Genomic DNA, 53,049 nt, shown 5'->3' with positions numbered 1-53,049 from the left:
TTGAAAAGAAGCTGTTTTATACTTGACTGTCTATGTCAAAATACTCTGAATAGCTCTAGATCATCAGCAAACTTTCCTCCCCCCTTCTCCTCTTCCAGGTCATGTGTATTAAATAGCCTAGGTCTCAGCACAGATTCCTGGGGGACTTTTCTTGGGATACCTCTACACACACACGTACTCCTGCCCTCTATCAACTATCAGACACTTTTGTTTCTTGCCCTTGCCAACCAGTTGCCTTGGCACGGACACTTAGAAAAGGGAAGTGGCTATCTTTGGGTCTTCTCTTGTCTCCTGCTGTGTGTCCTCTGGGCACCTGATGGTATCAACTTGAGCGTAAGTGAAATGATCTTAGGCAATGTTGGTCAACCACCTGAAAAGTGAAGGAACAGCTTGTTCTCAGGGAAAGAGGAAAAAGTAGTTTTCATTACAACTGAGTACAACAGACTCCTGTGTATTGCTTTTGTTTTCTTCCACCTTCTGTATTTGCTTGGGTGTATATGAACTCACCTTATGACTGACCTTCTTTTTACAGGTATAGGCAAAGCTGGCCTCAGGGATAAAGCCACCAAGAGCTTGCTGACAGATGATGGTTGGTCAGTATTGCAGTCCCAGGGCCATCTGGAAAGCCAGTCTCACCATAACTCTCCCTGAGTCCCATCTTTGCAGCAAGAGAGGGAACATCATCTGCAAAGATGGGATCCCATAGCTGGGAAGACACAGGAGCCAAGAAGGCATCTTTAAAACTAGTGATTCTTGTTTTAACTCATTTCCAGTGACTGTGTCCCCTCTTCTCCTGCAGCAGCAGGCTCATCAGCTTTGCTGGGGATGCCTTGTGTAACAGGGAGGCACAGAAACCCCAAGTGCAACCAAATCCTGCTGGTGCAGTGCTAAAAGGCAGAGAAGGAGACCCAACAACTGACCCTAGAAGACTGCTATTCACACAGCTAAGGAGGATGAAAGGGGAGTAAAACAACTTGGGAATGAGAAGAGGAAGGGAAGATAAGTGTGAGGGGAAGGAGTAAGATTGTCTCTCTGACAAAAAACGTCAGGGAGCACCATGGGAACAGTGCTTGCAACTACTAGTGATCTTCTCTGCAAGCTCTCAAACAAAGAGTCAGACACATGGGGAGATACCACATAGGAGTAAGGAGATGTGGGGATGAATGAGGAGCTCCAGTACTGCAGAGCCTGGCTGTGTGAGGGCAGAAGGCATCCTGGGGACTGAGTAGGGCAGGCCACAGGGTTTGAGGAAGGGGCAATGTCTGTGTGGAAAATGGAGCCACAATATGAGTGCTGGAAGGGGGCACCACATTTCCTCTTCCCATAGAAATAGGTTTAATTTTCCATCTCTCTCAGCCACTTCCAGGAAATTTCTTGTCACCTTCTTGGCCAGGACATGTATCCAAAAGAGATTTACAGGAGCCCATCCCTGCAGCACAGACAAGTAAGCCCAGGGGGAAAAAAATTCTCTGATTTGTTGTGGCAAATGATGGAGATACAAGCAGGCTGACTAGTGTGGATAGGATGTTCACACAAATATGCATGGCAGCCTGAACTGCCAAGAAGGTTTGCTCCAGCAAGCTGGGAGCATGGGAAACAACAATTTAGAGCCTATCTGCAACTGTCTGGATTTCTACCCCCAAAGCTCCTGTTGTTTCTCTTTAACCATGTTACCAGCTTACCATTCTATGATTGCCCTGTTGTTATCCTCAGTATCCCATGGGAGCTTTCTCAATGCTTGCTGAGCTCAGAAGCTTCCCGAGCTGGGACTGAGCTAAAAGCTCTGGGTCTGCCTCCCCTTCTTTTATTTTGTTCCTCATATGACAATTCCCAAGCCTAGCACTGAGATCAGCATGGTCATGAGCCTGAAGTGGTGCTAGACCTCCGTGATCTTTTGCTCCAAAGACATGGGCCTCAGTGAGCTGAGCTGGAGAGGATGAGTCTGATCTTGAGTGACTGGGAAGCTTCTGGTGGTCTTGGGCGAGGCATTTGTATCTGAGCTTGTCTCCTGTGTCCCACATGGTGGCAGTGGCAGCCTGAGGTTCCCACTGTGGCACTCCCTTTCTCACCCTTCTGCATGCACTGCAATGTATTCTTAGCTGTTTGTGGGGCTGTGCTGTGAACTTAATCCAGGTTTGCAACAAAACCAACAAAATCTTGAAAAAAATGGCATTTGGGCAGAGAAGGGGTGATTATGACTGAAAATGAAAACCATATCAACAAAAGAGCATGACAAACTCGTTCAGTCTGTAAAACCTGGCAATACTTCTTTTTCACTTTGGATCTTTTTTCACTGAAATCTCCATTAGTATCTCTTTTCTTGTGGAAAAATCCATTAAATAAAAAAAACCCCAAACCCTGTTTTATTTAAAGAAAAAAATCTCTGCTTCTTGAACTAGCTGTAATTTTAAATACTGAGAAACAGTATGTTTCTCAACATCAACAACAAGAGTAAGACACTTTAAAAGTGACTTCTGATATGTTTTAAAATAGTGACAGTTCTGGTTTTGAATCATTCAGCACAGGGCAAAGGACTTGGAAATGGAAAATGACTTTGGAGCTGGGGCTCATAACACTGCAGGGTACTCGGGGAGACCTATTCTTGTTGAAGATGCCCCACTCATTTGGCCACTGCTGGACTTCTGTCTCTGTGAAAATATGGCCTCTCCACACCCTTCTGTAGCAGAGAAAAATGATGGATCAACATGGGTTGCATGTGTTATATTGCACATGGAGGATGTGAACTCAGTACCAGGTGACTCGAGGGCTGGGCTGCTGCCTCTGCTTTAGCAAACCAAACTTTGCTGGTGAATGGCAGGCATGGTGACTGCTGATGAGATCCTTCTCTGGGATACCTCCAACTAGCCAGAAATCAGCTGAGGAAGGTCCTCTATGCTGCCCTATGCATTGCATGAATTTTCCCAGGCAAGGGAATAAATAGTACTTCCTATGATCATAGAATCATAGAATTGCTAAGGTTGGAAGCGACCTCTGGAGATCATCTAGTCCAACCTCCCTGCTCAGCAGGGTCACCCAGAGCATGTTAGCCAGGGTTGCATCCAGGCGGGCCTTGCCCATGGCATCCATTCTGCACCCAAGTGACACACGCCTTGTTGGCAGGGGCCTGCTCTTTGGTGTCAGTAATACCATTTTCTTATCCCTGCTCTCTTTGACATCAGGACATGCCCAGACCTGAGGACACCACCACCAGACTGGTGAGCTCTTTGTCCTGACTGCCCTGGTCTTAAGGTGAATGCATACTATAGAGCCAGTGAAAGAGATGATTTTGACCTCCCCTGGCCTAATTCCTCCAGCCACTTTCCTTGCACTGGCACAAGCAATTGTGTGGAGAACCATGTCAGCTCTCAACCCAAGGTGACAACTAAATCTGGGAGAAGGTAAGAGCTACTTTTGGATCAGATGATCCAATTGAAGCACAACTGCATTTCAGAGAGGCTTTAGCTATTGTGGGGGTATGGGCAGGACTGCTCCTCTCAGCAACAATTTGCAGTTTGATCTTTTTAAGGTAATTGTGAGATTGTGCCTTCTGCTTCAACTGCCAGAGACTATAGTGCATAATAATGAAACAAAGAAGGGCTCCATCCTGCTAGAAACTTGTTACAATAGATCCAGGATATCCAGGGCCCACAGAGAACTACATTGTGGATTTTTTTTTTGGTGACTTTCATGGCATAATGTTCAGGGAATCGGGCTTTGTCCCAAGCCTTGCAAAGAAATCACATTCTCCTCACAAGCTGAGTGCCATGCTGTAATATAAGCCCCCCCAACACATAGCTCCTCTTGCTTTAGTCATCTCTCCTGCATCATGGAAAGAAGATGGACACTGTTCCTCTTCAGTGACATCAGTGAGTCTCACACTGGGATTTATAGTTACGATAACTTCAGCTCAGAGCAATGCATTACCTGTTGGAAATTTTCTCGTGGACAAAGTAGGTAGTGGTGGTGGTAAATTCTGAAGTTTGGTTTGTGGTTGTTTTGGTGTGTTCTTTGCCCTTCTCTAAAGTTCAAGATTGTTCTGGAGCAGGATGTTAGACTTGAAAGCTTTATAGTTTGATGTGTTACAAAAAATCCTATGTTCTGTAATCTTTTGCTCACGTTCTGCGGTTAAACTGATTGCCATGTTCAAGCCTGCGATGGCTTGTGCCACAGGCCAGATTGGCAGAGATCCTGCTGCTCTGTTACCTCAGTGGATGATGCAGGGCACATCTTTTGGGCTCACATGGCCAATTTCACCTTCATGCCATATACCATGATAAACACAGTGGCTTGTTGACTGTTACCAAGCTTCTAGTTCCAAGTTTGACTTGGCGAACAACCTTGACAGCATTCCAATCATTTTATACTAAGAGTCATCTTTAGATTTCAAAACTCTATGCTGAGAATGATTCTATGCATTTTCTTCCCGGATGTGACCTCCCATGTTCCGTAACACACCACCCTGGACTACATACTGTTTAGACTTGGATCAAGACTAAAAAGAGCACTTTTATAGCTCTTCATTTGAGAAAAAACAAAACAAAACAAAACCAAAAAAACACAACAGAGAGATGGAGAGAATGATAGAAGAACAATGCTATAGGTGAGTTACAGATTGCCCTTGTATCTGAATACACCCAAGCCTAGGATTCACAGCAAGAGAGGGAAGAAAGTATGTCTTTTATGTGGCAGGAGCCTCCATGTGGCATATATACCAATACTAGTTCAATCCAGAAGTTTCTTTAGAAATGCTTTGAGCTGAAGGCTATTCTCTGAAAGCAACTGCAGAAGCAGAAGGATTCCCTCTGAGGTTGAAAGATTGCTAGCCTGGCAAATTCCCAGGATCAGAGGATCAAGCCACTACACTGAAATTGCCATGGTTCATGTTTCTGCGGATATTGTACCAACTAGACTGGACCTCAGCTCGCTGTCCCATGACTAAGTGACCCTGCAGGATGTGAACTAGAGGGAAGAACAGTCTCTGAAATTGTATATTTGCATGGTATTGCTAGGCAGAGCACCTTTTGGACAGGAGTAGCTGTGCTTATAGCTGAAAACAGTCCTCACTAAAAGAGCTCTTCTGGTCAGCCAAATCAGCAAATAGGATATCAGATGCTCCTGGAGGAAATGAAGAGGAGGAGAGGGGAAAAAATGGCCTCTGTGCCTGATTTTCAAAAATACAAATCTGTTAGCAGCTACAAAGTCAAGTAACTCTCCTCAGTTTCTGGCTATAGAAAGAAATACAGGTCCTTTGCTGTTTGCCCCCAAGACTCAGACATAGAGCTTTCTTTTCCCCAACGCTCAGCTCTACTTTCTCCACTGCTTCAGGTCCAGTGTTCTGGGAGTTTTATTGGACAATTGTCCTCCAGTGCGGGCAGAACATTGGTAAAGTGTGAGATTTTTCCTTTTCTAATTGCATCTCATTTCCTTTAGAGTAACCTTTTTCACCTTCTAACCATCATCCCACTAGTTATTAAAGCCTAGAAAAAATGGATTTGGTTGTCTAGGCTGGAAAGTTCATTCATTTTTAAAGTTTTATGCCTTTGCCTAACAGTGTCAAGTTTTTCCCTAAATACAGCACTACAGTTTGACCCTGTTGAGCAGAGCTGATCAGAGAAAGGTGCTGAAGGAAAGATATATGGAGGCAGGAATCATCTGTGGATAAGGCAGGGCCCAGCTTATTTCTCTTGTGATGCTGTGCTGTTTTGCACCAGCTCCCAGCCCATCCTGCACAGGATGATGTTGGCAGGAGAGACAGGAGATTGCACAGTGTTCTTCCTGGAACAGAAGCTAAGAGCACTGTGGTGCACCTGACGTGAAGGACCACAGTATTCCACAGTGTCCTGAGTCCTGAGCAGGACCAGCTCCATTGCCATCTATGCCCCACTCCATGGGAGAAAGAAGGCAGAAAGCTACAGGCAGAATATATTTGGAAATGTAGTGGAGGGAGGCTATGCAAGAGGCAAGCAGCAAAATATGCAGGGAAACAGTGCCTGGCTAACAAGTAATGCTTCATCTGCAGTCAGGGCTGCTTTGAATGGAGAATATCACAGATTTTTCAGAGCAGATGAAGACTAAATCTTATTCTCTGCTCCTGATGAGAACAGGAGCAGAACATGACGTGATGTAGGATACAGTAAGTGTGGGGAGCATGCCAGTCCCACTATCTTTATGTTTGGAGTGGGGTGGGAAGAGACTGAGACTAGCAGGAGGACTCCTGTGAGTGTTACAGCCAAGGCAGAGGAGAAGCAGGGGAGAAAGGCAGCAGGCAGAGAGAAAGGCAACAAAAGAAGGTTACAGACAGGGAAGGGAAGGGAAGGGAAGGGAAGGGAAGGGAAGGGAAGGGAAGGGAAGGGAAGGGAAGGGAAGGGGAAGGGGAAGGGGTAATCTGAACAATAAACCTTAGTAAAGAAAGAGAAAATAAAGAGAATGCAAAGCAAACAAAAACTGTAGAACAAAAGGGGTAAAAAAAAGAGGAGAAACCCTGGCCTGAGTATGGCCAGGGATTTCTAGTTCTGAGCCCTGTGATCTTAGGTTAATGCTTTTTGTGCCTGGTATTTCTTGATTCGCATGGCATTCTTAAAACATCTTCTAGTTCTAGTGGAAGTGTTTAAACTATTGACCAATCAGACAAAGATCTAACTGTGAATCAGGGAGAAATTACCATTCTGGCTGCCACATGTTCCCGTCTCCAATTCTCTACAGACTTTAAGGAGTTAAAATCTATCTTTTTAAAGCTACAGGCCAAATCTCTGAAGCTGCAGGTGAGAATTAAGGCCTTTCAGCAAATCTAAGGGAACTGACCTTATGAATAACGACAATAAGAATGAATTTTTAATTTATTATTTTTTTTTCTCTTAGAGGAGTTCACATCTGTCTAGTAAGAAAGAGTAAATCAAAGTCATCTCTGGTACTAGACTCACAACATAACTATTTTACAGTCTTTTTACACTTTCAAATTTGTTGATTCTCTGGATTAAGCTTTACAATGCTTTACTACTCAGAGAAGACTTTTCACAGCTTGACAAGGAAAAAATAGCAATCGAGACTGTTACTGCTGTTATTATGAGCCAAAAATAGATTTCCAATTTGGGCAGAAATTCCAATACTTTTTATTAGCATACTGGAGAAAACAAATGACAATCTTAGCTGGTGCATAGACCTCTGAAAGTTGCAGGTGCAGCTCTTAGAGGATGTGACTTAAACAATATTTTGAAAATTGCCCCAGAGACATTAGAGGGATGCTTCAGAAGATGCCTGAGGATAAGGAGACCGTTATTTCTCTCATCACTCACTAGTAGGACTTCAGTTTAGGATATTTAACATTGAGCTAAACTCCTAAATGCATTTGAGTGGGGCAACAGTCAGGTGCTGTTTTCAACATAAGTGGAGATTTTGACTGCTGCTGCCTTGAGCCTGGAACATATCTTTACTCAGCTACAGTGACAGAGCTAATGCTGACCTGGAAGCCAGGTGACTACAGTGATGGTGGATATGATGGTGGATATCTCTGTGCTAGTAGTTCTAGGCTGAATCATGGAGATTGTCACCTGTACCTAAAGGTGCACATTGCTCTTGGGTAAAGCACATGGGTTGTATTTATGCTACAAAGTGGTGTGCAAAGCAGGGTCCTCTGAACTGTTTCTCAAAGCAAGCAACACTGATGTTTGCCCTACCAAGGGATAACACAGGAAATTCTGCCTGAATATAAGGAAAAAACTTCTTTACTGTGAGTAACAGAGCCCTGGAACAGGTTTCCCAGAGAGGCTGTGGAGTCTGCTTCTCTGGAGATATTCAAAACCTGTCTGGAGGTGATCCTGTCTAACATGCTCTAGGTGACCCTGCTTGAGCAGGGGGGTTGGACTAGATGATCTCCAGAGGTCCCTTCCAACCTCAACCATTCTGATTCTGTGAACCTGTGAACTGGGCAAGTTAGAGCAGGGCAAAACTATTGTTGTGACAACTGTACTGCTCTCAGGGCCTAAGGAACACCTCCGAGTAAAGAGGAATTTGCAATGCCATTTCTAGTAACCAGAATAAAATTGCTTGATTGTGATCTGATTATTGTAATGTTGGCTGGGTGGCAAGAGGAAGGCAGAATGCTTTGGAAAAAGAACAGCTTCGCCATGGATCCAGGACGGGGATAGCCTTAAGGTGAAGGACTTCTTGGGGTTAGTATCTGAACATTTCCAGCTCCTGAACACCTCCTCCTTATGCAGGTAGACTGGCATGGTGAGGCAGGAGAGCAGGCTCTCTTGCCACAGAGTGGAGCCTCAAGCTCATGCTGGGGGTGACAGTGATGAGTTGGGAAGAATTGCTGTCTGCTTTTCTGAATGAATGAATGAATGGTGTCTGGTGGGTGAACGAACAGGTATCTGGCAACCTAAGGGGAGCAAAAGGCTACAGAAAAGAGGGAGAAGATCAAGAAACTGAAAAGTGAATCAAAGTTCTGAGAAGACCCAGAAAACCCAGAAAAAAACATTTCTATGAGTGAAATATTTTCTCTGTCATGTCAGAGGATTTTATGAGATGGCAAAGGAAGGGAAGAAAAGCAGAACATGATTTCTATGGAGAGAAACCTAATGTGGAAGAGGAAAGAGAAAATCATTTGAAACACATTATATCCCAAATACACTAAAAGAGAAATCTTAGATTGTTGGAGAAAGGCTGGCAGCAAAGTCAGCAAAACAGACAACAACTATCCCTGAGAGGCAGCAGCTCCCAGGCTCTCCAACAGCACTCCGCAAGTGGTGCAAGCACTATCGGAGATCCTCATCTCCACTCTGAACATGGCGAGCAGCAGCTATGCTGGGAGGAGAAAGCAGCAGGTGCTCTGGGAGGAGCTGGCAGGATTTTATCTTTGCTAGCTCTACATCAGATTTAGTGTGGGGTTTCCAAACCTTCACAGTTCAAAAGCAGCAGGCAAATTAATGCTATTGGTAACTCTGCTGGCTACAGGGACTGGTCTGCAAAGTGCTTTTTAACAAAGGCATAGTGTCTGACCTCAGTGGAAGTTTTAGAGCTGCGTCGGAAGCACAGATCTGCTTCTTGCAGCTTGAAATCGAGTATTTTGCTTCTCTTTAATGTCTGCCATTTAAGCCTTCCATCCCTCTCTGCCAAGAAATGCCTAGGTGTGAGAATGACAAGAAGAATGGTGAAAAACACAGCTCTACCACAGCACCAGAAAGTGAAGAGAGGAAGACAGGTAGTAACACAAAATCTTAGTACAATCCACTAGAAATGTCCATTGCATAAGACATAAACCTATAGGAAACCAAGCTTTGCTATGAGTGCCTATAAAGGAGCAAAAACTCTTGCCTTCTTGAAAGTCTTAGAAGTTCCAATAGCAATTAAAAATTCTCTTGGCATTTTCTTTGCTAGAAATTCAGGATCAGAGCTGCTAGCTTGGAAGTATGCAGACAGCACAAGGTACCAGCCACTCCAAATCTAACATGGAGGGGCGACTGCCCTGTCCCTCTTCTTAACTGAAAGATGGCAATGGGAAGAGAAGTAGGGTCAATGGAAAACAGTTCAGTTAGAGTCTGAAAGAGTGTAAGATGTCTCAGGGCTCACAGCTTGTAAGGGCACTGCTTTGGTTATAGGTGTGTTTGTGTGATGACTATTGTTAAGCTGAACTGTATTACAGCAGTGACTTGTTCAAATTTTAAAACAAAATCGACTATAAGCTGTGTCCTGTTCCCAGGCCGGTTCACTTCGTTTCTGATTATTCAAACCTAAAGAGAAGTTGCCCTTTCCTTTTGGAGCTTGCTGTTTATGGTTATTATCCATTCATGCTTTGATTGTGTACCTACACAAACAGGAAGTGGTTGCATGGCGCCAAGGTCTGCTGAAGCGTCACAGAACCTGTTCACAGCTACTGACTGGGAGCAGTCAGCAGTATTATTTGATGACTTTTTGATAAAAGCCACATGAACACAAGTGGGTGCTCACCCATCTGAAAAGGAATGTATTTTTGCCTTTATTGGTGTTCTCCACAGAGAAACTAACATCTGTATAGAAATGATTTTCTTCCTCCTCCTCTGGAAGTGGGACTTTACAGGCAAGGTCATTGCTCGAGTATTCCTCTCCCTACATAGTCCTGTTGGCCTGCTGAGCACTTTGGTGTCTTTTAAGTACCGCACTTGCCGGTACTTCGCGAGTCCTTCACACAGCGGCACGATCTCAGAATGCTTGGTAAGCCTGATGCTTGACGTACTCTCTTGCTACTATAAATAAAGCATGTCTGACTGTTCAGGCTTTTATTTTGCAGAGACATACTGCGATCTAAAGCGTGCTCCTCCCCACCCTGAGAAGAAATAACTGCGCATCAGCCCCACGATGCTAAACACGGTAAAGAGCTGCTTGATGTGACAGCCTAGTGCTACTGCAGCGGGCACCAGGCAAGGCCAGCGCTGCTTCTCGCGCCGTGCGAGGCGGTCCTGGGGGACTCGTGCTGCGGGGCCGCTGCGGGGCCGCAGCCAGCTGGCGTCCCGGGCCCGCTCCCAGCCCTCAGGACAGGGACGCAGCGGCGGCTCGCCGTGAGCGGGCGGGCGGCCGGAGCGCGGCGCTCCACCCGCCGCCGCCGCCGCCACCCCGGGCTGCGGCCCGGCCCGCCGCCTCACGGCCAAGGCCGCTCCACCGCGGCGGCGCGGCCGGAACTTCTTCCTCTCCTGCCTTCTCGCGAGAAGCCGCCGTCACGCACGCCACCAGCCAACCCCCCTCCGCGCGGCCGTCCCGCGCCCTCCCGTATCCTTCCGCTCTCCCCCTCCCCCTTCTGGAGAGTTCTGTACGCGCGGCGCAGGGCAAATAGTCCCCGCCGCCTCCTCCCCTTCCCTCGCCCTTCCCCCGCGCCGCGCTGCGCCCGGGCCCGGCCCCGCCACCGCGGCCCCCCGCACGGCCCCAGCTTCGCGGCAGCCGGCAGCGACGGGGAGCGGAGGGGGCAGGGAGGCCGCGGCGGAGTGATACGCGGCGGCGGCGGGGGGGGGGGGGAGAGGCCGGCTCGGAGGCGGCAGCGCATAAAGGGCCCGCGGAGGGATGCGGTAGGAGCTGCGGCAGTGAGCGAGAGTCCAGCGGCCGCCGCCGGGGGAGCAGCGCGCGAGGCCCGCCCGCCCGGAGGCCCCCCCACCCCCCGTCACCTCTGCCGCCGCCTTCTGGCTCCCCCTTCCCCTCCCTCCCCCCCTTTCTCTTCTCCTTCCCCTCCCCCTCCCCTTCCGCGCTGTCGCCACCTCCGCACTCCTCCTCCTCCCCTCCCCCTCGGAAAATAGTCCCCGCGGGCTGCCCCCTCCCCGCCCGTGCGCCCCTCCTCGCCGCCTCGCGCACACAATGGCGCTGAAGAGAATCCACAAGGTAAGGGCAGGGCCGCGCGCCGCCCCGGCCCCCGCCCGCCCGCCCCCCGCGCCGCGCTCCGCGCCTGCCGCCGCCGCGCTCCGAGCGGCCGCCGGCCCGGCCGAGCGCTCGCCTTACATAACCCAGCGGGCCCGGCCCCCCTCCCGCCGCCCCGCGCCGTGGGCCCGGCCCGGCCGCTGCCCCTGGGCGGCAGGATGGGCCCGCTCGGGCCGGCCCGGCCCCTCCGCCCGGCCGCGGCGAGGCGGGGAGCTCCCCGGGGACGCAGCCTGCAGCCCCGGGCCCTGCCGCGGCCCGGCACCGTCCCGCAGGCACCGCGGGAGAGCTGGGCCCTGCCCGGGCAGGGCAGCGTCTGCGCGGCGTCACTTGCTGCTTGGAGTTCTTGAAGGGTGTTTTAACCTTTTTTTAACCTCTTCTCTTTCTTTTTTTTAACGCTGAAGTAAACATCCCTTTTCTGGGGGGGAGAGGGCCTTGCACGCTGGTTTTCTTTGGCACTAGCATGATCGTTGCTCGACTAAAGACTGAGGGATGGGAACGCTACGGCTTCTCAGAAACGCCGAAAGCTGGTGGAGCAGCGGAGACTAAAGAGGTGAAAGCGGGGAAACTTGGTGGCGAGTCTGAAGCAGACCAGGTTCCTTGGTGCTCCGCTGACTCGGATCTCCGCACTGTTAGCAGGCCCGATTGTGTTGGCGCTGCTGTGGCTGCCAAAGGTGCAGAATGCTCTTGGAGCCTAGAATAAAGTGGCACTTTTTTTTCCCTCTTTCTTCAGAGTAGAAAGTCTCTTAAATTCTTACCATTATCCCAAGAGTTGTCGCTCGCTTCAGACATGCACTTTGAAGGAGTCAGTTCTTGACGCTTGGGGCTAATCTTTATTTTTTTTTCCTAGGAGTTGATGTCTTCGGGAAGAAAACTGTAGGTGCGGATTTGGTTTTGTTTTAGTAACTTAATGAGGATGGTGGACTTCTCTTTCTGGGTCTCCCCCCCTTCCCCCACGCACCCCCTTGTTCCTCAGAAGCGCCGTGGCACGGGCGGCTGGCGGAGCCGAGCCGCTGTGAGCTGCGTCGCCGCCAGGGGGCCCGGCTGCGCGCCGGGGGCCCCCTGCCCGCTCGGCTGCCGCAGCTGTGGAGGGGAGTTGGGGAGGGGAGCTTGTGTCCCGGGAGATGGCATCCTGCAGCTTCAGTCTTGCAACTGCTGCAGCTAATGAAACGTTGCTTAGCACACATGCATTCTCAGATTACCCCCCTCTCCGAAACTATGTTTAGTACTTGGTAATGTCAAGATAGTGTGTCCTGAGGTGTTTTGTTAAGTGGCATTTGCCTTTTTTTAAGAGCAGATATGTGGAGTAGTGCAGCACTACTTTCACCCAGAAAGTTCTGATGTAGCTCCCTTCTATGCTTCATGTTGAAGTTCTTCATCACTCACTTGAAGAAAGAGGAGCTCTTGGGGACTAGATAGTAAAATGTGAAGTGTAGTGAGTTTGTCACATTTAGCTAATGACAAATACTGTGATATTGTAGAATAGCATTGACTCAGATTAATAGTTTGATGAAGCCATCTACTATCCTTGTAGGGAAATGTGTGTGAGACATGCTTTCCTCTGAAGAAGATGGTGTGTTGTGTTCCATGTGCCAGCTTTTAAGAAAAACATTGCTTCTGAATCTCTACTCTGATCTTGGAACTATAGCTTACTTGATCGTTATAGTATATTTTAAATACCAAAGAAAAAGATGTTCCTCCCAGAGAGGACTACTCAAGCACACTTTTATTGCCTTGGTGAATCAGGCAGGGAATTGGTGTTCTTCCCCTGGAAGGTGTAGCTGTTGACTTGGAATGTGCCTACAAGGTTTGGAGCTAGAAGCCAATCCTCCCATAGGATTTCTGGTTTAAATTATCTATGTGGGTCTTACATTTGTTGAGAAATAAATGTGAACCTGATGCCAAATAATCAAAATCTCCTGATAATTTTTGGATTTTTTTTTCTGTGCATAATATAAGATTTGGACAATATATTAATGACCTCCCTATGGTAGTAGGATTATCTTTTAAGTTTTTGTGGAAGTTAATGTATGGTATTGATCAAATTAAAGCTAAAGCCAAAGAGCAAATTGAAGAGAGCTTGAAGGCTTACCTGTGCTCATGGAACAGGTAGCGCATAGAAGGGAGGGATTTAGAGTATAATTGTTAGTGTATTTAAATTTCCTGATAAGTGTACAGTAATGAGTTTTCCAGTTTTTACTTAATTGGCTATGAAAAAATACAGATAAGGGAGAAATGGATGAATCCATAGATTTGACAGAAAATTTACACAAATTTTTAGCTATTGAGTTAAACTTGCTTTTAAGCAAGTTACATTCTAGTTTAGTATCAGTTCAGTCTGCAGTACTGTCACTTGCTTTAGTGACACTTTCTGCAATGTGAAGACTGTTCTAAATTATTGCAGCAATACGTTTGTGGACTTGAAGGTATTTTGAAAGATCTTTGCCTCTATGGGAGTGGGTCCTGTACCTGCCATTAGAATATACCTGGGGCAATACAGTGAATAGTAGAACAGAATAAATGTGACTGCTGGGAAGGGGTGGGGGGAAGATGAGAAAAGTCATGCAGGGGTTTTGTTGGGAGGGTATAACTTTTGTCCAGTACCTTAGGAAGGCAAAGCTAAATGCAGCTCCTTTGGAGTTTAGCGTTCATTTAGGTTCAGGATTAAACATTCTCACAGAGCACTTACGTTTCAAGTGTGCATTTTTTCAAGGGAAGAGAAACAGAATGTATCTAGTCTTTGTTAACACTGGTTAATCATGGATTAATTGTTCATGCTCCTCAAAGCGAAAGAATCTTGAAGAATAATGGGGACTGTTAGGTAACATGAGTCTCTAAAGACTTGAAAAGTAGCATGATACTGAGCATCACTAAAGCAATAGTGTATATTGAGCCCTACAAAGTAGGCAATGTTTTAGTAGACTGCATGGTTGTTGAGGGGAGAAGTGGTGATAAAATCTCCAACAGGAATCAAGTATGTGAAGGGAAATAGAACCACTTGGTTTATCACTACTTGTGAAGTTATCTGTGAGTCAAGCTACAGATGGAAAAGGAGAACTCTAACTTGAGTTAATGTGGTTGTATTTCTCTCCTACTTGGGTGATCACTGGTCATGTATGCTCCAGCTATTCTAAATGCTGTGGAAAGTGTTCTCTGTGTGTGTGTATGTATATAAATAAAACTTCTTAGGGGGTCATTAGGGAAAGCAGCAGTAGTATTTAATGTGTACTGACCGTCCTTGTTGCAGCAGAATGGCAATTTTCCCACCTTTGCTCTTGCACCTTGTCGCTAGAACAGAAGCCTGCAGAATGTGGATTAAGTGGAAATAATCCCAACAGAGTTGAGTACAAGAAAGGCAATGGAAACAAAAGCTGCTGCTTAGGCATTTTTAGAGGGTATTATCAGTCTCAGTATATTCAGTATTCAGTTCTCAGTTTTGCCACAGGCTTTGTAAATACTTGGCAGTTTGAGTTTTGTCCTCTACCAAAGACTGTGAGGTTTTCTCTAGAGCTCTTGTATGCTTTGATAGTATAGTGTGAGAACTTAAGACATAAATAAAGGAGAAAATTTGAAGAGTAATAAACCTTTGATGCAGTGCAAATGATTTTTATATAAAATGGCCTCTTGCATGTTGAACCCCACTGAGTGGCGAGAGGGGCAGAACAGAATAAAGTTGTTTGCTGTTGGGCAAGTGGTATTGCTACTGGCATGTGAGCTAGTACAAGAACCTCTGTGGTCACGCCTGATCCTGGGCATGTCTCTGGAGGTGCAGTTGTCTCTGGAGTTCTCCAGAGACCCAAGCTGATGTAACGTGTCTGCACTAAGAAGCAGCAGCTGTTCTTTAAACACATGCTCCTAAAGATCTTAAACACTAAGACTTGCTGTTGGACTGTGGCTTGTATTATTCACTGTATGGGCTTTTGGGCAGTAGTTTTCTTAATTTTTACCTAGGTGCTTATTAGCTCACTGGTCTGAGGAAATCGGAGGCTCTTGCTCTTGTCCAAGGCTAAATGCTTCTGGCAAATGGGGTTGCATGTAATAACCAATTGCAGAATAGCCATGAAATACAGGGATAATTAATGTTACTATTATCTTCATGTTTTATTTTAAATATATCTAGAGAAGGGATAAGATTTATAAGATTTATATAAGATGGAGGGCTGTAATTAATGGTTTCTATTTAAGATTAAAGCCAGAACACTTCGGATTCAGCTACATCCCTGTCTGCATTGCTTATTTTTAGGAAATACATTAGCTGTAACTGATTAAGTAGGACACCATTTGGAATTGCTTTGAATGAGAGCAAATAAAAGGTAAATTCACTCTCTTTATGGATTACTCAATATGAACTGGTTAAGATCCCTACAATATGGGGGAATGGCAAAGCAGAAGCTGTGCTTGAGCCTTGCTGAGCTAAAGTATTTTTGTAACACAGAGGAATGGTGGTATGTTACCTGCTTTTGGACCTCTGCAAATAAGCAATACTACTCTACAGAACGAAAGTACAGTCTGTAGCGATGCCTGGGCTCAACAAGGCTCACTTGTAGTCCAGAGTGCTTGACCATATAAAATTCTTAAGTGTCACTTCTGTCAAAATGAAGACGACTAGCAGATGGCTTACATCAGGATCATTATCAGTTATTATTCAAATGATACTGAATTATAAACTGTATGGTACGCATGCTGCCTGTGTTTAGCAGACTCTTACTTGTGAACTATTGGCTCTGCTCTCAAGCAGTTAGTAGGAACAACCTAGTCCTTCCATTGTCGCTTTTTACTGCATTCATGGAACTGCTAGGGCAGCCCACCTGAGCTAATACCTTGTTTGTGGCCGGTACACTGTATACTGGTGAAGCTTCTGTTATCTAGACTTTGCTGATACTTGTATTCCCCACCAGGAAGAAGTTACATGTTGTGGGTATTCTTGTCTCTCAGAGATGAAAGGTGACCAGTATATCAGAACTTGTTCATAACATGTACCTTGCTTATTCTGCTGTATTTGATGCAGCTTGACTTTCTAAGTTACTCAGTTAACTGATTGCCTTCTAGCAGTTCTGCTGAGACTTGTGAGAAGTCAAGGAAGTCAGTGGAACTGAGCCATTTCAAGTATTGAAAAAGCAGATTCAGTCCAAAAGGATTAAAATCCTTCTGAAGATTAAAATGCTTCTGTTAATAGGGGGAAGTAGCCTTAGAACGGCAGTATTCTGGAATCACGCAAGCCTCGTAGACCAGAAGAGCGCTTCTGAATGCTGTCTGGAATCAGTCATCTGACCTTGGTGTACACATGAGAGCACTGCTTTGCAGAAAGGTACTGCTTGATAAGCAGTTAGTACATTTATAAAAAGTGATGTAAAATGCATTGTAATAATAGGCTATTGTACCTTATCCTACTTAGTGTCTTCTGTAAACAGATAAATGTAGAACCCACTGACCTAAAAAATGTTCAGCAGACTTTTATGATGTTTAACTTATGTGTTGGACCCACTCAGATGACTGGCAGCTTCTCATCTGAGCTGTGATCTTGCTGCTCATGTTGAGGTAAGGAAGAGTTACTCTTGGTTTGGCTTTCACCCTGATTCTGTGTTGCTCAGAGTTGCTCTGACGGCTGCTGCCAAGTAGTGGTTAAGTGGCTTGAAGTTCTATTTTAGTTAGATAAATTACAATTTTACAACACAGTCTTAGATTGCTTGTCAAGGAAGGCTTCAGGAACTTCAGGCAAAGGAACTTGCTAAAGTCAGATTAAAAGCTTGCTTTGCTGTCAGGTTGCTATTGCAAGTGAAAATTATTATCAGCCTAATCTTGAGTCTCTGAGTAATTTTCAGTATACGAAAGCTAATTTCCTGAAACTGGAGTAAGAAAAGACAGGATACCATAGAGTCTTTATTAAAACAAACAAACCACAAAAAAAAACCAGAAAAAGCACACTTCCAAGTGGCTAAGAGTATGTGAAGGATATCTAAATGTGTTTAGGGAATTTTACTGAAGTTTGTTTAAAACTACTGGAACTGACTGGCACAGGACAGTGATGTTAACTACCAACATCATGAAGCCAACCTAGTGAGTAGTAATCTTCCATGTTAGTTATTCTTGCTGAAGGCTGTATCAGCATTAACTTAAAATCCTTAAAGCTAGTCTGATCTCCCAGTCAGAACAACTTTTTCAAGAATGGATTTCATAGGCTGGCTTGTTCCCTAGAGGAGTAACTTTGAACTTTAAAATAAAACTTAAAACACGTACGTTTGACAATGCTTTAAACTTCTTGTGCAGTTTGAACTCCTTGATCAAGATACAGCAGTTTTAATTAGTGTACTAACTAGCAGGAAATGGAGTAATGGGAGAAAGGGAGCAATTGACCTTGATCTGAATGAGATTTGTGGCACTGGCTTTTCAGTTTACCCTGAATCCTGACTGGCAGCTGATGATATTCATGATTCTTACAGCACAGCAAGTGAGCCTGTGGCTTAACTGTATTCTCTCTTCTTTAAAATGCTTTCTTGGAACTTCTGAGTAGGTGTATACTTTTTTGGGGGGGGGAGGGGGGACTTGGAAACACAGATCTGCTTTTTGGAGCTTGAACATCAATTTCTTGTGGGAGTTCTGTGGCTTTAAATTAGGATAACTAGTTTATGGACGTAGTGATAGTGCTTGATCTTTGGGCAAGATTTCTTGAACACTGCTGTGCTTTGCAACATGCTCCAACCTACTCATTTTTGCTGGGAACCAATTAATGCCTTCAGCTTCTAAAGATGGGTCAAGTTAATACCCTCAACACTGGGCTCACCTCCAAGGCTATGGTGCTGCAGAAGAGAAGGCAGGAACTTGAAGTTAGGTAATTCAGTTTTGCTACTGAAGAGAACTCATTCTGAGGTAACCTTCTAGGAGCTGAAAAATGAAAACTGAAATTTAATCTAAAGGCTGCCTACTTTTTCACTCGTAAGTTCTTAAAGTAAAACCTCCATATGCTGAAGGATCAGAAATGGCTTTGAATGGTAACCAACTACAGCTTTCTTCAAATATTAGTTTAAAATCAGCATTGTCAAGATTAGAGTTTTTCACTGACCAAGTGTCATCTGTGACTGCTTGGAGATACTAGCAGGCCTTGCAGCTTAAGATCTGATGTATGTGGTAATGCTTGGCTTATAGATGATACCAAAATGTAATTGAATCCTGCATGTATTATGAATTCAAGTTTTAACTCTTGAGTCAAAGCTGCTTTTCAGTCTACCTCAGTAACATCTGGAAACAAATACCTTACTAGACCTGCTGCTAGGAGTACTTTAGAAACTGCACCAAAGTTTTCAAAAGGCAAGATAACATCTTAGGTGGATGCAAAAACTTGACATGCTGTCCCGTAGCAGTGTACACTTCTGCATTTGTACTGGATGAATGTGGCTGTATATAATTATCATTCTTCTTTTAAACTCTGCAAGTCTGAGAAGTGACCAGTGGAAGTCTTGCTAGCATGTAGGCAGCTTAGAGAATGGCATGTTAAAAACTTGTCTGTGCCTTGCCAGCAAATCATGTAATATGTTAGTGTCTGGTGTTCAGGGGCAACTAGATGTCTACTGTGGATAATGACCATACTCCAAAGAAGGTGTATTGTGGAAGTTAAACTTTCTCATTGTCACCTGAACTGTTCCACAAAACTTTGCAAGATCAGAGGCTTGGATTGAGACTTGTTGCTAAGCTTTTCCAGATACAAGGAGCTTATGCATCAGTCTCACAGGGACCTTTTAATTTGTGACACTTAAATTTGTGAACTTCTAGAGCAGAACCTGAAATACAGCCTTATATGAGAGCTGCATCATTAAGTGGCATGAGTATTCATTATGAGGCATCTCTTTCCAGTGAGATGCTATACAAAGCTTCAAAAAACTGCAGGTATTTCTTCTAACTGGAACTGCGGATTGAAGGGAACTAATATTTTGAGAAGCAGAGTGACTCTGCCTTGTCATGAGACTCTTTTTTTTTTTTTTTTTTTTTTTTTTTTTTCCCAATGATGCCATTTGAAATATACTATTTCACCCATACATGGGAGCTGTGCTACAGTGCTGCTTTTGAGCTGCAGGATGTAGGGTAAACATAAGAGTACGTCTGGAGTTCTGAATTCCATTAGATGATAAAACATGTTCAAGCTGTAGGCAGAGTATGTAATTTAATTTTCCTTATATAGAAGAGATGATGAATGGTAGATTGTTGTCTTGCATGAAAAATACAACTTCTTATAGTTGTATTCCCCCTAATAAAGCTTAATATTTTTGCGTCTTGTGTATATATAAAACTGAAGTAAAGAGTTGCAAGTGACAAGGAGAGGCTTAGGGTTTTTATGTAGATGCGTCTGACCAGAGTTGAGTACTGTAGCATAAATGTCTTCTTCAGAAGACAGGACTCCAGCAGCATTTGAAAATGAACGTTGTGCAGTTACTGAGGGTTGTTAGGGAAAAACTAGAATAGTCCATATTTGTAAACTTTCATGACTGTTCTTCTCAATTTGTGCATGTGGAGAGTTGCCTCATTCTTTCTAGCCATAATTTGACTGGCCACGAAGAATGTATGTGGCCTTCAGGTGACCATGAAGGTGTCAGTGAATTTGCATGCAACTGACCGCATACTCCTTTGCTGCCTTGATGGCAAGGAGTATCTCCTGGTTTATTGATGTTGAAACGGAGCGCAGTGCAGTTTGCTGCTCTGAGGGGCACTGTCTTTTTGCAGACTATTACCATCTGAATTTGTTAGGTGTATTTGGGATGTTGGTACTTCTCTGTTATTCTTAATGATGTTCACCATACTTACTTGGACTTAGAATTTAGAGAAACGTACAGTGACTGGGGTAAAGTATGCTGATGGGGAATGAGAGCACTGTTGCTGACTTTCATGGTAGCCGAATTTTATAATCGGGAGGGGAATCCTTGCGAGTGGAACTGGCTGCTCTGAATTGACTTATGACTAACACCCTTGAAGGGTTTATCTTCCCGTATTTTCTACAGACGTGCTTGGAGATGCTCTCTACCCTCAGGTGTAGAGGTAGCTGTTCAGCAGATGCTGTATTCTCAATATCTACCCCAGTCAACATATATGTTGAACCATAAGATGGATAAGCAGGGCTTCGTTGCATCAGCTTTGTGAGAGGTTCAGTGGGAACACCAGAAAGCCTTCAGCTGTCCATGGTGTCAAGTAAGGAGGTTTTGAACTGGACCCATTAAAAGTTGGGAGCCTCATTGAGGAGAATACTAAACTTACATGCTATACAGGAGTCTGAAGTTCTACACTTCCACTGTAAGATTCTTGGGGAACTGCATATGGGGGGGAGAAATTTTGAAATTTTGTCTGGTGTAAGGCAGCATCAGATGGTAAATCTGAAGTGGGGTTTCACTGCTTGTGGTATCTGGTAGCTTGTACTTAGGTAGAGGTTTGGTCAGCAGTGGCCTCCCTATTCAGCTGGAATTTCTTGAGGTCATCTAATCAAGAACTTAAATACTGCCTATAAATAACGAGAGGCAGTTAAGCTGCAAGCTTTTTCACTTCCTACAGTTGCTTTGTCTTGATCGCTGTCCTTCAGTGTTTTGTCTTTCACAAGCTTCAGATAAACCTTCTTTCTTGGACTCTGCTGTGGATAAGTGAAGCGAAGCAGCAGCTTTTTGCAGTAACCCTTGTAGGCTGTAATGTGTTGAGCACACAAGAGGCCAGAGGACAGCATGGGAATGTTTCCTGGATGCTAGATTTAGTTCTCCTCATAATAGTTGTCTGGTGTTTATATTTAGCTTCCTAGACTGAGCCAGCATGAGCAAAAGCTAACCTGTTTGGGGGCCCAACATTTTTACCTCTTTAAAAGTCACGCAAAGCAGGTCAATGTCTGAGCCAGAATTAGAGCAGATAAGCTTGATTTCAGAGCTTTACTTCTATTTCCGCTTCCCGTTAAATCTTTACTTCCTGAGCAAGAGTAGCAAGAATGCCAGCTCAAACCTGGTGGTATATTTAAGAGGAGTAATTTGCTAATATGAATTACCAGTGGCAGTGTCAGCTTTTATGCATAAAATGACTCCTGATGCTTTTTTTCTTCAGACTTGGATGAAAATCTACTTTAAACTGAAATATGGTATAACTCAGAAGCATTCTGAATTACTCAATGTGTTCAGCTAGAGAAATTTTGAGATTTTTAGTGGAGTTCCTTCAGAATAAGACTTGACTGACATAGATATGTTAAAAAATGAAATTTAATGTAAACTGAGAATTTCCATTCATGGACTAGCAGTTCTGTAGCTGCATAAGACCTTGCATTCTGTTCAGCTCACCACCTTGAGCACTGGTGCATGGATTTGGTGATTAAAGGCACCTAGGCTATTGAAGTTTTGTGTACTACAAAAAGACAACTGCATCCTTGAAATAGACTGGTTCACTATAGCAGGCACAGTGTGAGAGCTGTTGTAATACAAGGGTTGAAAAGAACTCTTATACAGAGTGTGTATGGATTGAAGCCATCTTATCTCTATGGTCTACAGATAATGGAGTGTATAATACCTTGATAATGCTTGGATTTCTTAAAATGCTGTTGTTCCAATGAAGACAAAGCTAAGATGATTGTCTCTGACAATGAACACTTCTTTAGGCTTCCAAACTGTTAAGTCACACCAGGTAATGGAAATATGTGCCAAATACTTTAAGGTACAGCTCTGCTTTCTGGGGTACTGGCATTAGTTTTGTGGGGTTAATTTCCTTGCAGTGTCAGAAAAATTATATTGATACAGGCATAGTAGCCTAAGTACTACTAGCAGTGTTTTTAGAGTTAATACATGATTGAGTTTGAAATGAAATTAAAAAAAAAAAAAACACTGTTCCTATTTTTTTTAGGAGTTGAATGATCTGGCACGTGATCCTCCAGCACAGTGTTCAGCAGGGCCTGTTGGTGATGACAGTAAGTATGATAGTATCTGAATATTAACCCAACAAACACTTGAGTCTAGCTTTCCTGTCTGTTTCCTCAGCTAGGAGGGCCCTTACAATGTTTTGGTTAAAAGTGTGCTAGACATTATTCTACATATAGGCCTTAAACTTCTTGCCCTACTGTATCCCTTAATGCTCGTCTCTGAGTCACTGAAGATCCCTCAGTCGTTTCAGTTTGGGCAGCTGTAGGTGCTAAACACATCTTAAGCTGCTTGCTTTTTTTTTTTTTTTATATCTTTTAGTGTTTTTACACTACATGCACTCTTCAGAAGCTCATAAACTTCAGTAGCTCTCTGGCCAAAGCAGCAAGCTAACTTCTGCAGCTTTCTGAACTTGTTTAGTGTCTAAGTTACGTGTAGTATATATAATCAGAGGGTCCTGTAAAATAAGAGACCAATCTGGTCCTCATGTTACTACAGTGAGGTCAGAGTTAACAGTATTTAACAGGAATGGAAGCTGCCACTGCCTTTTGTGAAAGGGTTACATGTAATCCTTGGGGATAACAGGGTAAAATGTGAATGGAAGGGAAACTAATTAGTGAATTAAAGCTTGAATCATGCAGTAATGTTAGGGTATGTTTTTTTAATTACCACAGTCAATGAGTTATAGGAACACTGGAAACATGGCTTGTTCTTTAATCTGTTTTGTGTTATTGTATTATAGGAAACATCAGAGTATAAGAACTGAAAAACAGGCTTGGCTGTTCTCCAGTTTTAAGCAGGAATTCACTCAGTCTGGCTTACTACTTCTGGATTGCTTGCTAAGCAAAATTAGAATGTTTAAATCCTGCTGTAAACAACTAACTTATCACTTGATTTGGACATAGCCTCAAATGAGATAAGGAAGTACAGGTAGTGCATCTGTAAATCAGATGGTACTGCTATATTAAAAATGATATTCAAATTAGTTGGCACTGTCTGATTCCATATGCCTAGGAATATCTTTTTGGCATGTACATCAGCTGGTGGTCTTTCCTGTTTAATTCTTATGGAAAGCTGTTCTCCTGGTGTGTGTTCTTTGAACTTACTGCTTTTGGTTTTTAAAGGTTTGAAAAAAAAAGTGTTGAAGCAGAGGAAAAATCAATTATTGCTTTAAAAAACCCTACTCCACATTTTTCTTTTCAAATACACTGCTTTGTAGTAGGAAGAAAACCTACTGCTATCTTGGCGTATCTTGGGCTGGGGAGGGCAAGATATTGTCATTAATTAAATGGTCTTTATGTAGATGCTTCTTTAAATGAGTTCTAGGTGATGTTTCCTGTCTACTTGATTAGTTACTCTTTCATAGTAACTCTTCAACTCTTATTCATAGCTTAACAAACTGGCAAGCGGAACACTTTATAATGACTTACACCTGTAACTTCAGTCTTTGTTTCGGTTTTACCAAGGGCATGGGACAAATTTGGGTAGCTGCACTGTGAATGTCTTTGCATATAGGAAGTGCATAAGAAATAGAAATCACTTCATATTTTTCTTGTAGTAGCTCTGTCATACTGGAAAGACTAAATAATGAACGCTTCAGCCACTTTAGCTCTAACTGGCATACTGTAAAAAGCGTGGATTTGTAACTCGCTGTGCAGCATCTCTGATAAATGTGCTGTTCAGCATAACATCTAATTTGGAGTAGGAAATAATAAACTCAGGTTTGCTAGTTCAAGCTCTAGCTGTTCTCGCATAAACTTTAAGTTCTTAATGTATCATTTCCAAAAGGAAAAACTGCTGAAATCTTCAAGTCCCTTCTGAACTACTCAAGTGCTACAGTATATAGAAACTCACACCTATAAAAATCTAGGACTAGATCAAAGACAGACTCAAGAATGAAAATACCTAAAAGTGTAGCTTTTTTTAGCAATGCTTTCAGACAAGTCAAAGTTGCCTTTATTTTTGAGGTTTCTTACAGTTGTATCGAGCTTGTTTTGTTACTCCATAGTTTATTTCTGTAATCAAAACGTGTTTCAAAGTATGCAGTTGTGAATCTGCATAGAAGGGAAATTACTAAGATACAGGGCCAATTTGAGGCTACTTGTCCCATAAATTTGCACGTGTGATTTGTGCCATGATACGTTCTTTGGAAACTCTTTATCAAAGTGAAACAGTTAAGCTGTTTCATAACTGGTCATGTCAAAGGTGCTTGAGATGATCTGACAGAGAAGGTGGGAAGATGAGTTGATAAATGTAATGGAAAGTTGCTTTAAAGCTTTCAGTATTCAGCAATAATATTAAATACGTAAATCTTCATGCCACCTTTTCTGGAAGATCTAACGTAAGGCTTTCACTGTTGAGAGCTGGCATTTTGGAGGTGTGAGTAACTGAATAGAAATGGAAAGGTGACTTCTTCCATACTGAGCCCAGTGTTCATTCTGACAAGGTGGCCTAGTGAGAACTGGAAGTTTCTTAAAGTTTAGAACATGCTATGTTTGCAAAGTGGTACTTCCTCTAGTCTGATTAATCTATTCCTTGTTATAAGCTTTTCATCCCTGAATTTGATAAATTTTGTAAGAAGGCACAAGCAGCTTTTCTCCTTTTAGCTTACAGGAAAGATTTTCTTTCAGTAATGTTGTTTTAATTCCTCCCCACACGCATGTGCATACTTCGGTTTTAGAAAGATGCTTGTGATGGAGTTGCACTGCCAAAGATACTTCTCAATTGCTACACAGTAGTTTAGTTGCAGGTACCTCTGTTCAGCTATTGAATGTCAGAGATGTCTTTTTTAAAAAAAAAAAAAAAAAAAAAACTCCTGAATGACTGATTTCAAAGTAAATAATTGACTGAAACAAGTTTTGCATGAAAGATATATCTTTCAATTCATCAAACTTATCCTGGATACTGTGAGAATCTAAAGCTAAAATTAAACCAGGAATTTTCCCTACTCTGGCATAGGAATCAGAAGGAAACCCATCTAATCTGGAAAATGTTAAGGCTCACTGGTAAAGCTTTCTTAATTCTTTATGGCTTCTTTGGGGTTTAGGATAATGGCTAGTTAACTTAGCTTGTTTAAGTGTGCAAATGTATGCAGGTTAACATCCAGTGTTACCTGTATTTTCCAGTACAATCCTGGTGGATCTTATCAGCATCTATTTATGCCTGTGAAATTCTTAGTTCTTGTTTCACACTTGGCAGCACTCCTCACTATGTTTTTTTTTGTTGTTGTTGTTCCCCCCCCCCCCCCAATACTTTGGCCACTCCTCTGTCCTCTTCCTCCTGAGTTGTTCTCTGTCCTTCAACAGGTAGTATGAAGTCACTCTGAAGCTACCTGGAGTATTTTAAGATAACTGAACACTACATTTGATTGAGAACATAAGCCATTGTCTTGATTTCCTGAGTCTATATCAGATGTAATTTTTCTCTGCTAGCTGGTGTTGTTTAAAATACATTCTGTTACGGACCTTCTGTTACAAACCTGTTAATCCTAACCCTTCTCCCTTAGCCTTGGCAGGGCTATTTCTGCTGCACTTTTTCCCCCCACCTTGTATGGTATCTTGCAATTGTAGTGCCTGTACTGTGTGTGATTAAAGGCTGCTCATGCCAGAGTAGAACAAGTGGGCCAAGATTACTTTGACACAGCAGCCTTGAAAGCTGTAGACATCAGTTGCAGGTTATGTACATAACCTGCAGATGGCTTCAACCTCTATGCTATAAGAAAGCATTAAGAAAGAACTGTATTGCAACAACTGAACTGTCCTCTGTACGCCTCCCGTATTCTGAAGGTAATACTCATGTGTAACTGATCTCTGTGCGGAGGGAGATTTCTTGCAATACTGTTTGGCAACTGTTAAACTGGTACACCTTGAAGACTAGCACTATAATCTTCAGAGAAAAAAGCAGAGTAAACAAGGGCAACATTAATCTGTATAAGAAATTCCTTTATTTCCTTTCTAACAGCATTGATTTGGTTGTTTCCTACAGCATAAAGGCATTCTCAATGATTCTATATTATCAGGTGTAGATATTCTCTTGAACACCTGCATATGAATGAGACAATTTTATTGATCTTGCCTGCAGCATAGGCTAGCATATCCTGGTCTCAAGTACTGACTTTCCTGTATTCCTCTGCCATTCTTGCTTCTCTCTCTCTTTCTTTTTCTTTTTTTTTTTTTTTATTTTGGTTTTTGCTCCTCTGAAATTTTGAGGCTGTGTAGAGACTAAGCTAAAACAGATGGGATGCTGCTGATTTTAGGTTATCTCTTTACACATGACAAATGCAAGGCTTAGGCTTACTCTCAGGCAGTCCATTCCACTAAGAATCTATATGGGAGAGAGACTATGTAGTAAAGGATGTGCTTATGCTACAGCTCTGCTTTGCTGTAGCTCACTCTGAAAGGGTGCTGCAATCTCTGGAAACTACGCATTACTTTAGTTTAACTTTTTTTGGTTAAAAGTTCAGGCCTGTCTAGAAAGTCAAGGAGAACTACAAAACAATACAGAAATTTGTACTAGGTCTAAAAGGTTGACTCTATCTGGATTTTTGTTGTGAGGGGATCTTTTGGGGGGGGGTATGATGGGTGTATGCCACTGCAACAGTCTCTAAAAGTGTAAATCAAGTGATTGTGAAGCATTGGGTACTTCATCCTGTCTCTGTTTAGTTTTCTGGCTTGCTTCCCTGCAGCCTTTCAGAGGGTTTTGTTTTACAAATAGACTCCTGCTTTGTAGTGCTTTGTGTGGATGTAAGTAGCTCATTACTTGAGCTTTTCCAAACAAACTGTAGTAAATCACTTTTTCTCTTTCAGTGTTCCACTGGCAAGCTACAATAATGGGACCAGTAAGTATGAAAGAATTGTTCATGGATTTTCTTTTTTTTTATTTTATTTGTAAGACAAATTCTCTTGTAAATAACATCTCTAAATGAATAATGATTCTTCATTTACAGAATGACAGTCCCTATCAGGGTGGCGTATTTTTCTTGACAATTCACTTCCCAACAGATTATCCCTTCAAACCACCTAAGGTGAGTGGCTTGTACTGTAAATCCATTTAGGACCATGTGTTGTAATGCACACTTGTGAGCCTACACTGAATTTTCCCTTCTTCTGCAGGTTGCATTTACAACAAGAATCTATCATCCAAATATAAACAGTAATGGCAGCATTTGTCTTGATATTCTACGGTCACAGTGGTCTCCAGCACTAACTATTTCAAAAGGTACCTCCCATGCTCATTTAATTTTACTCTGCTGAAATGAATTATTGATTTGAATTTAGAATGTGAAAACTGCTGCATTCTTACTATTAACTGTTCTTTTGGTCACAGCTTGAGTCATGTGGCCCCACTTCTACCTCATACCCAATTCATCTCTACATCTGATCTCCCTTTCTCCATAAGGAGACTGATTACCTTTGCCAGTGGATCAGATAACTCCTACCAGTAGTCCTGCACTAATAAGCACAGTCTTGGCACCTGTCTTCAGACTGTACTTCAGTCCCAGTGATCAAACTTAAATAATTTTAGCCTAGTGCATGAGAAAGCAAGACTTCCTCAGTATCTAAAAAGCTGTGCCAGGTAAAATGGGAAAACAGATGTGTTCAAAAAGGTAGTTTTTTCAGTAAGCCTTTACAGTCATCTAATATTTCCCCCCCCCCCCCCCCCCCAGAGGACATCAGAAATTAGTGTTGGTTACTGGAAGTTTTGTTTTAATGTTCCATGTTGCTTATTTAAACATGTTTCAAAACTGGTTGGCTTGCAATATCTTAATTGCTGCTTTTAGCCAAAGAAAATTTGAGGTTCTTATGGAAGATCTCTTGCTTATTAAAGTAGTATTCATATTTAATGAAGATCAGAGTTGTTTGAATATATGGTCATCTTTCAAACTGTTTAAATCTTTTTGATCTTCTATCTATCAGTTTGCAGACCTAGTCATGGCAATTGAAAAGAAAGCAAACAAGATTTTGGCTCTCTTCTGTACATGGATCATATCTTGATCATTCATTCCATTCTGTAGCTTTGTGCTAGCTCTGTAATCAGCTGCTGCCAAGTATCACAACTTTCTGGATATGCATTTAAGTATCTGACACCTGTAATTACAGTATCCTTCACATCCTTTCCTGTCTTTAGCAGGTCTTCCAGGTACCTGTAATTCTTCTCTCTAACTACATGTGTTGATATTCCCAGACACTTTGGTTCAGACAGATGCCTCCTGTTACCCTTCTGTTGCTTACAGCTGTCCCCCTTTTACTGAACCGGTGAAAGTTCCTACCTTCTCTGTCCAGCTAAAGGCTTATGTATTTGTAGAAGCAGATAGAAAGGCAAAAACAATTTTCTCACTTCTTCCTTGCCAGAAGTGAATCTGCTAGTGCATGAAGCTGTCTTCACTGTGGGTTGAAAGAACTGAATAAATGACCTTAACAAGGGGCAAACAATAGTTAGGTTGACACCACTTCCCTTATGAATGTTTCAGTCAAGTACTAGCTTCTCCTGGAGGTAGAAAGATGCATCTATGTTTGATTAAATCGCTGTCTGCTTGTAATTCTATAATTGGAAAATGCACGATAATGTGGCGTAGTACCTTATTCATTCTGGGGATTCTGAAGTGGTCTTATGCAATGGGGTCTCAGATAGCATGTTTGAAAGTATTGGAATATAGACTGTCAACAGGATGGTTAAAAGCAAAAAGATGGTGCAAGAACTTAAGTGCTAGTTAAGAACACGAATGCACTTTTAGTCATGGCTGTTGTAGTATATTTGGAGTCATAAAACTTCCTGTCTTACACTGTTAATGCTAACTATATTTGTGTTGCAGCATGCCTTGGACACCTCTAGCTCCTCCCTTTCTGTGCCTTGAGTCCTTTCTCCCCCTTTCACCTTTCTGGCCTGCTTGAAATTGCATCCTCCTGGCTCAGCTCAAATAAGCTGTAGGATTGATGTAACCATTTTGTAGTACTTAGCCTCTTCTGTCACACTCCCTCCCATTCCTCTTAAAGCATAATTTCTGAGAATAGATGTATTTGTATTACTGTTCATCTTTCACTCATATGATCCCATAAACTCTTCTTTGTATGGCACAAAGTGTATACAGCCCTAGATGGTGAGAAAACAGTCTTTTCTGAGTTTCTGTTGGCCTTTGTTTCATGGAGGAATTAAAGGCAGCAGGAGGAGTTCTTAAGGATAGCTCTCTAGAAATTCAGTATTTCCCTCAAAAATAACAGGGATGTTTGCCAGAAAGCAGACACAGCTTATTACAGAGGAAGAGATTCTAAGCATCAGTCCTTTCTTGTTCAAGTGTAAGTATCTTCTGCAAAAGCAACTTGAATCTTTTAGTGTGGACATGTTTTCCATCAGGTTAAACTACTTACGATGCCTGCTCAAAGAGTTAGCAAAGAACAAGTGTACTGCTGTTGGCCAAGCTGTAGGATTAGGTAATTTAAGTGAATAAGATTCAAAGCATTGGTTAAGCTTGAAACTTGGGTTCTTTCAAAAGCAGCAACTTAATATTTATAATATCAATTTCTTAAAGTACTTCCTGAACTGTGGCACCTTTAAAAGGGGATACCAGTGGGAGCAAGCTGTTTAAAATCTTCAACTAGAGCACAGCTCAGAATATACAGGGAGGGCTAGAAACAGTTCTAGGAAGGTTTATCACAAGCTACTTTCTTCTGAGGTGTGGTAGAGATCAGTCAGCTGCTCATATGACTATATGTTCTATTGCAGTTACTATGTAGTAGCTCAAACTTCTTCAACATAGTCTTTTCTCCCTATCTTGATAGGGGACAGGTAAAGTGGTATGCTGTGACTTGATTTAAACCTGTAGCTTTACTTTTTGGTGGAAAAAGTGAGAAAGATTGTGTCAGTGCTACTTAACCATCCAACAGAAGTTGTGTTTAGGGATCTTGGTTCCTCACGCTCTAAAGGAAGGTAGGCTACTCCAAAGGGGATTCAGAGCATGTAGTTTGGGAGCCTGCCTCTTGTTGTCTTTGCTGGGTTAGATAGCTAATGTCTGAGTCTAGGAGCTATTGTTACAATTTCATTTCAGACTATTAAATAGGAAAATTTCTACCCCTCTATAGATAATTAAAGTATAATACTAGAGGTGACTTACCATCTTGGAATTTGCTTTCCATTTGCTAGCGTTTGCACCTCCTAAGCTTGTTAAAATGGGTTATGAAGAATTGGGAGAACACGAAGCATCTCAGGAAACAGTAAAATAGTGAAGGTGCTGATGTTAGTAATGATGAAATGGTCATTAGAGTATTCATTGTAGAATAAATGATCTTAAAATGATATTAAAATACTGTCTTAAGCATGTACCTTGATAGTTGACTAAATGCGAAAGCTTAAGCTGAAGGTATAGCCTTAAAGTAAAAATACTCTCAGCATATTCATACATGAGAATTACTGTCTGAAGATCAGGGGTAAACAGTGTCTTAAACTGATTGTAGCTGTTCTTAACCGTTTTTGAGAAACACCTCACTTTCTCGAATCTGTCAAATGGTATGCTAGAGTTAAATATTAACCAAAGTACTCCTTTAGAAAAGGTTAGGATAACTTGCTTTGTCCACCTCTCCTTCTCCCCAGTGTGTGTCTTGACAGTGATTTTTAGATAATGAACTATGGAGCTTATTCAATGCATTGGAAGATTGTACATTGAATGGCAGTGAGTACCTTAGTGTCACTTCATGAATTCAACTTTGCACTGAGCATATGAGAACAAACAGTACAATCTGAATTTTCTGTGGTGCTGCTCTTACAGGTGCAAGTATTCAACACTCACTGTTTTAAAGACTTCTGGGAGTTCCCAGAGTAGACCTTAAATGAACTTCATAGTGCTTCCCTCTTCAGTTGCATGGGTGAAGATTCAGCACTTCTGTAGCTCAAATCACTAGAAGTCTCAAGTCCTAGCCTCAGAAAATGAGGAACTTGGTTACTGATCATTCTCTTGGCTTTTGATTTCTGTTGTAATGCTTACCCAAGTGTGGGGGGAGGGAAGGAGGCACTGTGGGTTTGCCACAAAATGATTTCTGTACGTATATGCTGAGATAGGGTTTTATGGGCAATTAATTCTAGAGCTTCCAACTCTTTTGTGAACTTTTATATAACTACTTGTATAGCTTGTGTTGCACTGGGCAAAACTTAATCTCTCTTCTCTCATCATCCAGAAATTGTTGAACTGGCTTAGCAGGAATTTAAGTTACTTTGAAGCAAGAAGCTTAAACTACTCAGATTTAAAGCTACACTTCCTGTAAGACTAGGTAAGATTGCTGAAAGAATCTGAAATGGAACTGTAGTGAAGTAAGATCTACCTCGAGCAGAGTCCAAAGTTACTTTTCAGTGTTTACCCAGATGCATCTTGTCCATTCACAGTCACAAGTGAGTCACTCAGAAGCTAACATGATAGTTGAGTCTCTTCAGGTGTATTCTTTTGCTACACATCTCTAATTTTTTGTCAGTGCTTGTTAGCTGTATCAGTGGTCTTCAATAACTTTATGCCCCAAGCTTGAAAGCCTGGGGTCTGAAACCCAAATGTGGTGCATGTATAGGTGGTCGTTCCAGGAGCTGGCTGTCTGATCTTTTTGGAGGAATTCTGAAGAATATGGGCTAAAACTATCTTGACTTCTTCCTTATGAGAAAAAGTTGGCAAATTTTTTATTATTCTTATTTCTTTGTTTTCTATATATGAGGAAAAATGGCTCAGCATTGCTTCTTTTGATCAAGTTTCAAGGTATCTCAGCGCTAATATGAGATCAAAATAGCAAATGAAAAATTAAAATAGGAACATAAAGCCAAATTCCTTAATCTGCTTGGTATCATATTAGGCAGCTGATCACTCATGTGACACCCTTGCTTCCAGGGAAATAGTTTCATCTGAGTCGAACCCTTTCCGCTTGCATGTTTCTCAAAATATGCTGCCTTTCTGAGCTTTTCTTGCATGTTAATCCTCATTGTGGCTACACCTGAGGTAGATACAAGCACTGTCATTCGGCTTCTGCCTTGTGGTACTCCCAGGAGCCCTGACAAGCTCAGCCCCTCATCTGAAGAGAATACAGCCATGAAAATGATAGGTTTTTTTTCCTGTTCCACTTAGTACTTTCCAGCTATTTGAGAACTTGCTTGCATTTCTGCCAGTTCTTTGACCATCGTGCACTTGCTCTGTGCTTGTCCCAGAAAGAAAGCCCGTAAGTGTTCAATGTAGTAGTCCCCTCAGATGTGCACCGTAACAACAGCACAAGGCTGCCAGCAGGCCTAAGAAGTAGTAGACCTAGATGAGAGGGTTTTTAGTTGTCAGGCTGATGATTAGGAAAAGAGGTGCTTTAGCTGGTTGAGAAGTGTGGCAGCTGAATAAATCCTCTGAAATGGAATTAATTCCCGAGCAGCGATATGTGTCCACAAGTGTTATTTATGCTAGCAGAGGTGTTTAGTAATCCCCAGAGTAACTAGTTGAATTAAGCTTTAGCTGACAAACTTCATTATTGTCCTGTCCAGAAACTGGCTTTTGTATTCATTGGCAGATCAGGAAGCATAACACCATACGGAAAAGCCTTTGGCCTGTTCTCCAGGACGATGGCAACTTTCTCTTACAGAAGGAACTTGTGACAAATGTAATACCAGTATCTGGAACAGAGCAGGCAAGGATAGGCTTTTTTTTTTTTTTTTTTTTTTTTTCATTCCTGAACTCATGCTACGGACATGATGTGTAAGAGTTGATACTCCCCTCTTTATCCAACTGCTCTGTGTCAGTGCACAAAGCTTTTTGATTATATGGTCAGCTTTGAGATTGCTGTGTGACTTGAGCCAGGACAAATAGCTGGGTAGATTATGCCCTGCTGTTCTTGACAATCTGGTGTAGAAGCAGCTGTCTCTCTTATCACCTCAATTCTGTAACAAACTGTCTTGGTTGCAGCCTTTAAGGAAGCTTAAAGGCAGACCTTCCTTTCGTGAGAGAAGGCTGACTTGGGGTCTGCTGAGGTCTTTTGCCCCATGCAGGATTTGATTCAACAGGAATAACTTCTTTTGAAGATACAATTGGTCTGTTGTTCTTAATGTACGCGTTTAAAGTTCTGTGCTCTTTGCCTTCAACAGCAAAGGTAGGATAGGAGTCTTCAAGGAGAGACATGGATTTCACTGATATTCCCTAGTTCTGACGCAGGGTGCTTGGTGCCTCTAATCTGATCTATAATCATTTTACTCCTAGGTGAATTTCAGATAGAGCAATTTTTTTTTGTAACTATTTAGTTACAGCTGCTGGGATGTTCCTTTCTGGTAGCTCATCACTGTGGAGGAATTGAAGCTTGGTATATCTCCCTGCTGTGATTCACCTGGACGTTCAGTTGCTTCTCAGTTGCTTCTCCGTCGCTTCTCCTCATTACCCTTAAAGAGTGCTTTACTGGAGCAAGCTTTGTTGCTCACAGTTCTAGAATTATAGCAGTGTATGTGTATATAGTGGTTAGTACTCTGTGTTAAAGGGACAGTTGGAACTGGTGGATGTTAAACGCTCTTTTGGCTTTGCAGGCAATGTTTGAATGCTTTGTTTTGAATTTTGAAGGTTGTTTCTACTGTGAGGATGTGGAGATAAACACCAGCTTCTTTGGCGGTCTTGTGGAATCAGTGCCCTGCAGGTCATCTCAGGCTTGTTTCAGAAGCACATGTATTTCTATATCAATTAAAATACTGTCTCCCTATAGGGTGATAGGGCAGAACAAACACTAACACTAACACTTTCTAGTGCTAGTAGCTAAAGAATCCAGAAGATGCAGCATTTGAGTCTTCTATCTGGAAGAGAGTCATACTCTAACCAGATACAAATAGAAGTTTGCAGTCGCGTCTGGACTTGCCAGTCAAGTTTTGTAGGAATAGGCATAGTCTGATTGCTTCTAACATGCAGAAGTTCTATCTGCTGGGGCGTATGGCCTCTTCTGAGGCCTAAAGAAGGCCTTCAGCCACAACTGCTTATCTTGGATATGCAAAGCTGTCTCATAGTAGCATGATGTTTACCTAGAGAGTCATTTGATTACAAAATCTGTACCATCAGCAGAAGTTAATTGCCATGTGTAAATAATTAGGCACCTTTACTTCCTGCTGCTATTGAGATGCTAGGAAAGATGTCTTCTGGTTGTAGAGCTCACTCCTTCTAACTGGAGCTTGGGGCTTGTGCTTTATAAAGCAGTCTTTTTGCCTCTGAGTTCCAGGAGCTTTTCACATGTCTTGGCTTTTTATGTGCCAAAAGCATGTTCTGGCAGACAGATGGTGGTGTTAATTATGTTCCATATTGCTTGTTGGGCTGGTGCTAGGAGGCAGTAAGTCTACAGAGAGCTTATTCTATGAATTCTGTCCTGGCTGGTGGCTGAGCCAGCTCAGGTTCCAGTGTTGTGGCTGAAGAGACCCAGCTGTGGAGTTCACACATTTGAAACTGCAGGTAGGTGTAAATTCAACTAGAGGTTTGGAAGAACCAGAAAGATGAAATAGCTTATTACTAGAAATGGTAGACTATTACTGATTCAAGAGCATTGCGCTGAAGCCTTTGGAGAAGAGCTGGGTTCTCATCTAACAATAAACTATAGCAAAGCTTATTGACAGGCTGTGAATGATGGGATTCCCTACACAAAGTCCACCTTGAATAAGGCTCTCCTTGAATTCCAAAGCATTGTGTGCTTCTTTCAAGGGAAGTGTTGTGCATCTCTGGTTCAGATTTCCATTGCACCATTAAAACAACCTGAAAAATCTACCAGTGTAAAGAACCACGTTGCTGGAACATTTTTTATTATTAAAAATGATCAGTGGGCTTGATGAGTAGTCTTTAATAAATGTACTTAGAGAAAATTAAGCCCGTTCCTTTCTAGGAACACTGTTCTGTTAGCATTCTCTGGTTAATTCTTTTTTCCCAGTACCTCATTTAGGTGTCATGAACTACTTGGTCTGTGCTAGTTCATGGCAGTAAGTCTCCTAAAGGGTAAGCCATTCCTTATTGTCTGTGGTAGATAGATGGGGAGCAGGGTTGAAGTATCAAAGTTAAACAGGCTGCACACTTAGAACTGGACAAATACAAACTTAAAAGCCAAGTTCCAGTTTCAAGCTCCCTTTCATTCGCAGTTTGATTTTGCTATCTCTGCTTGGTGTTTTGCCACAGACTGGATTGCTTTGGTGATTAAAACTGAAGAGATGAGAAGCAGCTCTGCATTCGAGAACACCTTAAATCAGTGGAGGGGTAGTTTTTTTTTTTTTTTTCCTGTTACTGTCAAAAATCCATATTCAGCTTCACAACTGCACACACTTCTATATTCCATTTAGTGAAAGATTCCAGAAGGAATGCTGTCAAAGTGGTATCACTAAAGCAGATCCCACATGTCACGTTGGACAGATGGGATATGCTTTAAAGCAGAATGTGGTGTAAAACATTACTGACGACATACCTGTTTCATGTAGCTGCTTAACCTAATTTTGTGGTCATAAGACTTTGAACAGTTAATGCTTTGTATTTTACTGTTTTTTCATGCTAGTCTTGTAGCCAAATGACTAGTAAACATCAGTTTTATTATTATTTTCATTACTCTAATGCTTAATTGCCCTTCATAAGGGGGTGTGGCAATTTTGTTCCACAGTGCTGATTTAATCAATTATTCTGAATATCAGAGGAGAACTCGCATATATAACTGGCTTTTTTTAACTACTACTTCCCTCTTTCCCTTTGCACTTGACTCCTTAAATTTAATGAGAAAACTTTTCCCTAAGAGCTCAAAAGACTGGTTTGCAGGTTGTTTACATTAATTGGTGTAAAACATGGGAGTATGTGGAGTGCTCTGAAGAAAGTGCAGTGAACAGAGCAACTTCCTAATTAATATTGGACAACTAACTGGGTTCAGTAAGCTATTAAACCACTTTAGATCAAACTCCAGTTAAATGTTTTGCTTACTGAAACTATACAGGTAAGAAGGAAAGATTTAAAGTTACCAGTAAAAGGAAGCAAACCAGAGACTAGTTTAAAAAACAAAAAACCCTAAAACCCCAACCTGATTGTAGCAGCACTGCTTGTATTCATTTATTAGGTGACTAAAGTAATACTTCAATATAAATGAAGTAATGAAGAGTGAAATGACTTTTCTTACTTATTGGGTCACCAGAACTCATCACTGAAAGCACTTAGCTACTGATTCAATTCTAACAAACCCCAACCCATTTTAGGAAAAACAGGATATTAGTGGCATGGGATTTGTAATAGCTGGGAAGTAGCACTGATCTGCTCACATTAGTAGCTTGTATTGAAAAAAAAAAATGCTGGACTGGGACACTGATTAACTCCCCTTTCTATTTCAGTAAGGGAAATGCGGGCGGACTTGAATATGGCCAGGAAAAAGTTGGCATGTGTGTTGCACTAACCTGTGGTGTTGCTGTTCCTCTAGAGAGGACAGAGCAAGGGATATCACGGTGTGTGGGCTGATACAACTGCATAGCACCCCCTTCGTCAGTAGTCTGGTGCTTAGAGCAGATGGTGATGGGGCAATGTTGCTGTGAGGTGTGCATGGAGGAACTCCCAGCCTGTACTGTGGGCACTGTGTAAGAGGCCTTATAATGGTTGGGGAAGGTAGGCAGAAGGAAGACTGAGGAGGCTCAAAACCACATTTTACCTGTGAAGGGTGAATCACCTTGTTCAAAAGAAGTCTTAGGTTATTAAAATACTGTCTTAAGTTATTAATATACAGTGGTGAGACAGAACTTGGGGCAAGCTGGATAACAAGTCAGCTGGGAAGCTTTGAAGAGGTTTCATCCTGCTTCTGTCAAGTGTTTGGGCATTAAATGGAGGGGACAGGTGTTGACTTATTTTCTTATTGGATCACCTGAAGGTGCTTGAATGACCAGCAGACTGGCAATGGAGTCTAAGCACAAAGAAATAGTGATAGGAGAATAGCTGGAGGTATTGCCTTATTTGTGCTGAACTGACTGACTAGCAGCTGCTGGGTGCAGGGTGGTAGATAACCATGTTACAGAACACTCATAAGTCTTGTTAGGGCTGTATGAAGAACATAGCTGAAAGTGGTGGGGAAGTATTCAACCTGCAGTATTTCCAGGTCCTAAACCTTCTGTGCATGTTACAGCCTTGGATGCCATAGCAGCTTACTCCTTCCTTTCAGTTATGTTAAGGGACAGCAGTTCAGGAGCAGTGATTTCTGTGTGCCTCGAGCACAACAGAGTTAAAATGTTCATATGGTTAAGCCATGTTCAGAGAGGTAGTTGAATAAATGTTCAAAGTGGTAGTTGATGGCAGAGAATCAATAAGCTGTAGCTCACAAGTGGACAGTAGAAAATAACGAATGCAGTGAAACTGGAAATCAGTCATTTCAAAATTTAAAACCCCACTTATTCTTTGAGTAGTCTGTTTATGAACAGCGAGAGATGACTGACACCAAAGGACTTAAGACCTGAAAGGACTGGATCTTTTCTAAGGATGTTACTTGTAGAAGTTTGGCACTTGTAAGGATAAGCCTTTATGCTGTCTTAGGATGTAACACTTCTGAAGCATGAAAGCTGCTTGCTTTTTTTTTCTTTTTTCTAGAGGTAGTTGCAATAGACTCTGTTGCTTTTCTGGGGGGTGTGGCCCAAAGCTATCAGGGTTTTAGACCAGCAAAGGAGAGGAGGTTGAGTCTTTACGTATTACTGAGTTTTTTTTTTTTTTTTTTTTTCTTTTAGGGCAAAATTATGTTTTTCATAGTATGTTGATCAGGACTATCTTAAGAGGTTTTGTTTCTTGATGTCTCCAACTAGGAAAAAGGGTTCATTCTTCATTACAACAAGACAATCAACTGCTTTTAGGTTACAGTGGCATCTTGACTCAGACTGGAACAGGATGCTTGATGAGGGGGGATATCTATTCCAGAACAGGAAACATGTTTGTTTAGATCAGAATAGGGCAGTTTGTATGGACTGTGTGAATTACCTGGAAAACTGAACTCATCTGGGTTACTGAGAATTGTTAGTGTTCTTACTGCCACACTTGTATACCTTTAGCTAGTAATCAGTTAAGTGAAAGCTTAACTATTTTTTTTTTGTCCTAACTTAAACCCTCAAAACTCTTATAGCTTAAGTGAATATCAGACCTGTTCTCCCATTTCTCTCCTGCTGCATCTAAGCCATTCTTTATTTTGTGATCTGTATCTTGAGCTCCCTTTTTAAAAAAAGAGTGAAGCAAGGTTAAATGTATACTAGTCTTTAACTTTCAGCTGGCATCATTCTGCATAGTGATATCTTCATCTCATCTGCTCTGCTCCCCTTAACAGTATCAACTGATGGAAGTTTCTACAGTTTAGTGTTTATAGCTTCAGGCTTTAAAAAAGTGCTGTTATCTTCCACTTCCCTTGGAGGATGCCTTGCAACAACGCTGCCGCTGCTAGCAGTGAAAGGACTTTACTTGTAGCATTTTTCTCAACATGTTTCAGTCAGAGGATTTTTTTGGCCCTACTTAAGGGGCAAGAGGTCCATGGCATGCTTAGTGTAGAGTTCCAATGTGCTTTCTTTGTGACTCGTTGCCTTTTCTTGCCCACTTTGCAAGTGTAGGAATGTGCTGCCTGTAGTTTTGCAAGCAGTCTCCTAACTCCTTATATGGAAAAAGGTTGATGCTACACAAAGCATCATTTGAGCGGGATGTGGCTCCTGGAGTATATGCAGTACATATTTATAGTAAAGTGTTAAAGTTCTGGGCATTGTGGTTGGCATGAATACCATAAGCTGTGCTTTCTCAGTTCGTTGAGCACTATTTTACAATTAAGCTATATCAAAGCTCAGTATGCTGAGAAAATAATTGGATAAAGCTTCTTAATTCTCTGTACAAAGCTAGGACTCTTTTTCTTTCTTTTCTTTTTTTTTTTTTTTTTAAAAAAGAAATAGTTAAGTAGCTGCGAGCAGTTTGGGTTTCCTTCATCTCTTTGTCTGCATTTTGACTTTGATTAGTGCTTCTGCATGTCACTGACAATGGGATTTTCTGGGTTAGACAAAACCTGTGTTTCAAAAGTAAAAGCAGGGATGCTTTCGGAGAAGGCTTCCAGGTAATGTTTCAAACAGAGCTCTGTATTGACCTGTGATTTAAGCCTGTAATCAGATACTCCTGTCTAGGAGGTTCCTGGTTGTTGTGGTGATACTTGAACAAACTTGTGGTTATGCAAAGCTGCTTAGTTAAATGGTAAGAATTTTTGTACAAAATCACTTGGCTGAAGTATGTGGGATTGACTGCTCCTTGGTGTTTTTGCAGTGATACTAATGGCCAAGGGGAGAGCAAGTAGAAGCTGTCTTCTACAGGTGTCTTCAGCTGCATATGAACTCTAATGCAGTATCTTTCTTTTCTCTCCCTAGTACTTTTGTCCATCTGTTCTCTGTTGTGTGATCCCAATCCAGATGATCCTTTAGTGCCTGAGATTGCACGGATCTACAAAACAGATAGAGAAAAGTGAGTATGGAAGCCAAAAGCTTGTAACATTCTTGACAGAGCAGAATTCCCAATTAAATAGTAAAGGGGAACTGGAAGGAGCTGCTTCTTGCAAAAGAGTGTATATATATGTATATATTTATTTTTTTTAAAAAAAAACCTTAAACCATGATCTCTGTGGAGCTATTCCTGGGATTTTTATACAGTTATTTTAACTTCCAATAGTGCATATACCTTGTTCCTTACAGTAATGCTGTTAAGTATGTAGGGATCTTGTACTTCTGTGGGTTCGTTACAGAGTTCTTACCTCACAAAACAGTTTTTTGTTAGTGGTGTTAATCACAGGTTTACTTGACATAGCTTAATGGAAGTGCTGAGTGAACAATAATGCAAACCTGTATTTTATATGAAACACTTAAGATGAACAATTTCAAGAGCTTCACTGTGTGCTTTAGTTCTATGTAACCAGCAGAGGGAGAGCAAGTTACTTTACTGGGAGAATGTTTCCATGCTAGCTACTGATGATGGAGTTGTGTAAGCAAGAAAATAAAAAATATGCCTTGTTTCACCTCCATTTGACAACACAAGGGAAGAACAAGTGAGGTACAGCTGAGATGGGAAGACTTTCAAGCTTATTCTGAAACAAAATGCAAAAAGAGGAGAGGACTCCAGCATTGATGAAAAACTTTAAATTGCTTTGTTTGAAAGCAGCAGCTTAATGACTATTGTAAACATTCCTCCACCTTGCTGTTCCCTTCCAGTTTTGATGAATAGTGTTAATTTCTGAAGTTATATGGTCATTTAATGCCAGGTAAGGTAAAGGTAGGGAGGAAGGGGAAATAATCCAGAAACTTGCTTACTATACTGGAAGATTGAGAAGCAAGGTTAGTGGCAGCCTATTTTTAATCAGAGTTGCAAGACTAGCAGTCTCTTTTGAGGCCCAGTTAATGTCTGATCAGCACTTAATGTATGCAGAGCAATTGTATTTTTTCAGAAATGAAAGCTTTGTACTACAGTGTATCTGGACTTGCTCTTCAGTAGTCTCAGAACAGTGAAGTAACACTTGCTCTCCTGCATTCACCTGAGTGGTTTGTCTAATTTCTTGGGCTAGAGAGCTTTCTTCTATGGGTAGCATTCCAGTCAGTGTTCTTAGTCAATATGTATAACTAGAAAACCTCTTGCCGCTATAGTCTTATGTTTTTTCTTATTTTTTTTTTCCCTAAAAACTCTTCAGAATGAAAAGAGCTTGTATTGTCAAAAATACAGCTTTTATCAGTACTGTTAATCACAGACTGCTGTGTTTTACATAACTATTCTGAGCTTCCTCTAGGTGCGACCCTGGCTATAAAGGGTGTTGTAGTGCAAAAAGTACAGTTGACTTGCAAAAAGGAGCATATTGTGCCTTCAGAATAAAAACTTCCGGTGGACAAACTTTGTGTCCTGATAGTCATCAAAATAGCCAAATGTAATGTATCGCAGGAAAAGAGCAGTCTGAAGGGCTGTTGTGAGCCTGTCAGGATTTGACTGTATAGTATACACTAGGAGTTAGGTTTAATCTTATTTCTAAGGATGGGGGAATGGTGTGGGAGGGAATACTAATGAATTTTTACAGAATGCCAAATAGAATATATGTGGCAATACTTTCCCCAAAGATGCAGTAGCTGGGAAGGAAGGGAGCAGGTAGAGACTTCCTGAAAACACTTTCCTCTGAAACAGACACTGACTTTTTTTGTGGCTTCAGTTACAAAGGTCTTCTGTTCCTGTTGTAAACTTGCAAAGTGCATGCATGTGTTCCCCCTCACCATGAAGCAGTGTGGATTTCTTTTGTTCCCCTCCTGTTTGCCTGATGCTTCAGTTTGCCCTTAAATTTGACAAATACCATATTACTGGAGAAAGCTTAAGTTGGTGCCATGTGTAGATTAGGCTGCTGGAGTTGAAATACTGTTTGGATATTATGTTGAGTAAATCCTCTTTTTATACATACAGGTACAACAGAATAGCTCGGGAATGGACTCAGAAGTATGCGATGTAATTAAAGAAATTATTGGATAACCTCTACAAATAAAGATAGGGGAACTCTGAAAGAGAAAGTCCTTTTGATTTCCATTTGACTGCTTTCTATGAGCCCACGCCTCATCTTCCCCTGTGCACATGTTTACCTGATACAGCAGTGCTGCGTGTTGTACATACTTGGAACAACAAAATAGAAATACTGTATTTCCCCGTACCAACATTGACTCCTAGCAAAGAAGTGTGTGTGTGTGTGTGAAAAGCTAGTTCTTCAATCATAACTTTGTGAGCCTAAAAGCATTCCTTGTTGATTTAATTGGGTAATACAACGTGAATGGGAGCGTTCTGGTGGGTGTTACGTATTTCTATGGACAGTTTTGCCTATCCACGAAGGATTTTAAGTGGAATCCTTTTAAACTCATAACAGTTATGAAAAGCAAGGTGAAGAACTTGAAGCTGTTTCTGTATTCATTTTATTCTGAAGGACCTACACCTTAGGTAAATGTTATGACCAATGAGATAAACTGTACCCACATCCTGTGTTTAAGGTCTAAGTTTAACTGGTCAACATTTAAATGGATTGGAGCTATTAGTGCATCAAGTGATGTTGATTTGTTTCAACTTTCTCCCCTCTCCCTCATACTTTTTTGGTTTGTATGTGGTTTCTCAGTTAATACATAGCTAATAGCTCTTATTTTTCTTAAGTTTTTTTTAACTGCTTAGGTCTTTCTGGATGTAAGGGTAAAAATTCATTTGACAGGAAACTTGTGTATATTTAAAGACCCAACTGCTCCCCTGGAGCTTGTACGTTCAAGAATGATTAATCTGTGTAATAAACTGATTACTACAGTCATTACATATAACTTTGTGTGAATAGGCTTTTAATTTTAAGAGCAGTTTGTTACAGGCTAAAACTAATGGTGGATTCCCCCAAAACTTCTACATTCACAAATGGTTGCATTTGAAAATCATGAAGCAGTTTGGTTTGCATCACACAAGGCTATGCACCTGAACAAGACAGATTAAGCTTAAAAACTTACATGAAATCAAGATGTGTAGTGTGCCAGGAACTTGACTGTTAAACCAAATAAGCAGTTTACTAAATGAGAATCTGAGTGACATTTTTACAAAGCCTAATGGTATTATTCCCACTTGCATGGGACTTAACACAATGCGTATGTACTGTAGGTAAGTGAAACCTTATGTAACTAAAATAATGGATGTAAAAGGGTAAAAAAAAAAATTACCAAACACATCAGCACAAACTTTCATAAAATGTAGCTTTTACATAATTACTTTGCACTAAACATTTGCAAATGTTCATACAGTTTTAAATTGTACTTGTATGTGTCTTTTTTGAACAAAATCTTCACTTGAATCTAGTGAAAATGTAGTTTGAAACTTTTCTTTGTATACAAGTGTATTTGCCAGCATCATTCATGTGAAATAGGTGAGTCTACAAGTTTATCTCCTCTTAATATAATTGTAAACAAAGCCATCAACTATGAAGGAGAGGCTGTAGCCTCCAGCTCTCCAGCCACAGGGGTCTGTCCCATCCATTTTCAAATGCATCTTTACACTCTTGCACAAATGAGGAATAAATGTCCACTGCTTTTGGTCTAAATCTGTTCCACTTGTCTCATCTCTCAATGTCCTTGTGTATACACTTCTGGATAAAAATGTTAGCAGTGTTTTTTTTTGTTTTTTTTTTTTGGAGTCTTCTGTACAGCAAGCTGTAGGTGAAACTTGGATGTGTGTGCATCTTCAGTAGGCATGAAGACTGCTGCCTTTGCAGTGTGACAGGCTTGTTGCCTGAGAACTGCTGTGTGGGGGTGAAGCAGTGTGTTCTGGTGAAGGTGGCTCTAAAACGACGGTGCAGAGTTGCAGTTGAAAAGAAATGGAGCACGTGGCAATGGGTTGTGGCTGAGTGACAGAAATAGGACTGACCCAGAGCTACTGGGGAACGGGGAGAAACATGGTATGCAGAGGTATGAACTGATTATCGAATCCCCTTAAACTTGATACTTCTCTGTTATGCCACAAGGTGTTAGTCTCTTCTGGTTTAGAAAGCATTAAGTGGCCTGCTGCTGAAGTGTGGCCCTGGATAGAAACATAGCCTCAAACATGAAAACTACTTATACTGCAGTGGCAAAATTAGAAAACAGACTAGTAGCTACAAGGTGGCCTGAACTCTTGGTCTTTTGTTAACCTTTAATTGTGATCTGGCCTTACTTTTTACTAAACCTCTGTCTTAACATGCAGGCTAGCACTCCTGCTGGACCCTTGGTGATGGGGGAGAGAACACGCATCAGCTACAGTGAAGTCATTCACCCAGGTTTTGGAGGGGAGGGGTGTGTGGAGGGGGTCATATTTTCTTTGAGATGTACAAACAGGTTTGGCTGGAGTTGTTGCAAACCTTGCAGCAAGTTATGTTGGGTGGGCTCCTTTACTGCTTTACAAGAAATGTTTTTTGGGGACAGATCTGTCTGGTAACTATAGCTGCTGAGGGCCAGAACAGATCAAGAGGCCTATACAAAAAAGTTGGAAGCTGGAGAGCAAAAGAAGGGAATAGTAACAAGTATAGAAATCGAGGATGATGACCTTCCTTTCTGTGAAGGTGCAGAAGTAGCATACACTAGATGACAGAAAGCAATGCAACCATAGGTTAACTGTAACAGTCAAGTCCTGAATGCTTGAATAACCTGAGCTTGCATACTGTATTAACACTTGCTTGTGTCAAAGTGATGGTCATATTTTTAGAATGAAATGTTTTAAATAGTTTGGAGCCTTTTTGCTGTTGGCATCACAAACTCCATGGTTTGGTCAGAGGAAACTTGACAATACTGCTCAAGGAGTTCTGTGCTGTCTCTCATGTGGGTTGGCCATTTGAGGATGGTGCTGTGAACTAGGTAAGGGAGCTCTTTGTAAGGATTTAACCTGAAATGTGATCCATGTCAGCCATTCTTAGGACTGGGTGTCACACTGACTTGCTGTTTTGAAACCCTTGTATTGTCCAGCTATGTTATAAAGCATGTAATAGTACAAGAAGCCACAGATTGCTTGTTGCCTTTTTAGGAACTCTGAAATTGTCATGTGATGAAACTTTTTTCAGTCGCTGTCCAAATTTTTTTGACTTAATAGTATTTTAACAGTTAACTACCCTACTTTGCATGTTTTTTTTGTACTGAGACTTCTATGGACATAGATTGTGAGTGCTTATTCAATTTACTTTTTCTTTTGCTGTGTGCTAAGCAAGTCTGTTTTTTATGAAGTTACTTGTCAACTATTTAGATTCTTCTAACTCTGGCAATGATATAAAGCTGGAACACTTACATGACTGGATGCATTAGATGTATTCATCAACACTCATCCACTAAAACAGAACAGAGGACAAATTACTTCAGGTTCAGTGAGCCATACGGCGTGTAAATCTCCTAGGACCGTTGCCTGTATCAAGCAGCTGGGATTATTTGCCAGTGCATCTACCCACTTCTGATGTGTGTTGTTTGTAACTTGAGTTTTCAGGGGCTGTTTGCGTATGTTGTCATACTTGCACACGGGATGACATGATCCTCTAGCTCAACACTAAATGGCTGCTGCTCCATATGCAGGAAGTGCCAGTTAGTTTAAACAGGTCATGTTGCCTTTGTGTAGAATTCAGCCTCCTAGTTATTAGGATGAAGCTGATTCTAGACAGTACTGGAGGACTGCAGAGTACTGTACTCGATCTGTCTAGTTTATCCTTAGGTAGAAAGCACTAGCAGCATTTCTTAGTTGTAGCTTTCTGGCAATGGAGTAATTCTGCATTGAGATTGCTTTGCTATACCAATGCTTTAAAATTAGCCGCATGTTGAAGCGTATACCGATCTTTGTTTGATGTCAGCATATGTCAAATGATGTAGCAAAACACAGTGAAACTAAGATAGATCCAGTTGTGTGTCCCTACTGTGTTCAGTAAAGCGAGTGGTAACCTTTCCCTTGCCACTTTAGGCCAAGTGGTAGCTTTTCTAGTTCTAAGAAGCTGCAGCTGGTGATGGAAATGCCTAGCTGCTTTTTCTGACTGTCTTGGTCACCATCTTACTAGTCACAGCAACAAAACTGCTCTCAAGCTGTTCTCCTTCATCTCCATTCTGATAAATAGTAAAAGATCAGAAGCCTGAAGGAGAGATGATGCGGGTGCTTTGCTGTGTGAAAGACTGCATTCTTCATGTGTCCAGAGCAGCTCTTGCTGTTGGAGAGAGAATGGCACAACACCTGGGCATGTGGGTGGTGCAGTGATCCAGCTCAAAACAGTCACTGTTCAAATGTCATCTTGCTGTAAAGAAGTGGAGTAACATGACAAAATATTACTGCTGAACATGCTCAGCAGCACTTCTGCTGCAGCTTGGAGAGCCCTTTGGCTCTGGGCATGCTTGCTTGCCCAGGCAAAGCTTAGAAGCATTCTTCAAGAATGAAAGCCCCTAGAGCTACTGGAGTAGAGGGAAGGCTGTCTTCTCTCACAACAACTGTTCTACTCTTGCAGCAATTTTGCTCTCATTCCTTCAGCATTATGGAAGTCTGACTCTCCCTTACAGCTAGAAATCATTCGGTGCCTCCCCCCTTCCCCCCCACTCCACCCTGACTTAAGCTCTTGTTTCCTTCCATTCTTTGGCTCAAATCTATAGCAAGTTCATGACCAAAGTGGCAAATACTAGTTGGTTTGGGTTTGGTAGAAGCTGTTTACTATGGGGAATACACAGGGACAAGAAATACTTTGAAGAGAGCCCAATGGAGGATTAAAAACCGGAAAAACCTGCTATCCAGCATTCTGGATCTGTGAAGACCAACCCCTGCGTGTGTAACAGCAATCAGAGGTATTAGGAGAAATTCCTACAACTACCGTCATGCTGCCCCTACCTTACCCTCATCTGGAAAGTGTGTGTGAATAGATCTATTCTAACATTATCTACCTGTACTGTTGTAATGTGTTGGAATTTGATCATCATTAAATAATTCCGTTAAACTTACTATGGCTTGATTGCTTTTTTTTCCCCCTTTAACTGTCCCTTAACCCTTTTCTTCAGCCTATCTTCCTATGTTTTTTCCTCTTCTGTTGTGACTACTCTCCTTTTCCCTGATGATTTAGTTCTGAACTGCCCTCTGCTCTGTCATCTCCAGTAGACTTACATAATCTTAACTTCCTGCTAAGTTTGGCTGTGCTCTGAAGATGGGCATTGATTTATGGGGAATATTGAGTAACTCTGGTCTTCCGCTTCCTTCTTACCTTAGTGTAGGCTCTCACTGATCTCTTTAATTGGCTCTTGTAAGTGCTTGCTTTTTGATTCAAAAACAAACCAGTGCTAACATCTGTCCTTACTTCAGTGGGCTTTCTGTCAGTCATCAAGGCATCTGTCATCAAAGGAGATGAGAGCAATCTTGACTGTTCAGTGGTTCCCACAGCACAAGTGACTTATCCCTTATGGACTTATCCCTTATCCCTGTTCCTGCTCCAATTAGGTGACAGTGCTTTTTGTTCTGATCTTCTGTTTCTGCATCTCAGCCTCACTCCCCATTTCCTCCACTGTGTGAGAATGAATATTTGCTTTTTATAGTCATGGTTAGGTCAGAACTTCTCAGCGGGAGAGGGATCTAATGTGTAACTCTTGCCCATCTATGAGGAAATGTCCTTTTAAAGATCAAATATATTTATAATGAATAACTCTTAGGGATATTCTCTTAGCAAGTTGCTGATGTGGCTGCATGCATATTTCTTCCTTGCCTCCCCAACTATGGAAAAAAGTCAGCTGTTCCCAAGAATGGATAAACTTACTGATCTAGAGCATCTTCTAGATAGTAAGGGATCCTACTGAACCTGCAGAGCAGATTTGGGATGGAAGCATAAATGACTGGATTGAAAGATCAAGTTAGAGTGAAAATGCAAGCCAGCATTTTTTTTAATTAACCAAACTTGTGTTTATGTGGTTGCTGTTTAACTACCAGTGTTCTTGGCTTCTGTACTGTCTACTCCATAATAAACAGTCATGTTGATCAGTGCTACAAGTGCAGCTAGCCCGCATTTTCTTCAATAGAGACCAAAATCAAAGGCCTATGAAAGAAAACACAGCAAGATGAGAAGCTATGATGCTTAGTCTGCAGTCATTTTCAGCTGAAGAGCTTTCTGAGGGGAAGTACAAGTTCTGTAACATCTCTGGTTATCTTAGATGGGCCATATCCCTGGAAGTCTATTTGTCTTTAAACTTATGTAATCTCTAACTGTTTATGCTTAGTTGATCTTGTCAACTAAAAGTAGATTAATGGTGTGGACAATGATTGCAGCACTTGAAGCAGGGTTTGTCTTCAGGTGATTAGCTGAGAATAGTCAGAGGGAACTAAATTGCCTTAAACTTTTTGCTGGTGTATGATGCTCATAATAGGAAAGATCCCCTTTCACTGAGGATAAAGGTGTGGGGATCAGCTTCTGAAGCTTGACAAGGGCGGTCTGTGCCAGTCCTACCCCTGATCTGCTACTTGACCACCTTTTTAGTTTTGGATTTACGAGTGAATTTATGCCATCTGAAGACTGATTTTTGTAGGGCTTTTTCCTTGCTGGTGTTTGATATCTTTGTTTCAGAAGGCAGCCTAGTAGCGCTCAAAAAGTGACATCCTTTATAAAGCAGTGCTGAAAGGAGGAGCTAACAGATAATAGAAAGTTGTCAGTTGTAAACTTGGAGCTCTGTGCCTTCAGCCTGTTAAGAGTCCTGTTTAAAGCCTCATTGGGGTCAGAGGAGCCCTGGAAGGGAGTACAAAGTGGAATAATTAAGTCTGCATTACTGAGGCTTGGATCCCTCCGTTGAGGTTCTCAAACTTTAACAAAAGCCCCCCACTCAGAGCAGCTGATGGGGAATATAAGCGCTTCCTGTACGCGTAATTTGTAAGTGCTTCTTCTGTAATCGGTGTTCTGAAGCCACAAGCACTGTGTGTCTACTTTCCCTATTCTGTGCCTATGTGGTCCCTTTTGTTTGGCTTGCAGATCATGGTCCTTCACTCCCTTGCCCAGCACTAGCTGCTGAAGGTAGGGTTAGGAGATGATTCCAGCTAGAGCAAACAGCTCCTTCCTTGTTGCCCTCTCAGCCTTTAGGGGTCTTCTGGGCTGATCAGATTGGGGGAGAGGATTGAGCCAAGGTTGGGAAGGGCAGGATAGAGACTGTGGAGTTGAAGCTGGCTGCAAGACAAGGAAAAAGGCAGTATTTTAAATGTTATATGCATATACATATGTGTATGTATAGGTAGGTACCTGATTTACTTGCTCTGAGGATTCTGAACTTTTCCCTTAAACAAGAGAAGCTCGCTTCCAGCATCTGAATCCTCTCCTGGCTCATGTCCTGAGGTGCCCTTAGTAACTGATGTTTGGGAGATTCAATTTCTGTGCATTGTGTCTGCCCTTAAGACAGTTCTTAGCATGCTTTATCAGAGCTCATACAGCTTGAGTATTATTTTTTTTCTTGATCTAGAGCTTTGTGAGTTGAAGCAGTGACATTGTGAATGATTGTTCATGGAATTTGTGCTAATGTTGTTTCAACATGTGATACAGTAATTAGGCCTTGGTTCTGCAGAGAGTCATGCATGTTGCTAACTCCGTGCTTGGGAGCAGCCCCAGTAAATTCAATAGTCCTGCTTGTGAGTTACATTGAGCACGTAAATAACTCAGTGTCATCAGAGCTTCAGGAAGAAGTCATCGAAGCTTATGACTATCTTGATGTCAGCTTCAGCTGTTGCATGGCTTTTTTTTTTTTTAATGTTGACCTGCCTCCTGCTGAGCTCTCTGGATGGAGTGGTGTTCTGTAACATCTGATCTGCTATTCTGCTCCTGTTAATTCTGTGCACAGGTCCTCCTGACCTGCCTGGACTCTTTCCTTAACTGACATATTATAGGGTAATGGTTCAGATTTTCAGGAAAACAAATTAAGCAGAGCGGTTGGTGAAGATGTGAAGCACAGTGACGCAAGATTGTGTTGCCTGTTCGTGGATGCACTTGGACTGTTTGCTGTAACTAAGCAGGTGCAAGAGGCAACTTGGCTACAAAGATAATGGCTGTGTGCATAGCCCATATGTGACACCTTAGTCCATGGTGAGCTGTCAGCAGCATGTGGTGCATGTGCTAATCTTGCTGAATTGGTGACTGAGATTGACCCTGTTGATTTATCAATGTTATATAAGCCCCTCTGTTTTTCCTGTTGTAACCCTATATAGCAATGTAAAGTATTCGGTGTTTCAACCTGTAATTCTTCACTGGAAACAGCCGACGGAAAAAAAAGCTGTAGGTGCTTCTCCAGGTCCACACCAGATGCCTTACAGGAGGATAGGCTTTTGTCAAATGGACAGTACTGGGTTCAATATGGTATAACTGATAAAAATGCTGTGATTTTAGGTGACATATAAATGGTAAGCATAGACACTCTACTGGCACTTCTGTATTTAAATGCTGAAATCTTTGCTCAAGTCAAATCTTGCCTTGGCCAGGTAACTCATTCAGTGGCCAGTTGGTCTCTGTAAGGCACCCCAATTGGAAAATGAAATTTCTTGTCCAGAGGTAAGATCTTCCCTTTCTCAGCAGCTCCTCCAGAGAAAGCTTGTCTTGGCCATGTGCCTGAGAAGCTGCTTAGCTGGAGCTCAGGTTAGGCCAGAGGCAGAGTGGAGGAGACGTCCAAACATGTTTCACCAGCAGTAGCTTGAGCACCCATGCTCACAGCATGGAGCTGCTGTGGTGTGAAGGGGCACAGTGCTGAATGCAGTTATGTGGAAATGACCTGGTGCCTTTCAAGGAGAGCTCTGAGGGGTCCTGGGCCAAAGCTAAAGGGGACTTCACTTTGACAAATGTGAGATTTGAACGTCACCTTCCTTGACCAGGCTTCCTATCGGGTAAAGTAACCATACAGTCCTGCCTTTCAGGAGTGTCATGCATTACCTTACAACTAAATAAAATTCTTAAGACTTCAGGCTGCTTGGCCCCGTTTCTCGTGTTTATTGCTATAGCTTTCTTCTTGTTTTCCTTCTAGCAAACTTGAGTTTCTGTTGAGCTGTTTGCAGCAGCAATAACATGCTTTATGAGCCGCGAAAGGAGCCCTTGCTCATGTTAGAAGCGGCATCTGTGAAGATGCATGTTTTCTGGCCCAGCTTGTGGCCAGGCAGCAGCAGCAGTGATAAATGCAAGGCTAAGGCAGAGCCAGCTGGTACAGCCCTTGGCACTCAGTACCTGTGCTTTCTAGAAGCAGCCTTATCTTGATGCCAGTGGAAAATAAGACCACCACCTCTGACTGCAGCTAAGGTAAGCAGCAGGTCTCCTCTTTGCTTCCCAAGCTGGCACTGTCTAGAGTCTCATTATTCAGCAGTGGGTCCACTTCCCCAGGCCTCTCCTGATAAATATCTTGGAGTTTTTTTTTGTAAAGGATATAAAATTTTCCCTAACTTCACTTTTCCTAGGGATTCACCCATTCCTGTCTGTTTATTTTTCAAATAAGCTTTCGGCCTCCCTCTTTGGAGGCCTGCTTTGATGCTGAGCCCTGTAGCTGGCCTGGCAGAGTCCCAGTGCAGCTGCATTTGCAATGTGCAGCTTGTGTGGGGGGGGGGGTGTTCTGGCCTGGTATCAGCTGATACTGGCCAAAAGGTCCTGATGAGTCACCCCTCTGGATGTGAGGAGCAAAGGGGGATGCCATGGGAACAATCACCTACCTAGCAGCAGGCTAAAAACATAGATGTGTCATTGTATTGAAACAGCAGAACTGTGCTTTTTGAAATGGACCTGAGCCTTCTGAAGACCAGCTCGTACTCGGTGCGGAGCGGCCTCCTGCCTCTGCTTGGGCCACTTCTGACCTGTCACTCTGGGCAGGAGCAAGTCATGTTCCCAAATCCCTCTGGGAGGAAGGCCTTGATGCAACAGGAGAGACTATTGGGTACCTGGTCTGCAATCAGGTCTGCGTGTGCCAGGAAAATCGGTGTGGGCCCAAGAGCAATCCAGCAAGACCAGGGGATGGCCTGGCTGGTAATGATGGAGCCTGGGCATTGAACCCCCACCTTGGCTTATCAGGGCTTGAGCTCTGGCTCGAGCCAGAGGATGGTCCCTTGGCTTCAACTGCTGAGCAGAGGCCAGAAGGGAGCTATGGAACCATTTTCCCCTTATAGGATCCAGCTAGAATGACAGTTGGAGCCTTTAGATGTTACAAAGGGGGAGCTAAAATGGTCAGTGAGGGAGAATCCCCTTGTACAACTGCTGTTTTGTAGTTTGCTTAAAAAAAACACCCTACTTTTTGTTTCTACTTTTTTTTTTTTCTAGCTCTGACTTTCAGCTGCTGGCTCCTGTTCTGGTTTCCTCTGCTGAGAGAGGAGACCTTGAGCATGTGGCTATACCAGGAGCCTCTCCTCTTAGTGCTGTGGGCCTCCAACAAGTATAGGGATAGCCAGGGGCTGTGCTGGCTTTTGGGGGAAGTTTGGAAACCTGCTTGGGTTGGCTTGCCCCAGCTGCAGGTGAAGAGAAGCATCTCCAACCTTAAGCACTCAGCCATTTACAAGTGATTACTAAATTCATGCCCCTTCCCTGCTCCCTTTCTTTGGGGCCTAGCTCAATCTCCTGCCCATCTTTCTCAGAGAAAGCCAAATGGCCTTCACTAAGCCTTCACACAAGAGTTTTCTCTCTTGACTTTGCATTTGTTGGCAATCCCAATCCACAACCTCCTTTCAAAGGGGCTAGCTACATCCCCCTCCTTCCTGCTCTGAAGCCACTGTGTCTCTGGGTAATACTGCTGTGCTCAAGGGCTTCTCCGGGAAGAGAGCAAGTCGTCCATGCCCGTGCCATCCTGTGGAGGCAGCTGCCAGCACAGGGAAGGTGGGTACCACAGAGGCTGTTTCTCTGGGCATTGCAGGATGTGAAAGGTGCCCTGTACTGGAGCACATGTGAGGTTGGCATGAGGGGCTGTGCTCTTGGCCTTGAACCTCTTGCTCCATGCAAAGGGTGGGTTTGCTGGAGATGGGACTCAGGCAGTGGCTGATCTGCTCTGACTTCTGGTGAGGTGATGATCTCTGCAGCACTATGAGTGATCCCCTTCCCCCCCCCCCCACCCCGGCTGTCTCCAAAGATGCAAGAGCCACGCTCCCGCATGCATCCAGCCGGTGTGGCTGAGCCCTTGCCAGCTGGGGTGCTACCAGGCTTGGGCTTCATCCTAAGGACTGGTCCTGGATATATGCTAAGCAGTCAGCAGGGACCTGGCTTCTGGAGGTGCAGCCCTCTGAGCTTGTCTCTGCAGTATATCTGCCTTCCCGGAGTGAGATGAGACATGACTGGGAGAAAGGCAGCTTTGGGGGAGGCTGGAGAGGGGAGAAGGTTGTTCTGGCTAGCCCTGGCTGTCAGCTGGAAGC

The 53,049-nt window shown here is 42.4% G+C and overlaps 1 protein-coding gene across 2 annotated transcripts; it reads left to right on the top strand.

Moving 5' to 3' along the window:
- The first annotated feature begins 10,933 nt into the window (after positions 1 to 10,933).
- On the top strand, positions 10,934 to 46,667 carry UBE2D2 (ubiquitin conjugating enzyme E2 D2). 2 transcript variants are annotated; one of them, XM_062587034.1, is made up of 7 exons: positions 10,934 to 11,343; positions 22,225 to 22,288; positions 27,044 to 27,075; positions 27,184 to 27,261; positions 27,350 to 27,455; positions 39,579 to 39,672; positions 41,638 to 46,667. In XM_062587034.1, exons 1-7 carry the CDS (start codon positions 11,320 to 11,322, stop codon positions 41,681 to 41,683), a joined length of 444 nt encoding a protein of 147 aa, XP_062443018.1. In that variant the 5' UTR covers positions 10,934 to 11,319; the 3' UTR covers positions 41,684 to 46,667. The 2 variants fall into 2 exon arrangements, with proteins under 2 accessions (XP_062443018.1, XP_062443019.1); XM_062587035.1 differs by lacking the exon at positions 10,934 to 11,343 and adding an exon at positions 16,566 to 16,684.
- Positions 46,668 to 53,049: the final 6,382 nt, after the last annotated feature.

The sequence above is a fragment of the Rhea pennata genome, chromosome 14, assembly GCF_028389875.1.
Source record: "Rhea pennata isolate bPtePen1 chromosome 14, bPtePen1.pri, whole genome shotgun sequence".
NCBI classification, from domain to species: domain Eukaryota; kingdom Metazoa; phylum Chordata; class Aves; order Rheiformes; family Rheidae; genus Rhea; species Rhea pennata.
Note: the sequence above shows the minus strand (reverse complement) of the source record. Positions and strands in the feature narration are given on the sequence as shown.

Excerpts from the sequence above, each read along its gene's own strand:
- UBE2D2 (XM_062587034.1), top strand. The coding sequence starts at position 11,320 with ATGGCGCTGAAGAGAATCCACAAG. Across the intron at positions 11,344-22,224 it reads CGCTGAAGAGAATCCACAAG|GAGTTGAATGATCTGGCACG; the intron begins GTAAGGGCAGGG and ends TATTTTTTTTAG. Across the intron at positions 27,262-27,349 it reads ATCCCTTCAAACCACCTAAG|GTTGCATTTACAACAAGAAT; the intron begins GTGAGTGGCTTG and ends CTTCTTCTGCAG.